We start from the raw sequence: 62991 nt of genomic DNA, 5'->3' as shown, positions 1-62991 counted from the left end.
GCAGGCATAACTAATCAATCACCAGCGTTACTTTGCAAAAGGCTCAACAAGTAGATCACAGATCAATACCTCCGACAGGAAACTAGAAGATATTCTCTTTTTTAGATGTTTTTAACTGTTTATAACTTTGTTATGGGACTTTGTCTATTTATAGTTATGACATTTATCAATGACTTTCCCTTTATGTCCCAGTGACTGTTTTTATTGTCTACTGATCTCAATCAATATCATCAGCTTAATAAATTCAGTCGATCACAGGTGGAGGAACAGCTGATTAATATTCACACAATGTTACAGTTCATGTTTTTCTTCATAGTTTCTTCCTCTGCACTTGGATAGTCTACCAGGTTTGATTGGTTTTGTTTACACATATTATGAATGTACTGTATGTGCACTTGTGTTAATAGCCAAAAGTGATAGGAAGTACACATTTTACACTATTATATAAGGAAAAATATAAAGATAATGAACCGTCAACCTCATTGCTAAAATATTTTCATATTTCATATCTTAAGATCCTCTCCAGACATGTTTTAAACTTTTCCCTCAATGACAAATCCAGAATATTTGAATATTAAAATGTCTCATTTGAAGTTTCATTATTGGACAGAAGAAGTCTCCCACTTTGTGTCCTCTGTGTATATGTGCTTATGTAAATGGTACATTGGACCATGAACGGTCCTCCTCTCCGTTCAGAAGCAGGGACAGCGGTGGTGCTGAAGGCTCACTGGTGAAGTAAGAGCTGAGCTCACACGTGAGCATCATGCAACATGGAGAGCAAAGCTTCCACAGTAACACCAGTTTAAGACTGAGCATCTTTTAGTAGGACTAGGAGAGGTGTTTTTCCAGCAGCCTCAGACTTTTGCTTGGTACAATTAAGAAGAGCGATTCTTGTTTGGCTGCTGTTTGTGAGCGACAAGGAGACCAGAGACAGAGTTTGAAGGTCAAACCTCTGAATGTATTTAACACTGAGAACCCTAATGTCTATCCTGGAGGCTTTTTCCTCCCAGATGGACTAAAGATGATCCAGCAGTCTGCTTCAGTCACATCTGTTATCAAGCTTATGGTTCAGTGACATTTGTAAAGATTGAAGAGAAGAATAATGTGCATTGTTTTCAGGGAAGGCCTTTAGCCCACAGTATTACTGATGGGGGGGGGGTCTGTAAAGGAGGTGAATAATGGAGGGAGAGAAGGTTGAGGAGCTCTGCTTTCAGCACTGATGTCTTTTAGAAGTAAAGTGTTACTGATGGGGGGGTCGTGACTTGTGGTGGACTGTGAGCAGTAAACGGGTCCCAGAGTGAGTGAAGAGGAGCAGCAGAGGAAGAAGCTCTTGAGCAGAGAGTGAGGAGGCTCTTAAAAGAGCCGTTGTGGTTTGTGGAGCAGCAGCAGCAGCAGCAGCAGCAGCAGAGAGTCTAAGCTCTCTCTCCGCGGATGCGGCGGGCCAGCTGGATGTCCTTGGGCATGATGGTGACCCTCTTGGCGTGGATGGCGCACAGGTTGGTGTCCTCGAAGAGGCCGACCAGGTAAGCCTCGCTGGCCTCCTGCAGAGCCATGACGGCGGAGCTCTGGAAGCGCAGGTCGGTCTTGAAGTCCTGAGCGATCTCACGGACCAGGCGCTGGAAGGGCAGCTTGCGGATGAGCAGCTCGGTGGATTTCTGGTAGCGACGGATCTCTCTCAGAGCCACGGTACCGGGCCTGTAACGGTGGGGCTTCTTGACGCCGCCGGTGGCCGGGGCGCTCTTGCGGGCGGCCTTGGTGGCCAGCTGCTTCCTGGGGGCTTTGCCTCCGGTGGACTTGCGAGCGGTCTGCTTGGTTCTTGCCATTATTTGTGTGCTTCGTCTCGGTCAGAGGAGCAGAAGAAGGAGAAGAAGAAGAGTGCGGCCCAGAGAGGAGACTCGCTGCTCTTAAGCTGTGAAACGGTGACGCTGCTCCAGAGCTCCGGCTCCTGATTGGTGAGGGGCTCCTCCTGGAGCTCAGCACCGCCCTGAGGAGGGAGACACCGCCCGGGTGCCCGCTGCTCATTGGACAGAAAGTCTTTCAAAGTGCCCGCCAAAAGTGTCCCGGGAGGCCGCCCTCCTTGGGGCGGGCATATAACGAAGGGCTGTGTGTGCCGGGGCCACAGTTTCTGTGAGTCCCGACTCTAGAAAGCAGTGAATCATGAGTGGACGCGGTAAAACCGGCGGAAAAGCCCGAGCAAAGGCAAAGACCCGCTCCTCCCGTGCCGGGCTCCAGTTCCCAGTCGGCCGCGTTCACAGGCTGCTGCGCAAAGGCAACTATGCGGAGCGTGTGGGTGCCGGAGCCCCCGTCTACCTGGCGGCTGTGCTGGAGTACCTGACCGCTGAGATCCTGGAGCTGGCTGGAAACGCCGCCCGCGACAACAAGAAGACCCGGATCATCCCCCGTCACCTGCAGCTGGCCGTCCGCAACGACGAGGAGCTCAACAAGCTGCTGGGCGGAGTGACCATCGCTCAGGGCGGCGTGCTGCCCAACATCCAGGCGGTCCTGCTGCCCAAGAAGACCGAGAAGCCCGCCAAGAAGTAAGCAGGATCTGGACCCACACCCAGACCCACACCCAGACCCGGATCTGGACCCACACAACGGCTCTTTTAAGAGCCACACACACCTCTCACCAAAGAGCCTCTCCTGCAGCAGCCTCCACATTATTACTTTACAACCACCTGCACTCAATCAATCAATGAATCAGTGTTAAACAGGAGCCCAAATCCTAATGTCTTCCTACTTACTAGTAGACTATAACAAAGTACGAGACTATAAGAAGACAAACTAAGCAAGTTGTAAGACTGTAAAACTGAACTAAAGGGTGTAAATGAATGTAAGTAAGCATGTGTAATGAACTATAACAAGACAATAGCTGAGGGAAGAGCAGCAGTGGTGGTAAAGTGCACCGTGCATGTTAAGAGAAAGATGGCAGGATGACAGTATTGAGCTGCTCTGCTGCTCCACTATCCTCTATGTTGTGTTGTGCTGCTGCACTTGATGACTTGATCCCATCCTGTATTCTACTGGCCCATGTTGTACAATGAGAAGATGTTCCACTGGTGTAGTGTTTAGTGTTTCTTCTTAAGCCTTTGATGCACAACATGGGTCCAAACTGAGTTTTTATGTGCTATATCTTTGCAATAAATGAATTTCATCATTCAGTATTCCAGGTATTCCTCAATTAACTTGTTTTTGATCATAATACATCCTTCTTTTATTTTTTCCTTTCTTACATTTTGAATAAAAACACTTTTTGTATCACTACCCTTCTAATGCACAACATGGGTCCACAATGACCCATACCCATTTACTATGGTATTTCATGTATGGCTCAGTGTTTCTATGCTATATCTTTGAAATAAATGTATTCTGTCATTTAGTATTCCAAGCATTCAGTAAATATTCTTTTTTTGTTCAGCACAAATCATCATATTTATTTTTCCTTTCTTACTTCATGAACTAGTATAGCTTTTGTATGTCTACATCAAGTTTACACACATGAATTTACTATGGTATTTGGTGGGAACCTTTGAAATTTGTATATGTTTGCAATTAGGAACATATTTACTGCAGACAACTATTCGCCAGCCACATGTCACTGCTCAGCACAGCTCCCTTTGCACATCTAATACATGTAAGTCTTGTTTTACAATTATTCTAATCTTACCTAAGAAAATGTTTGATTGTGATTGATTGATTGATTGATTGAACTTCTGAAAGATAACTGTGTATAATAATTGATTAGGTTTAAGTTACCTTGAGAATAAGTACATTACCTGTCAGAAAGAGAAATACCTCCAATACTATTAGCTAGCTAGCAAGCTGACATGTTCTCTCAAAGTGATAATGCACCCTGGCTGCCCCCCCCACTATCAGGCCTGGCTCTTTGGTGATGTGGTTAGCGCAAATGAGTCATACACGAGAGGCTGGGATTTTAAACCTGCCCAGGGCTGCCACACCAGAAATGTATATTGATGTGCATTTGAAAATATTTTGTGCTTTTGATTTTGTGTATTCAGAGCATGGCTGTCCACAGATTTACTGCTGAAATGGTTGTTGGTCCTGATTCTGAGTCTGAAATCTCTGGTGATGATGACCCAGTCTATGTGCCTCAGGGTGAAGATGGAGCTGTGGGTGTGTCTCCCCTGAATGAAGAACACTCCTGTGATGACAGAGAAGACTCATCTGATGAGTCCTCTGAAGAAGAAACTCAGACCCAGTCAAACAGAATGAGTAAAAATGGGTCTTACTGGAATGAGAATCCTCCCACTCATGGCAGAACAAGAAGCCATAACGTTCTGAGGAGCTGCCCAGGACCTGCACCTGGATCAGCTGGTGTTTCACCAAAAGATGCCTGGGATACGTTCATCAGTGACAACATCATTGAGGAGGTTCTAAAATGCACCAACTTAGAGGGACGAAAAGCAGCCGCAGCAAAAGGGAAAGAGTGGAGAAGCATCTACAAAGAAGAATTCATGGCATTTATTGATTTGACCCTCCTTGCAGGGGGGGGACAAGAGCTGGGATGTTGCCTTGCGGGAGCTGTTTCTGGATCCGCTGCAAAATCCAATTTACAAGGCCACCATGGGTCTGAGGAGATACGAGGATATCCGCCGCTTCATACGGTTTGACGACAAGAGGACCGGGGCTTTGCGACTAGAAACAGACCACATGGCGGCATTCAGGTACGTGTGGGACTGTTTCCTGGACAACTGCAGAAGACGGTTCATTCCCAGTGACTGTGTCACCATAGATGAGCAGCTTGTGCCATTCCAGGGCAGGTGCAGGTTTCTGTTTAATGTTTGTGTTTAACTTTTTTTGGTCACATTCACTACAATAGTTACACTACAGATACAGTTCAGTTGAGTTCAATAGCCATCAGTGGTATGTGTATGTGTGACAAAATGACAAATAAACATGTTTAAAATGTTAAATGTATGATTGCTTGGCCCAAACCACTGCTAAAGTGATTATTTGAAGCAAATTATTGTTATAGTATGAAGTCATTTAATTCAAAATCATACTTAGATAAACGGGTCCTTTTTGACCCATGTGTGTAAACTTAGTGTAAAAATACAAAACCTATTTTTGTTCATAAAATTAAGAAAGGAAAATGGAAATAATGACCTGTATTACTCAAAAACAAGAAATTAAAAGAATACTTGGAATATTCAATGATAAAATAAATTGATTTGAAAAGTTACAGCAAAGAGACACTCACCCAGCATGAAATCACATAGACAATGAATGTGGGTCATTTTGGACCCATGTTGTGTATTAGAAGGGGTGTGCATATGTTGTGCATCAAAGGGTTAATAGAGGCCAAAAGCAGCAGTCCACTGAGTGTGGTGCTGTTAATCACAGCAGTGACTTGAGCTCCTGTTTTTCTTCTCTTGTTGTTTGATGAGTTTCTCCTTGTGCTGCTGTGACAAGTGTATTAGTGAGCTGAGGCTGAATAGAAGGTGATTTTACCTTGTGGTTGTGCCAGCGAGGAGTGTGTGAGAAGAAAGAGCAAAGAAATAAAGGCAAGAAGATGATGAGAAAGTCCTGAAATGTTCCAGTGTGACAAAGAGTGAAACGATGAGTGAGTGAGTGTGAAATGAAGCATAAATGAGAAGTAGATTGAAGATCCAGCTGTGAGCAGAAAGAAGCTGTAAAAGCCTGTATTTGTCTGAATGTATCAGCCCCCCCCCTCACTGTAACAGTGCTGATATGATGATGATGATGATGATGATGATGATGGTGGTGATGTGTGACATTAGTGAGAGGAAGAAGCAGCAGCAGGAAGAGGCTCTCTGAGGATGGTGGTGGCTCTTAAAAGAGCCTTTTGAGGGTGTTTAGTTGAGCAGAGTGATGACAGCTCACTTCTTCTTGGCTGCTGCTGCCTTCTTGACTTTGGGCTTGGCCACCTTCTTAGCGGGAGACTTCTTGGCTGCAGGGGCCTTTTTCACCACCTTCTTGGGACTCTTGGCGGCTTTCTTGGGGCTCTTGGCGACTTTCTTGGTGGCCTTGGCGACTTTCTTGGGGCTCTTGGCGACTTTCTTGGCCGCCGCCGCCGCCGCGGGCTTCTTGACCTTCTTGGGGGACTTCTTGGCGGCTGCTGCCGGCTTCTTGGCCGCTGCGGGTTTCTTGGCTGCGGGCTTCTTGGCTTTGGGAGCGGCTTTCTTGGCCGGCTTCTTGGGCTTGGGTTCGGCCTTCTTGTTCATCTTAAAGGATCCGGAGGCCCCGGTCCCCTTGGTCTGGAGCAGGGCGCCCTTGGCCACCAGGCTCTTGATGGCGGTTTTGACGCGGGCCTTGTTCTTGTCCACATCGTAGCCTCCGGCGGCCAGAGCCTTCTTGACGGCGGCCGCGGACACGCCGCTCCGCTCCTTGGAGGCGGACACCGCTTTCAGGATGAGCTCGCTGACGCTGGGGCCGGCGGGCTTCTTGGGCTTGGAGACCTTCTTCTTGGCCGCTTTAGCCGGGGCGGCGGCCGGAGCCGGAGCTGGAGCCACTTCTGCCATTGTTCAATCGACGCTCGCTTCGCACACGGACCGGTCGGAGTGTGTGACTGGAGTGTTGGAGAGTCCGGAGCAGGAGGCGGAACTTAAACACACCATGAGAACCGTGGAGAGTCAGCCCAGCCCGCGGCTCCTCTGAGCAGTCTGAACGCCGCCACTTGTGTTTTCTCTTCCCCGATCAAAGGCTCCAACTAACTGTGGGACAAGTGCTGGAGGCTGACAGAGAAGGAGCCCACAGCGGACCACTGTCTCTCCGTGTTGAGCTCACGCACAGCTCCGGAGCTCTCTGCATTTACTGCGGGGAGCCTCCAAACCTCACCTGCTCCCCGTCGTGGCCGGCACCGCTCCGCAGCTTTTCCCTCTCCTTTCTCTGCTAAAACACTGTCAAATGCACCGGAGCTCCTCCAAAGGTGGTCTAGCAGCTGGCCCACATGTTTGTTCAGGGACTCCGAGTAGAAACAAGCGCCTGCTGATGGTCACTGTGTGATAAACTACACTTATTCTGGGAGCAGCAAACACAGTGAGGATGAACGAGGCTCATGGTGACCTTGAGCCAGACTTCCTGTCAGAGCTGCTCACCGTGGCTGTCCACATTTCTGCTGCTCAGGACACTTTGACATGAGGAAAGTGCTCCGCTCATCTGTGCGCTCGCTGCCACTTGTTTGTGTCACACTTTGTAGTTACAGTCAGTGTTGATGAGCAAACACACTGAGCAGTAGATGACAGCAGCTGTCTGTGGCAGCCTAGTAGATGCTTTGTGTTCTGCAGTGCTCACAGTGAGGATCTGGACTTGAGAGATCTCAGAGTAACGCAGCACTTCAGATCCTACAGAGCTCAGATCAACTATCTGGCTTTGTTCTGACAGCTTTGTGGAAGCAGTGGGATCAAAAAGGACCTCCAGCTCCTGATGGAGCTGATCATGAAAACCACTCTCAAATGGAGCTGAAAGGATTCAGTGTTTAGTATTTTGGGGGCAGCAGCTGATGATGAGCTGGAATGGTTCTTCTTGTTTAGGGGGCATCTTCTCCTCTAATAACAAATACCAATCAATCAGATGATACCAAATCAATAACAAACTGGACTGGTCACACAACACAGATGTCCTGTCCAAGAAGGGCCAAAGCAGTTGATGCTCACTGAGAGTCCAAGTCCTTTTCAGATGGTCCACGTCTCTTGTGATCTCCAGCAGTCCTTCAGCAGCTGTTGTTGTCTCTCATCACCATGACAGTTAACAAGTGAACATCTTTGTAGTTTTGACATCCAGCAGAGGAATTTCATCCTCCAGCTTTGTATGGAGGGACGACAGAGGAAGACGTCTGCACTGCTGCTTCCTGGTCTTCTCCCTGCTCTCTGACTGGTTGACTAGTTGTATTCCTCTTTATCTTCTCTCCGTCTCCTCTCTCCCAGCAGGAGGCTTTCTGTGTCCCCAGCCTTCATCCCATCACAGAGGCTGCTGCACCTTCTTGTTTGCTGTGTTTGGAGCCTTTGTGTGCGTTAACCCTTGTGCACCCCTTAAAAAAATCATGACGTTTTACCCTCGATGCAAAAAATGTTCTGTTCCTAAAAAGTGCTATAAAAATATTATACATTCATATTTTTTTTCACTTTCAATGCATTAAATCTTTTGACCAACTTCAGTCCTAATCATAACTATTAAGTTTTCATGTATTTGTCAAATATTTTTAACCCTTTAATGCCATTTTTGCAATATAAAACTACAATTAATTAATGAGAAAAACACAAAATATGAAATATTTTTCATATACTAATTACAAACTGGAATTTTTTTGGGGGGGTATTACAGTCTTGGATATGACAATAATTGACAATAACATTGATTTGAATGCATTATTATTTTTTGAGCAGTTTGACTTTATGTAAAAATGTGCCACCTTTTACCCTCGATGCAAAAAATGTTCTGTTCCTAAAAAGTGCTATAAAAATATTATACATTCATATTTTTTTTCACTTTCAATGCATTAAATCTTTTGACCAACTTCAGCCCTAATCATAACTATTAAGTTTTCATGGATTTATTAAACATTTGTAACTTTTTAGTGCCATTTTCGGAATATAAAACCAAAAATTTCAAATGAGAAAAACACAAAATCTGAAATATTTTTCATATACTAATTGCAAACTGGAATTTTTTTGGGGGGGTATTACAGTCTTGGATATGTCAATAATTGACAATAACATTGATTTGAATGCATTATTATTTTTTGAGCAGTTTGACTTTATGTAAAAATGTGCCACCTTTTACCCTCGATGCAAAAAATGTTCTGTTCCTAAAAAGTGCTATAAAAATATTATACATTCATATTTTTTTTCACTTTCAATGCATTAAATCTTTTGACCAACTTCAGCCCTAATCATAACTATTAAGTTTTCATGGATTTATTAAACATTTGTAACTTTTTAGTGCCATTTTCGGAATATAAAACCAAAAATTTCAAATGAGAAAAACACAAAATCTGAAATATTTTTCATATACTAATTGCAAACTGGAATTTTTTTGGGGGGGTATTACAGTCTTGGATATGTCAATAATTGACAATAACATTGATTTGAATGCATTATTATTTTTTGAGTAGTTTGACTTTATGTAAAAATGTGCCACCTTTTACCCTCGATGCAAAAAATGTTCTGTTCCTAAAAAGTGCTATAAAAATATTATACATTCATATTTTTTTTCACTTTCAATGCATTAAATCTTTTGACCAACTTCAGCCCTAATCATAACTATTAAGTTTTCATGGATTTATTAAACATTTGTAACTTTTTAGTGCCATTTTCGGAATATAAAACCAAAAATTTCAAATGAGAAAAACACAAAATCTGAAATATTTTTCATATACTAATTGCAAACTGGAATTTTTTTGGGGGGGTATTACAGTCTTGGATATGTCAATAATTGACAATAACATTGATTTGAATGCATTATTATTTTTTGAGCAGTTTGACTTTATGTAAAAATGTGCCACCTTTTACCCTCGATGCAAAAAATGTTCTGTTCCTAAAAGGTGCTATAAAAATATTATACATTCATATTTTTTTTCACTTTCAATGCATTAAATCTTTTGACCAACTTCAGCCCTAATCATAACTATTAAGTTTTCATGGATTTATTAAACATTTGTAACTTTTTAGTGCCATTTTCGGAATATAAAACCAAAAATTTCAAATGAGAAAAACACAAAATCTGAAATATTTTTCATATACTAATTGCAAACTGGAATTTTTTTGGGGGGGCAGTTACATCCTTGGATGTGTCAATAATTGACAACAACATTGATTTGAATGCATTATTATTTTTTGAGCAGTTTGACTTTATGTACAAAATATGCCACCTTTTATGCTTTGTGCAAAAAAATGTTTTGTTCCTAAAAAGTGCTATAAAAATATTATAATTAATATTCTTTTCACTTTTATTGCATTAAATCTTCTGAAAAACCTCAGTCCTGATCATAACTATTCCATTTTCATGGATTTATTAAGTATTTTTAACTTTTTAGTGCCATTTTGGGAATATAAAACCAAAAATTTCAAATGAGGTAAAACACAAAATATGAAATATTTTCCATATACTAATTGCAAACTGGAATTTTTTTGGGGGGGTATTACACCCTTGGGTATGTCAATAATTGACAACAACATTGATTTGAATCCATCATTATTTTTTGAGCAGTTTGACTTTATGTACAAAATATGCCACCTTTTATCCTTTGTGCAAAAAATACTCTGTTCCTAAGAAGTGCTCTAAAAATATTATACATTAATATTTTTTTCACTTTCAATGCATTAAATCTTTTGAACAACCTCTGTCCAGATCATAACTATTCAATTTACATGTATTTATGAATTAATTTTAACCCTTTAATGGTATTTTGGGAATATATTGACAAATGATGAGAAAGGTCACTCAGTGGAGCAGGACCTGCAGATCACTGTCATGTATACTTTGCATCCATACTTGCTGTACTTGGCACAATGGGTCCAGACCTTTCTCTGTCCCATGCAAAATGTGCACTGCCTGTACCTCTTTGAGGGCCTGGCTTCTCCTGCTGGCTCTTCCATTTCCTCTGACATGATCCACTAGTGTGGCTGCTGCTGGTCCAAGCAGCAGCCGCACTAGTGGGTCTTCCAGCTCCAGCTCAAGTGAGGAAATGGGTCTTCCAGCTCCAGCTCAAGTGAGGACATGGATGTCCTCACTTGAGCTGGAGACCCATCTGGATGAATTTCAGGTGAAGCCTCCCCTGATATGTCCTCAGTGCCTGTGTCTGTGCCGGACATCTCCTCCTCGTTCTCAGGCGACTGCAGGACAGCAGTCAGAGCCTCCTCTAACACAAAAGTGTCTCTTCATTGTCACTGAGGAAATGACCAGCCAGCACCAGCTAGGTGCAGCTTGAGGTTTGCAGACACAGCACCTGTATAAACATGCTGCACTGTAAACCAAAACAATAAAAAGACTGCTTTGGTCAAAAAAAAAAAAAAAAACGTTTCCAGGCAAAAAAAAAGCTAGGGTGCTCCTCCTTAGATTCTTTGACCTTTTGACCTTTTGACCTTTTGACCTTGATTGCTTTTTACAAGTGCTGTAGTGTGTCTGGGGGCTTCGAATAGGTGTGTGTGTGTGTGTAGGTGTGTGTTTGTGGGCGGGGGGGTGAGTGGGTGCATGTGGTCTGTAGTCATAAGAAAGATAGCGATAGGCATGTGCAAAATGTGGTGAGCAAAAATGACTTTCTAACTCCCTGTACACAAACACACACACACACACACACTCATCAAATAATTTGTCAAAACACACATTCATACCACACTTTTACATCACTGCCAACACACTCAGACCATTTTAGTTGGAATCATGCATTCTGCTGGGGAGCAATAGTGAGAAATGCAACGGAAGTAGGATTCACTGAAACAGCATATAATGGAGCCCTCAGCCATATAGTGGAAAATGATGTCAAATGATGGATAATGAAAAAAACTACAATTTTCAAGCCAAAAGCTTAGATTGAAAAGGTAGTCATAAGTAAAACATTATTTTATGGTGTAATTAAAGTAGGATCAAAAAGTGATGTTTTAATGGGAGTCAATGGTGCAAAAAATGTTTTAAGGGTGACGAGAGGAACTTTCTTCTCTCCACAGTGTATTATAATTCTATTAATACATTCAAAGTTGAAATCTTAAAATGTGGTAAAAGACTGACATCCCTGCAAAATTTTGTCCCATTATCATTAAAATTGGCAAAATTATTGAGTATTTTTAGTTGAAAAATGCAAAAAATGTACCGAGGGGTGCATAAGGGTTAAAGCTGGTGAGCTGCAGCTATGTGTGTCTGTCCTCAGTCAGAAGGTACGGACGTCCCGTGATGGTGAATAACGGTTGTCTGCACTGGTCAGAGTATCGTCCAGTGCTTCATTTCCTTTTTATGGACATGTGAAATAATGAAGAGCTGCTGAAACAATCAAAGACAGGTTGGATATACAACCTCTCCAAATGAACCCAGTATAAATGAATGTCCCATTGTTGGCTCATACTGCCCTCTGCTGGCTAAACATGGACACAGGATGCATATATGGAAAATAGAAACAGGGAAAGGTTCTACAGTCTTTGGAGCTTTTTGTTTGGTTTATTGGAGCAGGAGTGAGTTTGTGGTGGCGGAAAGAACCAGTGAGGAAGGAAGCTTCAGGCTAAGAGGGCTTATCATTTATGATGTGAAAAAAGGTTTTAGGAGGAGACTGTCCACTCAGTGTGATTTCTTAACACTTGGAGACGGAGGAGCTTCCACACCTGCTTCTGTTTGTGGAGCCCAGAAACAGCAGTAGATCTATCATATAGTTTAGCCCTCCTGTTCACACCAGCTACCTCTGACAAGTCTTCACTTTTACTAGTAATGTTAATGTAAATATATTTATATTAGTTTATATTTTATCTTCTTCATGCCACTTTTTTTTTTTTTTTTTTTTTTAACTCACAGCATTCAGTGTGAAGTAAGATTTTCATTGTACAGGGAAACCCGTTTCTATACTATACACACATGACAATAAACGCTTTGAATCTTTAAGAGGAGAGGAGATGGAGGAGGGAGAGAGGAAGGTAGTTTGTGGTCTTCACTTGAAGTGGGTGGCTCTGAAAAGAGCCGTTGGGTTGGAGGAGCAGCTGAGCTGCTTACTTGGAGCTGGTGTACTTGGTGACAGCCTTGGTGCCCTCGGACACGGCGTGCTTGGCCAGCTCACCGGGCAGCAGCAGGCGGACGGCGGTCTGGATCTCCCTGGAGGTGATGGTGGAGCGCTTGTTGTAGTGAGCCAGACGGGAGGCCTCACCGGCGATGCGCTCAAAGATGTCGCTGACAAACGAGTTCATGATCAGCATGGCCTTGGACGAGATGCCGGTGTCGGGGTGGACCTGCTTGAGGACCTTGTACACGTAGATGGCGTAGCTCTCCTTCCTGGTCTTCCTCTTCTTCTTGCCGGTCTTGGTGGCCTTAGACACGGCCTTCTTGGAGCCCTTCTTGGGAGCTTTCACGGCGTCTGGCATGTTGACTACAGAGCAGTTTTCCTGACAACTATGAAGTTTACAGCGTCGAGCCGCCTCCTTTGTTTGCGCTCCATGCAAATGAGGTGAGCTGTCGCTCGCACAGGATTGGTCAGAGTGCTGTGCTCAGAGTGAGCACGCGCCATCATCAAGCAGCTGGTCCTGTGAACACAGAGACAGACTGGGAGAAGATCAGAGAGACACAAGATGACATCACTACAATCAATATGTGTTACAGGCTCCGTGTTTCATCTGTTCTCTCAGTCATTTCACTCAACCTGAAAACACACAGGAGGCTGAAAAATGGGTCAGAGTTTCTGTTTTTGTCGTCACCAAAACCACCTGGAAAATAACACTTTTCATGATCAAGGAAAACGAAAAAGCAAACAAACGGATGTAGTTTGTGTTTTTCAGATGTTTCCAGGTTGGCTGATTTCTGACTGTGGGCACGTGGTGTTTGCAATGTTTGCACTTTTATCAGCAATGATCAGAATCTTCCAAATGAACTCTGGACTTCAGTCTGAGGTGAAGCCAGGGTCAAATGTCCCCTCTGTAATATAGTAACCACATTCTACTTCATTGTACATACTGCTAGACGTGGTGCACTGTGATCAAATATGTGTAAGCTTTGTTTTTTGATCTTCCTTTTATTACAGAAAGTATATAGGTTTACGCTGCGTACAGGCTGTACTGATGTCAAATACACTGTTTTCACTCTACATTAGACTGTGTTGCTGTTCGCTATACATTTTAGGAATATAAGCAGGAAACAGTGTGATAACAAGGCAATAAGACTGGCCGAATATGTGAGCAAATGTATTATTTTGATTGAGATTAGAGGCCCAACTGGGCCATGGTTAACCTTTAGGGTTGCAGGGATCTTTACATGATGGAGAAAACATCATTATGACCGTTGGTCATGTTGGTTTGGTAACTAGCTATAGGCTGCAGGGACGACTATGCAAACAAATGTGTGCATAAAAGAGTGAGTACAGCCGCTCTTTACTCACTGAGTGAGTGACCAAAACAGTTTGCAGGTTTAGTTTCGTGCTTACATGAAGTCAGAGCAAAATTAGAAATGCTCACAATCCAGCATAGTTTCTTTTTCAGATGGTCTTTAATAGTAGTTTGTCATTTAATTTTGCTGACAGCAGCAACCTCCAGTCTGAAGCCAGAGGAAAAACATCAGAGCCAGTCTACTGGTGAGTACCTCTGACTGGTGAGGCAGTTTGTACATTGTTCTTTCACTTTAATCTAGAATGATGATCCTAAACAGCATGGAGCTTTCCTCAGATACTAAAGTTTACAAATCAATGTGTTTTAAAGTCATTAATTCATATCTCCAAAAGCATGGATGACCCTTCATACACCATGGCGTAGTATTGGGAATGAATTGAAGCATTTACCTGATCCAGATCTACACATAGTTTCTTACAACGCAGCTTCACAGGTGAAATCCAAAATGCTTTAAGTTTCTCATTTCATCTTTGTGTGAGACCAAAAAAAAAACTATAGTTTATTTGGTTAAAAGTGGAGGCAAATCCTCGACAGTCAGGGGCAAGTGAATTTTACATGACTCTTCAAATGCAGAAAGCACAGCTGTTGTGATCCATTGGTTGAAAGTCTGTCACTCTGTCACATGCAGAGCAGCTGAAACCCACTGCAAACCATGTTTCTGTGGACTGAGCCCACAGTGGATCAGCCAACAGAAGCATGTGGACAAACATGCTTCAAATCCTGTCAGTGTCCCAAAGTTTTCAAAGATTTATGTTAAATTCATTTAAGAGGAGAACTTTAATGTCATGACTGAATAAAGGGCAAAAGTTTGGAATAAATGAGACTTTAATAAATGAGGCTGAGTCATCCAGGTTCATGTTTCTGAGAAAGGACTCTCGTGTGTTTGCTGACTCCTGTTCAGTAGTAACAGCCTCTCTGCTTTCTTGAATTTGGTGCATTGAAACTAAATCTGGACCTTACTGTCCTCTTTCCTCGTTCAGTGCCTGAAGATGCCCGGCTGGCTGGAGGAGGGAGCCCCTGCTCTGGCAGGCTGGAGATGAAGCATCAGGGACAGTGGAGAGTGCTGAACCTGAAGCTCAGAAGGGACACTAAGGTCACACATGCAGAAGTGGCATGCAGGCAGATGGGTTGTGGCTCTGTGGTTTCCGTAGAGCACAGCACCAACAACAACAATGACCAACAACCAGCTTGGGAGGTTAATTTCAGCTGCCTAGGCACTGAGTCGACCCTGAAAGAGTGCAAACGCACCTCAACCAGTAGGAGTGTGCAGGGGAAAGACACCTCTGTCTCCAGTCTGCAGGTGATCTGCTCAGGTAATACAGATCATGTCACATGCATTTCCTCCATATTGCTCCAAATCAGTTTTTAATAACACATATTTTTCCCCAAAGTTTCCACAATCTAGTTTTATCTGTCAGAACAGAAGAGTTGCATGAAACTGTGTCACTCTTTCTAACATAACATAACATAACATAACATAATATAATATATAAGTTTTCTCACTCACACTACACTGCTTGCACTAGCAGAGTGGGATAGAGTGAGCGACTTTTATTCACAACCGCAAGCTTTGCTCTCCTGCCTGTAATACTTGAATCTGCTCGTCACAGGCAGAGACACTTGTATGACTCGTTGGCCGCTGCCTTACAGAATGACGCCGCTATGCGTTTGCACACAGATGCAGACTTCACTACAAAATCGACCACAGTATCTGAATTTAGTTCCAAAAATAATCATATCATGTTCAATTTCTCACATTAATAACAAACCAAACTTTGTAAAAACAGCTCAGAATCAGATCAGAATTACCTGAGTTACACTCTGCATCTCTCAGTACATGTTGCATTTGTTAACTATAATAAAAGTCATGACTGAGGCTTTTTAACACAACAGAAGGCCACCACACCTTGGAGAGGTCAGCGCAAAAGAGGATTCACTGTGGATCTGCCGCTTGATTCCTCTTTCTCTGTTTTCAGGGTCTGTGAGGCTTGACGGTGACTGTGCAGGATCCGTGGAAGTGAAGTCCGATCATGGTTGGGCCACAGTGTGTGAGGATGGCTTTGACTCTGAGGCTAAAAAGGTTGTCTGCAGGGAGCTGAGCTGTGGGCCTCCGAAGGATGTTTCGGGGTCATTTAGAAAAGGAGACGGACTGATCTTATCCCGACAGTTTCAGTGTAAAGGCAATGAGTCTCGTCTTGAGGAGTGTGCCAGCTCAGTCCGCAGCACCTGTGAACCAGCGTCTGACATTTCATGTGCTAGTATGTATACAACCTCGTCTTTTTTAAAGCCTATGGGAAGACCTTACTGTGAACTAACACCAGTTCTGTGGTGGTTGAAGAAGGTTGAAGCAGTTCAATGATAAACTGAGTTCCCCACCTTTTTCATCTGACATTCATAAATGAAACAATAAGTACTCAACTTTATTTTGAAGAGGAAATAATTTAAATACAACAGCAGAGCAGTAAGCTCACGTTCACAACAACTTTCAGCACTTTTAGGACCACTGCACAAATATTGTAACAACGGTACTTATTTGTACTAACAGCCAGTTAAAGTTACAGGAAAGCCATAACCTCCTAAAAGCAGCATGTAATTAGTTTGATCATTAGTTTGATCATTAGTCAATCACCACATCAACAGCAATGGTGGCCAATGAAAGCAATGGAGATTAAGGGGGGCGCGCACAGTCACAGCGTCTTGTTCCATGTTCAATAAAGCTATCTTATTAGCAGGTTTTGGTGGAAGCCATGTGCAGACTGCACGAAACAGCTCCCATTAGGTGATGTGCAATAACTCTGTTGTGTCTGTCCAGGTCTTCATGCTGTGAGACTGGTGGGAGGAGAAAGTCGTTGTAAAGGCACACTGGAGGGACAGCATGAGGGGGAGTGGAGGCCCATGATTGATACGTGGAGCGTCCTGAGCCCAGAACAGTATGCCGGCATTTGTGGCCGGCTGGACTGCGGTGTCGTCATTTCACAATCAATGAATCGTCTTCCAAAAAGTCAGCCTGTGTGGTCGCTGTCAGATGACTGTCAGTACAGCCAGCCGCCATTTTGTAAATCCTGGAGGAGGAGTGGTTCATCCTCAGTCATCACTGTGGCTTGTACAGGTAACAGCAGAATGTAGCTGCCCACCTGTTTGTCTATCTTTTGGTCCATCCTCTATTCACACTGAATCCTTATTTAGGATTACAATGCACAAACACAAGGAAAATGGTAGTCACCTGAATGTGGTAAGGGTAATCTAGATTGGACACCTCAAAACACAACTGGGAGCAACTTAGGGTTCAGAGTCTTGAGTCACAGCTCCTCCCTTCAAACATCAGTGGACTAATTTCCCTAATTGTCGCAGGTTGTTCTACTCTACTGAGTGCACGGTGGCATTTGTCTGTTCTTGCAAAGGAATGTTAAGCACACCCTGTTGTCACATTAAGTGAGCAAATACATCCATACTCAGGTGCAGCAGTCACAGACCTTTTCTTTGGACTCCACATGGAGGCAAATGACAAGAATAAGCTGATAGTGACTTGTTTCTAATCCATTTCCATCAATTTATTGTTCCTGCTCATGCAGTGTGTTATCAAATGCTGCTTGTTGTAACAGAGGGATTTCTTTTTGTTTCCGTTTCAGCCAATTTCCTGTAATTCCCTTCCTATTTGAATTGTTGGAGCCTATTTACCGTTACCATTTTAGGGCTTAATTTATACAGATAAGATGAAATTATTATATGTAACTGTCTTTTTGTCTTAGAGGATACATGTGATGAACTCAGAACTGATATACCCCTAACCCCGACTCCCTCTCTGTCCTTCTCCAGAGGCTGTGAGACTTGTAAGGGGGCCCAGCAGATGCTCAGGCAAGCTAGAAGTGAAGTCTGGTCAGTCATGGGTTTCAGTGTGTAACACTTTCTTCAACTCATTGGCACTAAGAGTCACCTGTAGAGAGCTTGGCTGTGGGTTTCCTGACACGTACTATGGGAGGGAGTATGGCTCTCATTTTCAAAATACAGAACACGTCTGGAATCCGGTTTTCCAGTGTGAAGGCCAAGAGAAGCGCCTCATGGATTGTCCCTCCACTACGCTCAATGCCACAGGAGAGGCACTAAGCAAATGTCAAAGTACCTACATGTCCTGCACAGGTAATAATCAAGCTTATTTTATTTGTCAAAGCATTGAGCTTTTACTGACCAATCTGCGTTTCACAGGAATTAACATTGAACTTGTATTAAAATATCATGGCAAGACTCTGTGTCTGAAAAACAGAGTTTTCTTAATCATTTCAACGCTACAGAAATTTTTTTAAATTGTATTGTAGATTTACAACGAGTCCCAACGAGTAGTCCCATGACTGCCTCTTTTTGTTGCAGAGTTTCCACGTGCACCTATTATTACTGTGCATAGCCCGCAAGAGTCCGACACTTCACCACAGCTTTTCAAGGGGAACCGCTTCGCCATCTCTTGCTTTGCTTCATCTGATGATGTGCTCTCCATCCGCCTAAAATCTGTTGTTTACACGGTACATGAGACGGAGCAGATCCAGTCACCTGTTGGTGGGGAAGCCATGTTCATCTTTCCTGCTGCAGAGGATGCTCACCAGGGGACCTATCGATGTGATTATAACTTCAATTTCAGTTCAGAAGTTTTTTCTACGCCGAAGACTGTCTTTGTCACTGTAAAAGGTAAACCTGAGTTTATCAATGCAGCAAGCAAACTATTCAATTTACTTCCAAGTTATGGCTTTGGACGTCCTGTCTGTAGCTGTACTGAATACATACCAGTAAATGTAGGTATAGGTTATATTACAGGGTACAGTGTGAACATTACTAAGCAAAAAAGCTAGAAGTATGGGAGAAAATGGGAGAGGTAAAGAGTCAATGTCAGAATGAATATCTAATTGGCTGTGGTTCATTTCATAACTTTGAAACGTCTCCTCTATTGGTAATAAACTAAAAACAACGTCAACTTTCATCCAGAACTGAGCAGACCTGATACCAAGACCACAGCCAATGGCGATACAGATATGGAGCCAGGACTGTGACTTCCAATTCTTGCACTGAAAACTAAATTTGATATTGAAAGCAAACCCTGATCTGAAAAAAGAAAATCTGGCATTGAAAATGTAAAATCTCTGTCCTGTCTCCATATAACAAGTTCCTTTAACAGTAGCTCCATGCAAATCACACTCAGCTGACAACCACTTGTGCTCGGCTCGTGCTTTGATTTTTGATTTTTTTACAACTGATCAACAGCACTCGCAACCTTCTGTACATCTCATACTCCTCATGGGCGACTGATTATTTGATTGCAGAAGCCAGTTATGTGAGGTTGGTGGACAACCGCTGTGCTGGTAAAATGGAGGTGGAGCGTCAGAAAACGTGGAGACCAGTGAGCTACCAGCACTCCTGGAGTCTGAAGGAGGCAGCTGTGGTGTGCAGACAGCTCAACTGTGGCTCTGCTCTTTCGACCAGTAAGGTAGACGGCTGGACTGAACCTCTGCTCACGTGGCGCTTTTATTCTGATTGTGACGGGTCTGAACGGGCTCTGATGGACTGTGGGGCGTGGAAGACGTGGCTCTCCTTTTCTACCGTTGAAGTGGTCTGCACAGGTGAGAACAGCAGAAGCTATATGTTTACAATTAGCTGCTGATGAGCTCTACATGACTTGCCATATATTCTACCATCCTCAATGCTTTTATTGTGAGAATGGCAGAACTACTGGTATCTCTTCATATTGACAGCTTCACTAACTTCATATTCCACTGAATTTATGTGTCTGTTTACCTGGTTTAGATTCAGCTACTATACACTCTACTACTACTACTACTACTACTATACACATTCTTTAAAGGTCCCATATCATGCAAAAGGCACTTTTTAATGTCTAATGTATTTCTATGGTATTATCTTTTCGTGTCTGCATCATATCTTTTTTCCTGTCAGTAGGATTTCTGTAGGACCTGGGAGCACAGAAGCTTATTTCTCATATTCATTTTTTAACTATAACTATTAATCCTTGTTTTCCTCTCTTTATTTTTATCAGTCCATGGTGTTCCACAGGGTCCACTGCCGGTCAAAAATGTGTGTTTGATAAATCAACAATACAAGCGGTTAATGCTATGACCGTCAGTTTTCTCCTTCCATACTGGAAAATCATGTTTTTGTCAGTTTTTAAATGCGGAAACGCCTCAACTTGTTTCTGTGGAAGCAAAGACGCTCCGCTTTTCCGAATCACTGTTGCCCAACATAAAAACATGACAGTGTCCTTGACAGCTCAGCGATTTGATGGACTACAGTTAAGGCCACCAGATTGAATTATTTCCTCCTCAATTATGATACTATTATATTGTTTACTAGAAATTTGATATATTCAATAGATTTATCTTTTTACAACTCTATTTTGTAAACTGTAACTGTAACTGCTGATCCAAAACCTAATTTTCTAGAATAGCAGCTTAAATATCTGAAATGAACCAACATCATTTTTCTCAAAACAGATCATCTAGATGCAGTGTAATTACTACTATAGTAGATATGTGATGTGTTTAGTATATATCTTTTAATGACCCTATTTTAACCCTAAACTGAGAACTACAACTGTGGTGCTGATGTGTGTCACATTGCATGGTGCAGGTCTAGGGAATTGCAGTTTTTGAAGAGCTTTTCATAACAGTTAATAATAATAATACATTTTATTTATAGGCGCCTTTCAAGGCACTCAAGGACACCGTACAACACAGTTAAAAACAAACAGTGAAAAAGCACGTTAAAAAGTCAAAAAATGTAAAAAACCAAGGGGTGGAAGATCTGCAGAGTGATGTTACAGTGAGTAGGCTTGTTTAAACAGGTGGGTTTTGAGGTGAGATTTGAAGATGGTCAAAGTATTGATGTTCCTGATGTCCGGTGGGAGGGAGTTCCAGAGGCGGGGGGCAGAGCGGCTGAAGGCTCTGGACCCCACGGTGGTCAGGAGGGCAGGAGCGATCGTGAGGTTGATGGAGGATGATGATCTGAGAGTCCGGCTGGGTGTGTTTATGTGGAGGAGTTCAGTCAGGTATGGAGGGGCAAGGTTATGGAGGGCTTTGAGGGTTAGGAGGAGGATTTTATATGAAATGCGGTATGTGACCGGGAGCCAGTGAAGCTGTTGGAGAACAGGGGTGATGTGACTGATAGAAGGGGTCCTGGTGATGATCTGGGCTGCAGCACTCTGAACCAGTTGCAGTTTATGGAGGGACTTGAGGGGGAGACCAAGTTGGTTCCATGTGTGTAGCCCCATATGATCCTGAATTATAAGCCTTCACACAAGCACTGAGGTCAAAGTTCAAAGGTTAGTATTACACAGCAGGGGCCATGTAGAATCTTAACACTGATCTCTGTTACTCTGCAGGCTGACACCTTTCTAGTGATGTATTTGGTTCAGCTCTGTGACAAAATTTTAATTTTCTAATTTCATGGACTCAACACATCTCATGTCTAGTTTCAGAGAGCACTTTGAGGACCCACTTTATAGAATAAAATAAAGAATGTAGTCCAATATCAAAATTAAATTGAAAATTTCAAATTCCTTTGCAGAGTGGAGTAGTAGGCTAATAGTTATAAAATGAAGTAACTGTACTATGGATAAACAAATGAGGTGTAGGTCTATGAAGGTGACAAAAACAAAAATTAAATGGGACATTTGGATAAATAATTAAATTGTGTAACAATGAAGGTTGGATGCAAGTCACAGTCTAAAGTCCAGTTTGATGACATCTATGAAAGTGACAAGTGCAGGGATTAGATGAGGGATGTGAAGTGTAAAATAAAGCTCGATAACCCTCCCGTTTATATGGCCATTGTACAAAATTTGATGAACACACACACACACAACGTTTGAGTGCTGTATTGTTTTAAGGAAGTTAATTTCATATTACAAATCTTCATAAATCATATGAAATCTAATTGGGAATCTCACATTTTACAATCACAGGTTCACACACACACGGTGTACTTTCTTTAAAGATAACAACTATGAAATACAGTTGAATTAGAATATAGATTATCTATCAATTTATCTGCTTATTTGTTGTTGTGTTCATGGTGGTGGTCACTTTTGCTCTTTTGCTGCTGTAGCACCAGAATTTCCCCTCGGGGATCAATAAAGTATTCCCATCTATCTATCTATCTATCTATCTATCTATCTATCTATCTATCTATCTATCTATCTATCTATCTATCTATCTATCTATCTATCTATCTATCTATCTATCTATCTATCTATCTATCTATCTATCTATCTATCTATCATAGTATCATAACAATAATCAAACTTTTGTAATGCAATGCAAAGCATCTCCATAGCAACTGTTGATGAGGTGCATGGGTAATGAAGCCACATCCACGATGAAAAACGGACAAAAGAACTTTGAGGAGGTAACAATTCAGACTGATGACCTTAACGGTAGCAATATGTATCTTCATTTTTCTAAAATTAGATAACACTGGCTCTCATGCGCTACTGGTCATACCAGACCAGGTGGCTTTAGTAGTAGAATACAGAACTGTTTGGTTTATTGCTTATGCACATCATATAATATATGTATATAATATAAAGCAGAACTTTATTGAGTTATTGTTGAATTCCAGTTTCTAAAGTAATATTTGCATCATCTCTAATTTTTGTCTTTGCCTGCAGACGTTCTGTTTCGCCCGAAAATAGCTGTTTCCCGTATGAACGTTGGGCTTTCTGACGACCAGGAGCATTACACATTGCTCTTCAAGGGCCACAGTTTCTCCGTAAAGTGCTCAGTGGAGCCACAGTACCCCAGAGGCAACTTCACCCTCATCTTCACCGGCTCTAACCAAACCCTCAGATACATCAAACCAGCTGTCAATCACTCCGCCCACTTCATGTTCCCTGCTGCAGACGAAGCCCACCAAGGGAACTGCAGCTGTGTTTATGACAACTTTGTCTTCAATCGGGACTTCTCTTCTGAGAGCCAGAGCCTCCCTCTCATTGTCCGAGGTAGGTACAATTTCTGCATATCATAGAAACACTAACCTGACACGCCAGATGGGTTGCCTCCTGCCAGAACCAGTCAACAGAACCAAAGAAGAGCATAAAACCTTTCCATTGAGAAAAGCCTTTGTGCCGTTCTATGCGCTTCTTTCCATGAAGAAATACAGTTCAGATTTAAGTGATGCTTTAGCAGCATCTTTACTAACCTCTTCAGGAGCTGCCGTTGTCACTTTGGAGCAAACATTTGCATACTTTGTCTTTTTTACTATAGAACATACAGCAGCTGCCCTTACAAAGTACATACTTTCCATGTAGTGTGCAAACATTGGGACATACTTCTTTGTCGTAACATTGTGCCTTCAATTTTGACTCTCTTGCTCTCTTGCTCACACATCCGTCGCAATCTGTAGCACAAAATTTGAATATTATTTTAAAAAATGGTTGCCTTGGCAATACAAAACTAAAAGTTTTAAACAGAAATAAACTCTTAGCTCCAGGATTTATGAGGAGGATGGTGGGTTTACTCCAGACCTGTGACCTGTCTGGAGATTTAAATAATGGCTGAAGTTATGCTGCTGTGGCATGTGAGTCTAGAGGGAGACGCACTTGTTTCTGCTGTGGTGGGATCTTTGCAGGTATTTCACCATCTGCTATTAAACTGAATGTTAATTTTCTTGACCTGATCAGCTGTTGTGCTCGCAGATATAACTGCAATCTGCACATATCTTCTGTCTGCACATCATTGCGCTGTCATCTGTCTGTGCTGTCTTAGCGGCTCAGTCGATGTGACTTGTCTCCCACTGAGGAAAGGCCAAAAAAGATTCCATACTGCTTAATGCAACCAGATGTTGTAGAACATGCTGGTATTACTGACATACTGCTTTTGACACACATGATTCTTATCTGATTTTCCAAATATGTTTATGGTCTCAGTCGCTAGTTTACAGTCTTCTTCAACACAGCAGGATGTTCGTTTAGCAAATTATGGTCCCATTTAGAGGAAAATAACCTCACTACGGGCTCCAAAACCAAGAAGGCGATTGTGAAAATGCCAGACTTGAGGCTTCAAACCAGCAGTCCACAAACCAGTGGGTGATGTCATGGCGGCTACGTCCACTTCTTATATACAGTCATGACAGCGAGAAGCAACCATAAGCCCCTTTTGTGGTTCTACTGCAAACGCAGAACTTGGAGCCTGCCAAGATGAACTTGCACACAATAGTAATGGTCATAGAGATAATGTACATAACATATATTATAAAATACAGCAATTTAACAACAAGTAACTGTTAGACATGGCTTCTTATTTGTTCTTATTTCTTATTTATCATGGCTTCTTTTTTGTGCACTTTAAGGAGCTGCCCTTTTTTAATCTCATTGTACCCAGTACAATGACAATAAATGCTTTCTATTTCTATTTCTATTTACTTGTATAAATTTAGCTGTGCTTGTCCTGCTAATCCCTGGCTAGAGGCTGGAGATGTGATGTTGGACGATGGGGTACTCAGAGAGAACGAGGAAAAAATCTGTGCTGGAAAGCTTCTCATGCGCCTGGACGAGATAAGACTGCTGAGCACGGAGTCCACAGTCTGGGATCTGAAACACGCCTCCATGGTGTGTAGACAGCTGGGCTGCGGTTCTGCTGTTGCGAACAAACGAATTGATCTTCCCAGGAGGATGCCTGTGTGGCGTTTCTTCTCTGACTGTGATGGATCCGAGGCCGCACTGCTGGACTGTGGAGCTGTGAAGCCGTGGATTTCCTCCTCTGTAGTGGAGGTGATCTGCTCAGGTAAGATGTAAACAAGCTCTAAGTCTTGGAGAACAAGATGGACAAAGCACTTGATATCCTAAATGATTATTCTGTGGCACCTCTTTTTACAGCTGGTTTCTTTTCACTTTTGTTAATCATCAAAAGCTTATTGCTGAACTCGTGGTCCCCACATGGATCATTGTGCTGTATCACAGTATTATTTCAAATCCCAAAATAGGCACAACTGAAGACGGGGAGCTTTACTTTGACATACGTCTTAATATTATCTATTCCTTAATATTACATATCAATATAAAAATATCTTTCAGTGTAGCTTTAAAGCTTTGTTTTCCATTTTAATGATTTTAGAGCAACAGTCCTGCAATAAATCCTCCATGGGGGAGGTTCTAATGTCCATGTCGAAACTGTTTCAGATAGTCGTAGAGTCAGCTGGTCATTGTGGAGGATCTAGTTTGTGATGCTGTTGAACTGTATTAGAGGTGTTTCTGTTATTTAGCCTAGTCTAATCATGAAAACACCTGCCAGTATAACACAGTACACTTCAACATCACCATAAACTCCATCCTCCAGAATGACCATAGAGCTGACTCTACACCATCATTATGCTGATGACACAGTTATCACAGATATCTATCCATGTCACCTGGAAACCAAAATCTGTTCAATCACTGGTTTAACCCTTGACAGACAGACAAACAGTTGGCTATCCCAAAATGTCCTGCAGCTCAACAAAGACACCATTAAAAGTTTTGTTATCAGTGCTCAAACTCTTCTTGGAAACTGGTCAGAAATCTTGACGTCATCCTGGATTCTGCCTTAATTTCCCAAAGCCATGTCAGCATCACAACTAAACTCTCCTTTTATCATCTTAGAAAATATATCCAGAGTGAGAGGCTTATCGTCATAACTGATTTCAAAATGTTATTTCCTTCTTCTTCTTCTTCTTCTTCAAGGGGCAGCAGGCAAGACCTGAGGACATGCAAGTGGAACATTAAAAACCAATAACCTGGACGCAGGCTGAGGCACAGCGATATGTCTGCAATCTACGTTACATTGGGATGAATGAATGAATGAAATAGGATTCACAGCTTCACCGTTTAACGGAGCAGTCCATTCTAACTTAATGTGAACGTTTGGTCTCCATTAAAAGAAATGCTGGTGTATCACGTCATGCTATATATTCACTTGTATCCGTTTCAATGTAGTTTGTGAAGCACTTTGAGCTTTCTCCTGCTGTTCAAATAAAAGTGCTCACTGCATTTGCATGTCCAGACCTGTGCAGAAACTGTGGTTTGTATGCAGAATGAGTGTTTACCATGTAAGAAAAAGTTTATTTTAGCTGCAAATGGCCATGGACATTGAGTGTAACTGTTTATCTGTGATGTCTGTCTGACATATATAACCCATAGGGTGCATATTCTTGACCTTCTGTGGTGGTAGTTGTGACACCGGAACTTAGTTAACAAGTGAGGTAATTAGTGTGAGACAGCATCCAGTTTGAAATAAACAACATTTGGATCATGACAAGTGGTGCCTACTAGGTACTTAAGCTCATCTAACAGACCTGTGGGGGTGCATCAGTCAGAAACAGATGGGAACCACTGCCATAGAGCACTTAATGTTAGTGGCTGTCTAGTTTTCATTTTTCTGCCAAGTTAATCCTTGTGTTGTATCTTCTCTGATGCCGATGATGTGCAGTTGATGAAAGGAAACGTCCGCTGACAACGACTTAGTGAATAAAAATAGGTTTATTTCAAAAAGGTCACTTGTCTAACAGGCACCATGGAAGCCTGGGAAGACGCTCAGCCAATTCTAGGAACAGACAGTGTGACCCTCAGCCAAATCTGCTGTGTCTCTGTCCTCATCTTCTCCGAGCCACTTCTTTATACCCCCTTTGACCACCTAGCTCAACATCGGGTTTTCATCCATATAACAGCTCTGTTCTTTGTTTTAGGGGTACAAGGATATATTAGAAGGACATCATCCCCCAGTATCTAGTGAGGGGGAGCAAAGGTCAGCTCTCCCCTGCCCAGGTCAATGCAGTTCCCAGTCTGTCTGTCTCCAGATAATCGATCACAGATCAGAAACATAGAAACAATGACCACTACTAACCTCATATGCCCTAAAGGCACATACCAGACACTACACATCAGACACCACACTTGTATCTCATTTTAACTTCCCTGTTCACAGCCTCCTCTTTATCAGACATTTTCTGGAAGCTGACAAGGTGTTTCAAACATTGTTGATCAGATGATGCCAGTTTGAAAATGCACATCACAATGAAATCATTTAGAAAATGTTTTATTTTGAAAGAGCATCATTTCAAGTGATGTCTCCTTTCTGTTCCTGAGTTGTGGTGATTAATCATTTCCAAAAGTGTTTTTGCAGAACATTAAGTTGTCCTTTGGGATATTAAATGTCATCACTTCATCCCATTAGACATGTCTGAAGTGCCTGAATTCTTTCGTTGTAGCCAAATGTTTTAGAGGTCATAGAGACCTCTGACTACCAAATCTAATCAGGTCATCCTATTTTGAGCAGACAAACGCGTGGGACAAAAAGGTCGACATCTTGTCCTGTTGCTCTTTCGTTTTTAACTGTCAGTGAGTCAGTAATGTTACACGACTGCAATGCTGAACCAATGAAGTACTGTTGCCACCATTTCACACAACGTTTTGTGAGTCTAGCAGCGTGTGATTAATAGACTGAACCCCTGAGGACGTGTAGAAAGAGAAAGGCAGGAAAAGCACAAATAGTCCACATCTTTATATAATAGAAATACTTTTTAATTTGAAGTTTCATCACAGGCATAATCGTAAACAAGATATTTAAAAATGCAGATTTCATTCAGACTGTCCGTCTCTCACACTGTCCCGTGTCACTGGAGCGCACACGCACACACACGAGCGCACACACACACACACACACACACACAAAACCACCAGACTAAACACAAAGAAAAACAAAAGTGACTACAGATTCTGCTGGATTAAAATTATCCACCAAGGGTTCATCTCAGGGCACACACACACACACACACACACACACGCACGCGCGCACACACACCACTGACTCTTCTGACGCACAAAAAGAAAAGGTCTGCATCAAATGGAGGGGGTTTGTGTTGATGTCTGTAACTTCTACCTGGACAAAGCAGAGATCCTGAGAATGACAAAGAATAAACAGTTTTAGTTTCACACTGGATACGTTTATTCAAGCAGCTCCATCTTTTAGAGTTTTACTTTTGTTTTCATTTTGTGTGTGTGTGTGTAGGTTTAACTCACTGTAGCTTGTCTTGCAGCAGCTCCAGCCTCTGCCGATCAACGTAGCGTGACAAGAGGGAGAGCAGATTGGGAGGGGTGAAGAGGGGAGGAGAGAGGGATGAGGAGGGGATGCTCAGCAGCTCCCTGGTCACTGAAAACACCAACTCAGTCCTGGGCGGGGAGAGAGGGGCACAGTGTGGGTTAACGGAGATCAGCAGGAAGAATGTGCTAAGTGGGCCCAAAGGGTCATTTCAGGGCATCTGCTTATAACACGAGACAGTAGCTGACGGCACTGACCATCGATTGTCGTCCATGAGCTGACAGTTGGGGTCGGAGCTCTGCATCCTCTCTCCTTCACTCAGGATCAGATACAGCAGTGTCACACCAAACTGCACAGAAACAGAGAGGTGTGTGTAACGTATGTGTGTCAGTCTCTTAGTACTTTCCAACTTCTCGGTCCGGTCTGTGGTTCTCAGCTCCAAGACAACCAAGCCAACTGAAGATGGGTCAAAATGGGTCACAAGTATTCTGTTTTAATGGTGAATGTGGGACTAAGTCTAAGTAAGGTCTACAGAGTGTGTGTGTGTCTCTATATATAGATATAGATATAGATATACCAGGCTTTGGTTACACACACACACTAACTGCTTGTTAGTCAGAACAATTTGTTGCTGGTTTTGGTCTCTAAATGGAATTTGTGGCCAATAAAGAAAATAGAGATGAGCTACAGCCTCGTCTTTTTCGATCATGTAATCAGTCTACATGCAGCCAGAGACCCTGCTGTCAAGTCACTTTGTTGTGTTGGGGCTGGGATCCAGTATCGATCGGGCATCATCAGTGCACACTGTTGTGGAGCTCCGACTGTTTGAACCAGCGGTCAGTTGGTTTGCCCCTGATAACACTGATAACACCAGTCAGCGTGACCAGAGGTTCACCTCTTTCATCTTTACTCTGACATTAATGAGTGACCGTGTGTTTTATATTAATATATAGGGTGTGTGTGTGTGTGTTTACCTTGTTGTGCAGTACTGTGGCCAGCTGGCCCTCATTGCCCTGAAGCTCCTGGAGCAAGTCTGTGAGGGCGGAGCTTGATAAAGACTGGATCACTGAAGAAACTGGCTCTACTAACCAGCACAGCACCTGAGCAAAAGGGCAGAGATTATGAGACGGGAAGGGAAGACCAGCTCTGCTGTCACCACAGCAAGTTATACACGTTTGTGAACTAAAGCGTCAATATGTGGGGACTAAAGGCAGAGCAGAGGGACCTCTCTGTTATATACTTAATGAATGCAGCTGTAATGTCTGTAAAGATGCTCAGGGTCAGACTAGGTGATAAGATACTCCAAAATTCTTGCTGTGGTTTCACCAAGAGAGAACAGAATACACGTAGGTCCCCTATGAATCATAGCTCGCCGTCTTTCACAAAATGCTTGTAATCATCTGGAAGCAACACTTCCAGCAACATGAGTGTGAACAAACAGTGGCGTATGAAGAAGTGTGTGTGATTCGGGCTGTCTTGAATACAGAAAAGCAGCAAAGAAAAAGCAAATGTGACTTTTCCTCTGTTTCACAGTTCCACTTCACAGCACCGTCGTCATCCCTTTTCACTTCACTGGGTTCAAAACCACGTCGAATTTGATGTGGAAGCTGAAAAGATTCTGACAAGCTAGTCTTTCTGTTGGGACATCATGAGGTGTCTCAGATGTGGCGTCGGTTGTCGTCCTTTACGGTACAACACGGGATAAAACATCAATTGTCGCGTCACCCAGTTTTGTGCCTGACGGGTGTGGCTGTTCTGGGCTGATAGCGTAACCCTAACAAGCTGCAGGAAGTGAAAGCTTTAGCTGGTGACAAATGGTGCAAGGAAATTCATGCAGTTACCCAACAGTTAAAAAAAAAAAAAAGCATGGGCTATACATATGGATCCTCACTCAAAGCTCCTCCAGGAGCCTCCTGTCTTTCCTCACATTTACGTGATTAGAACATCCTTGATGATGGTGGGCCTGGAAAAATGTTGTTTTTTGTCATTGACACACTCTGGCTTTTGTGTTAAAATGATGGATGCTGCAAACTGAAAGGGTTACCTGGTCCTGTTTGTCCTTCTTGGCCAGGGCTGGAAGGTTGCGAGCAATCGCCATGACAATGGCGGTGGCCTGGGGTGAGGGCAGGAAGGGGAGAAGCCTGGAGATGAGCCGCTTGCCCTTCCTCACCGACATGATCATCACACACTGCTCATCACTCACTCTTATCAAGAGGAAGAAGAAGTGTACATGAGTGCATCTTGTATTTTTTGTAATCATCTCTTAGATTGCTGGTCCCCATGTGTGAGCTAGATGAGAATAAGGACTTCTAAGTGCAGCTCTTGCAGTTCAGACATTCCTATTTATCCATGTTATCTAACCACCTTCCTACCTGTCGTCCCACTCCTTCTCCCTCAGAGAGTTGCACAGCTGCACTGTGTTGGTTTTATGCTGCTCAAGCAGAGCCTCCCTGTCCTCCTCTGGCGCCTGGAGGAAACGTTTCTCGAAGTCTTGAACCTCAAGCAGCAAACTGTACATCTGATTGACATGAACGGACGGAGGGACAAAGAAAAAGTCACAGAGATGGATCAGGATATTCGAGTGTTTCCTGCAGTTTGATTGAACGTGTGCTTGACATGTACAGCAGCCGTCATCTTACCTTCTCCACAGTGTAGAGGATCTGCCGTCTCTTATTCCAAACCTGCTTCTCTCTTTTCTCCTGGGAGGTAGACAGACAGGTTGACACAATCAGGCAAACTAACCAACAAGCCTTCAAAACGGACCACACTTCACGTAGCACTGCTTATGAAACAGGTACAGAATGAATAAATAAAACAATACTCAAGACAGAGTAGGAACGTTATGACACTCCACACTACAAAGCTGTTTTCAAACTGTCAGCACCCCTGGTGGATGGAAAATGCCCTACACCTGACTTGCTTTCAAGAACCACACAAAAAAAGCATGATATTGACCACTCAGCACCTCCTTCAGCTGCCAACAACAACAGCCTCACTCTCTGTGAGTGAGTGAAAGAAGAAGTGCTCAGTAGTAAACAATGAATCACTCCTACCCCATACATCAGGGGTGCCCAATACGTCGACTGCGATCTACCGGTCGATCGCGGAGGTGGTGCGGGTAGATCGCGTGACATTAAAAAAATAAAAATAAATAAAAAGTCTCGTTTGTGACTTGATTGACGTACAGGACGGCCAGTCTGTGATCTCTTCTCTGCTACGGGTCGCGGGCAGGGACATGCACGCGGTCAAACGCTCTAGCTACTGCAAAACTCCAGTGAGCGAAGTGACCTAGTTAGCCTTCCAATCTATATCTACTAAAGAAGGGATACTCTGGGATGGGGAATGGGATAGGAAGGGATATTTGACTCTATTCAGTGCAAGTCATCAGAGGAAGGTAGTGACCATAAATGTGTTGAATGTTCCAGTTCCTCTCATCACTTGTGTGCAGTATTGATGGTTCCATCACTGTTTGTCACCTGTGTGCATTACTGCTGTCAGTTTTTATGTGTAATACCAAGGGTTACATTAGCTGCAGTTATGCAGTGTACGCCAACATATATTGTGTATATATAAAGTATACTCAGTATATATAGAAATTAATGTACGTTTAGCATTTTTAATGTAGGTAGATCATTTTGACCTGGTCATTTTAAAAGTAACTCGCGAGCCGAAAAAGTGTGGGCACCCCTGCCATCCATCTATTGTTGGTTAATCTAATCTAAGAGAAAAAAAGAAAAGAAAGAAAGAAACATGCAAACAGACCTCGTCGTCGGTGCGACTTGTTACCACGGCATCAATCATCTTGCGGGGGTTGTTGACACTGGAGACGGTCAGCTTCCCCAGGGAGCCTGCAAACTGAACTGATGACAAACACACGTCGACGTTTAATAGGTGTCCAGGACGGTGTGTCATCGTCACGCACAGTGGAGAGCAGATAATGTTCTGCTGCGTTCTGTGGTCACTCACCTGGTCTGTAGGTGTGTTCGACCTTGGCGACCTGCGGAGTGATCAGTTTGGTGGTGTGTTCCTTCTTGCTGCTGTCCCTCTCTCCCTCCTGACGTTTCTCCATCTTTTCATAGTAGTTCTACATGTGTAAACACACACACACACACACACACACACACACACACGTACGTCAGTGATTGTGTCAGTGTCAACTAACTGTAATAATTACTGAGCCATTAATACACAAACTGGTGACCCAAAGCACAAGACAAACTGCCCCTGACGACATAGAACAGAAAAAATCCTCACATCTGAGATACGTCTGCATTAAGCCGTCCTAATTGTGGTGGAAATGATTAGCTTTAGTGTTGCCAGGTTGTTTTTATAGAGACGTGTGTCTACGTGAACAACATAAAAAAAGCTCCTCTTCACCCTCTAGTCATTCTTTCATGGTCGCAATATTGTCTCACAAAATCAACATGCATACATGTAAATGACAGCAGCTGTTCTGTATGTATCTGCTACAGACGGGTTTAAAACGTGACAAAAGACAGACAACAGAGTGTTTCCCTCTTATCTTTACTTCCTCTCAGCCTGTGACCCTCACTGGGCAGCTTACATCATCACATCATGAGCTCTGTTTAACCTGAACACACTCAAACACCAAGCTGTCTTGGAAAAACATGAGAAAACCGGTGGAGAAAAATGCCGCTTTAGTCCGAACGGAGGACTGAAACAGAGAAAAAGATGCACTTGCAAATTTAAACTGCTAATGTGGACAGACTCTGAGACGCTGAAGGCAGCAACAGAGTCATTTTGGCTTTTTTAGTTGATCGTTTGTCATAATTGTTATTAATCTGTCAGATTAACGGATCATTTAAAAGGAGTTCATGAATAAACCCTCAACAACCATGAAACTCACCATCAGCTGTAATGTGGACAATCACCACATCATTCATACCGGCAGTTTGAAGATGCCACCTTGGCCTCAAGGAAAATGTGCTGTGCATTTTTCACTATTTTCTGACATCTTACAGAGTCAAAACTAATTATCGGCTGCCCTCATTTTGTACTTAACTCATGAACATTATAACATTTCTATCTGATCTGATTAAGGTCAATGAAGTAGATACACATCCAAACAAACAATTACAAAGAACCACATACTCCTACATGAACACAGCAAACAGGGCATCTACACGAAAAACCAACCTGATAGTAGTAGTCATCCAGGTAAGGGTCAGTACTTTGCAGCTGCATCATCTGGATCTTGGTTACCCATTCCTTCTCTTTCTGGGTCATGAGGTTACTGTAGGGGTCCCTGCTGCGCCGGTCCCCTCCAGTCCTGCCACGGTCGCTAAGGGGAGGTGAGGAGACAAACATGTCTACCACGTAGCTGCTTAAATGATGTGTGACAATGGGGCTCCGTTATCGTTCATTTGTACCTCAAACACACAAACATACACACTTCCTTACCCTCCTCGGTTCTGCATGCGCTGAGTGAGCATGCGGCGGTGCTGGGGGTGGAGGTGGGTGGTGTTGTGCCGAATGGGTGGTGTGTGGTTGGGTGGGCCATGAGGGGGCGGCGGGCCCATTCGGTGACCGTGTGGAGGAGGAGGGCCCCCAAAGAAAGGCCTGAAACCACCGCCACCAGGTAACAAAGGAGGCGCTGGACCACCGCGGGGAAAACCTGCCACCTGGGGGGAGACGGACAACAAGGATCCAGTGTGAGAGAACGACTCGTGTTTTCTGGGAGTTAATACTGAAACATTGGAGCTGCTGTGTCTGCGCTCCTCTTCTGAAAAGCACTTTCTTGACCCACAAAAAAAAGAGTTGTCAGGTTTGGATAATGTAAGTCTGAACAAACCAACGTCAGCTTGCTAGCAAATAAGAAACCATTTGTTTTTAGGATTCATGTTTTTACTTTGTCTTTGATTATGTTTTTTCTTGTAGGATTATTTGTCTTATGTATTCCATTTCTTCTAAGAGGGAATAATCACAGTTTCATATCGTTTCAATTTTACCTATTGCCAAAGCTGCAATGTGTAGCTACAAACAGGGGAGTTATCTACACTTTACCAATCTATAAAGGCTGCGTGTGTGTGTGTGTGTTTCTATGGTACTTACCTGAGAGTTGAGCAGCTGGGCCCTCTGAAGCTGAGACAGGACTGTACTAACTCCTGGAGGGAACGGACCGCGGCACAGCGGAGAGTTCTGACCGAAGATAAAAAGTAGAAACTTCATACTTAGAATCATAATGAAAATGGAAGTTGGTTTGCTTGCATTGCTTTCTTAATGAGAGATGAGAAAATCAACACCATTCTCATGGCCCCAAATATCAAGCTATATTAAAATTTTATTACATATTAATCCTTTAAAAGCCAAATTCAATCAAAAAATGCTAACAACATGAAAAGCATGAAACACTTTGACCATGCTGTGGCAAGCCTGCTTAATCACTTTAGAAACATCATTTTAATATTGACACATTTTAATAAAAGGACTGTGAAAGAAAACAGCAAATCAGGACATCTTTCCCAAGAGATACAACATATACAACACATAAGTCTAACAACAATGCAGACCCAGTGTTCAAGCTGGCCATGGGTGAAATCACAGAAACCTTTAACCTTCACTGCACACAAAGCTACAAAGCCAGGGGGAGGACGGAGGAGAGGAAAACTCACAGCTATATTGAGGAGGGTGTTGGGTGACAGACGCTCAGGGAAAGGAGGAGGGTATCTGTGCTGGACCGGGGCTCTCACATGAACCGCTGTGGGATGGTGGATCTACACACACACACACACATATATATATATATACACACACACACAGTTATATCACAGCATGGTAACTACTACAGCTAATGAGACTGCTAGTCACACTATGACGGGGCTATCTGACAATCCCAACTTGACACCATATGACTTTAAAAGGACATTACTGCTGTAAATATTACATCTGAGAAGCCCCCATGTGTAAACTTTCAGGCTTCAGGACTTCTAGTAATAGCATCATCAACAGTATGGTGAGTGCATTTGAAAGCTTTTGGCTCCTAAAAACATGAACTGCCATCCAGATTGACATACAACGACAATAATGGGGGGATTTTTGCAGACACGAGATTTAGTGTTCAATCAGTCCTTTGAAACGGCAAAAAGGAGCAATGATAAAGGAGAAATGTCACTAAGGAAACACTGTGGAGTGAGAAGAACCATCGTCTCACCTGATGATTCAGGGCATGGCTCATTGGCTGTTTGGGAGGGGTCCCAATGGGTACTGCCCTCACTGGAGGGGAACCAATCACAGGGGAAGAAGAGCGTGGAGGTGGGACCCTCTCAGACAAGTCCCGCCCTTCATCATTCCTACCCTGAGGAGGTCGTTTTGGAAGGCCCACCTCCTTGATTATAGACATTAGTGGACTATCCTGAAGAAAGGAGAGAAGGAAGAAGATAGTCGATGAAATATAAAAAAAAGTACATAACTTTTCCACAATGGGCCTATTGTATACAATCATATATGGATGGATGTTATATAAAGTCATAACTTATTATGTAGTGTGGACAATGTTCAAAAAGCAGAATTTGTTTCTGATTTATATTTGGCCCATTACTTGGGCAATTACTTCATACAAATTAATACGAAGAGGGTTTTGTGTGAGTGTGGTCTTGACCTGCTCCATATGTTAAGGGGATTGATTGATTAAATAAAGATTGATTGACATTTTTGGTTAAGTTTGAAAACTAGGCTGCAGAAATCTTGTTTGGTTGTTTCTGTTTTGTATATTCTCGGCACCCTACCGTTACAGCTACATTATGGGATTATGTAATTATTTAGCAACGCAGAGGTTAGTAGTTTATACACTTTACTAACAAGGTGAAGTTGAGAACGCCTGATTCCAACCTTTTTCTATGTATTACTACACTGACAAACACGTGGCGCTGCACTGTTCACATTTCTCACGTGCAAGCAAAAGTTCTCTCAATGTCACTTCCTTGTTTTTTTTTTTACAACATCTGTTGTAAATACTACTAAAAACTAAACAATTCCACATTTATAATATTCAACCTGTGTAACTGATTGTCTTCAGTGTATGAATAACTGTATGAATTAGAGCATCAATGAGCTCGACAACAAAAACAACCACACGTCTTCTGGACACATTTTTGACCCTCTGGGTTTAGCTAGCCCATTCCCCAGTTATGGCTCTGCATCTTGCCATGAAGACACATGCAAGCTGAGGATACACTGTTAAACCAGACATGGATGACCTGTGAGTCCCTCACCTCCATGTGTGTGACCAGTCCGGGGGTGACGCTGACTGGCCCAAAACCCATACTGTTCTCCCAGATACTGTGAGAGTTCATCTAAGAGACATTATGAGAGAATTTAGTCTAAAGTCCTGAAACACAAAGATTTTACACAATTGAAGTTTTAATAAATGTTACTGTAGATATATATACACATATATATGTGTATATATACACACATAAATATACATATATATAGACATATATATGTATATTTGACAGCATAAACTCTACATTCCACCTGTTCATTTTACTGCCATTAAAACAATAAATCAAAATGGAGTAGCAGGCTGTAGATACACTGTACACTGATACACTGTACAAGTACACTGTTTTGCAGTAAAAAATGATGAGAGGCTGCTTATCATTAAATTGTGGAAATATAAATTATACATTCATCTTTTATATTATATTATCATCCTAGAAAAATTAACAGGAAATTTATTTTCCCACATGTCCCATTGCATCATATGACAGAATGAAAATAAGGTGAATGGGTTTTTAAAAACTGCTTTTGAGGCTTTAAAAATCCAGATATACAGAACAGTACAGAGGAATAGTCAGTTAAAAACAACTAACCTGGCCCATAGGAGCAGTCCCTCGGCGCAGCAAGTGCTGCTGCTGTTGGTAGCTGAGCATGGACGAGGGAGGGGGTCCAGGAGCAAGGCCTGGAGTCGTGCAGAGCACAGCAGATTTCAGTAAAACCAGGCCAATACAGGGAATATAGCAGAGCAAACCACACTGTCATAAGGTATCTGAAAACAAGCTGCTGTGTCTGAGGGTAAAACTGTGCATATTCCTAAAAATTAAAAACATCCTGTTATATAATGAAAAACTGCTTTGTGATACATAGCAAACGCACCCAGAAAGCAATGTAAACCCCACATCCATGTGGTGACAATATAGAGGATATAATCTCAGCTGAGCAAAGACGTACCTGCACTGTGATTTATTTGATTCGTTGTGTATGAGGAATCATTGGATGGGTAACAAATTAAAAGACAATATAATAAAATAAATAAATAAATAGATTGTCAAAAAAACAAATGAGACAATATCTTTTGAAAGAATTATATTCAATCCTTCAGTAGCGTTTCAGGGAACGGACTGACCAACTATCTGCTCTGGTATGTAGAATTTCTATAATTGTTGGAATCATTATCTTTTTTTATGTGATTGCTAATCAAATAAACTCATTCATAAATGCTGCAAATGCTTGATCTGACGCAGCCTCCTCTGCTGGTCTGTAGGGTCCCGCCCACAGGGATGTGAGGCTTTATGTTGGTTTTTATTTGACACCCATATGCAGTACTTGATAATGACTAGTACAATTCAGCACACTGTAACAGCCCTTATGGTCAGGACACTTTTAACAAGCACTGACAAAGACTCCAGACAGGAAATAACAACAGCAGACGCCTTGTTTCACTTACACCATCATGCTGGACACATTGAATTACTATTATTTGTCATTAGAAAGGTGATAGACAGCCAACTTAAACATTGTCCATTAACAACCCTTATGTCTCACATAAATAATAACAGTGTGAAACCTGACATGAACAGTAGTTTTCAATAGCGCAGTTTTTGACTGGTAATTTGTCACCAGTAGAAATAACTATATATATATATATATATTTTGCATTCATCCTCACCCGAGGTGGAGGGCCCAGGAGGCAACTGGTGCTGGGGTAGATGGGGATGCTGGTGTGGTTGAGTGGGATGTGGGATGGGGGAGGGCTGGGGCAGGGCTCTGGATCGGTCCAGTCCCTGTAGAGTGGACAGGCTCGATCCTGAAGAGCTGGGGGATGGACTAGGCCTCTCAGCCGCCCCAACCCCAGCGATGGCCGGGTCGGCCTCCAAGATGAGTCTGGCCAGTGACTCAGCCAGGTCACCACCCCCTCCACGATCTTCCACATCTGTAATGACAGTTTTACCTTGAATTCTCCAACAGGCGCATTATAGCTTTCTGCATACAACTTAAACAATCAGTCATGGAAGAATCTGTGACCAGCAGTTCTGTCCAATTATCCAATCATTTCGGCCTGTTGCCAACCCAGTTCTTAACTCCTGAAAAGAAGTCACTTAGACAAACCCCAAACCTAAAAATGACTGATAGGGAATACTGCGACCTCCCACAGAAACGAACAGACTTAGTGAGTTAAGTCAGTCTCGCTGCGAGCAGCATTCTTCTAGTTACACCACTGACCTGGTGGAGGGAGTCCAGAGGAAGACGAGGAGAATTTGAGAGAAGGGAGGGAATATGGAAGGGGGACATGGGCCGCAGAGGAGGGGAGAGGGGTGGGGGAAGAGTTCTCAGCTCCTCCTAAATCTGATTCTCCTCCCAGCCCTGGCCCCGCTGCTAGCCCGTCCCTCTCATCGAGCTCAGCGAGGCGTTTGTGTTCCTCCTGCCAGTCGTCATCTGGAAGAGCAGACAGACTGGTTGGTTGTTCTGTGGCAACGGATCATCTGTGGTGAAATCTTACACACAGTTCTACAGACAGATGAGTTTGTTTGGCTTGAAACTTTGTCGAGTTGTCTCAAAGGCGGATCGTTGTTCGTGAAAATGACCAACAACAACAACAAAGAACATCTACATATGCAATACAATCATCTCCATCATCGGGGGGGCGCTGGGCGATCAAAATGTAAATATGCTGTTTTACTAAAATATTTTTAATTCACATCAACACAATCAAAATAAGCTCATAAAACTTAAATCAAGATTAAGCTGCGTCACAAATAAGGACTTACATTTAAAAAGTGGAGGTGCAGGCATAAGGTTAAGTGCATAAGGGAGGGATTGATGTTGATGGAACACTTGAGATTGATTAAAAATAATCTGTTTAAGATGCATCTTCATATATATCAACATCTTCTTGAACTCAAAAACAAGTATTGTGCAATTATAAAACGAGAAATTCATTGTTATTAATTGTGCATGCCCTCAAGTTAAGCTGGAAGCATTTCAGATATAATTTCATGCGTGACTCACCGATGGCCCCAGCACCGAAGGTGTCGTCATTGAACTGATCAATTTCATCTTCCTCTTGTATCAGACCCTCGTCTTCCTCCTCCAACATACAGTCTTCATCTAGGGACTGCAAAGGCAGATGAAGGAACAGAACAGAACGCATTTGTAACAACCAGCCATTTAAGAAAATTGATTTTTGATTCCAGTGTGGCCCAGCTGCACTTCATTTGGATTTACCCGTGTGTTGTTCATGTGGCAGTTCACATGTCTAGCTGCCCTTTTCTATACACTAAATTTCACAACACATGTGTAATCTGTGCAGTAAATCACAGTAACACACAACACAAACGTTTTCCCCCTCTACTGGACTACTATTAAAATGATAGTTTTGTAATGGCAACAATGGAAAATGCTAATTTTTTTTTCAAAAATACTATATTTTATGTTCTGCTCTAGGTTACTAATTTTTTTTTTTTCACCCCTTCAGACGGTAATATTCATTCTACGACTGCAACATTGGACTGTTGTATCAGACTTTAAAGCTGTTCCTGACCGGGTTTGGTTGAATCTACCGCAAGCAGTTCAGCAATAGGCTAGACTAGTCAATAACAATCACAATCTTAATGGCATTAAGAGAGACTCGCTTCAGTTAAGGGCTCCAGTGAGAGATTTCTGCATACACAACACAAGGCCCCTAGAAATGGTTCACCTAAATTAAATCCAGCAGTCATTGATATTTTAATTACACCATCAAAATGTATGCATGAAAAAGGTCCATTGGCTTCCAAGATGCACATATTTGATGCTGATGGTTTTTATATTGACCAGTCCAAGGCGTACCGTGCCTCTCGCCCAAAGTCAGCTGGGATTGGCTCCAGCTCCCCTTAGGGATAAGCTGTATAGACAGTGGATGGATGGAGGATTTTTTATATCCATCTGGTATTACAGAGTCATTGATATCTAAGGTGCAGCTACTGTGGTTGAAGGCCCTCTCCAAGCTCCCCTATTAGGAAATGTTCATTTGGTGTGTTGAATCACACCAACCAGTTGAAGGAGTCTTCACAGCTTCAGTAAACAATACATTCACTGGAGCTGGTAAGTTGATGCCTTTCCTATTGCATGACACCAACAGCAAGGTGAAACAACTTCACAAACATGACAAAAAAATCCTAAATTATCTTTCATCATATCAGCTTTGACCTCAAGTCTCAAAGCATATTCTCAGAAACTGTCATTATTCCTGTTTTTTGTTAATTTAATCACTACGATAAACAGTCAGGAGACTTTAGCAGACATTAGAAAGACAGCTCCAGTCATTCATGACGCCATCAGTTGCACCAAAGGCATGATGGTTCACTAAGTTGCCACTTTAGTAGATCTGCAGATTAAAAATGCAACAAGTTATGCAGAGGTGTGTAATATAGCGTATTAGCGATCTGCCAAATTAGGTCATATTTGTCGGCCTGCCTCTGTGGGTAGGAGAGATTTTTTTACGCTGGTTGTATGAGGTACTTATCCAAACTCTGTTTACTACTTCCTGTAGATTGTGGTCAGGACCCCCACCAGTTTCAAGAAGCAGTCAGGAGTCACAGCACAGATGTGAAGAAATGTACTGCTGTGGACGTGGGCAGCAGAAACACTTCAATCAGATGAAGCATACGCTGTATACGCTGAGATATTTTCACCGCTTTACATTGCCATCAGACAGCCCTTTCCGAAAGGAACTTGAGGCCTTTCAAAGCCAGATCCTTTGACAAAAACAGTAACTTTACCTTGAAGAACAGGGGAGTTCGCTGTCCTGCCACTGCTTGAATGATTAACTAACGCGTTAGTCTGGACCCAAAAAAACTATTTAGACCTCTACACACACAGTAACACATGCAAACTAACCGATCACGGCAGCTCTGGACTAGAAACTCAAAGCATTCTGCAAAATAAAAATACTGTTTTTGTCAACCCAGTCTGGTGACTTTGAAGAGAGCAGAGAGAAAGAGAGAACAGCTTCAGTTTCTTATCTCCAAAGGTGCGTCTGATGGCAACGTGAAACAGGTGACTATTATTTTAAATGTAGCATACTCTTAAACTGATGTTGATCTTTTTAAGAGACGAAAATCCATTTTTCTGCCGCCCCAATCCAGAGCTGCACACTGCTTGGCGTCCGTGCAGGGACTCCTGCCTGCTTCTCCAAACTGGGGGCGTGCCGACCGCCATCTGCTGTAGGTAATACACTGACTATGGATAAGTACACTTCAAAAATCCGAGCTATTCCTTTACAATATAAAACGACATCTAAAAAAGGTAAAAGGTAAACATTACAAAATAAGAGCATGGACATTTTGCCTGCACTGGAAAAATGGCACATCAGTGCCAACAGACCACAGTGGAAAGTGTGAAGATTAAATTTTAGACCCAACTAGTGTCCTACAAGACATTATTATATATATTATTAAGTTAAATAAATAAGAGCCCAAATAATTAACTTAGCTGGCATTATAAATTGTCAAGCACCAAGTTAGCATTGAGCAGACAAAGTCACATTGTGCCACACTGGTTTTAGAAAGTGAAACCTAAATACTACCGTTAGTAAAGCTACACTATTAAATTAGATGTTTGTGTTCAGTGGCTCCGTATTTACGTTTACAGAGCAGCCCGTCGGCCTAACACAGTGTTTCGCACCGCTGGTCCTGGGAGCACACTGCCCACACTGCTGTACATGTTTCCCTGCCGCACAAAGATGGCTCGCTATCAGGATTCTGCAGAGGCTTGAAGACGAGCTGATCACTTGAACAAGGTGTGTGGGAGGACAGGAAACATGTCGAACATGCAGGGCCAGTGTGCCCCCGGGCCAGTGTGCCCCCGGGCCAGGGTAAAGGACCACCGGCCTAACACATTAGCTGGCCGACACCGAGCGTGGCTTCTCACTGGGGAAAACATCACCACGGAGCAGATTAGCTCGTGTTTCAACGCCAGATAAACACAGAGGTAACGTTAAGAGTAGCTGCGATTAGCTTCCCTTTCAGCTTCCAAGCTTTATAAAAAATGTGTATAAAGGGAGCTCAGCATTTCTTCACTGTAGGAGCCTCTGGCTCTCTGTAGGTAGCAAGACAACCCATTAGCCACAATGCTAATGCTGACGTTACATCACGCAGGACCCACGTCGATGGAAAACCGCTGCCCTGAAACTGACCAGCTCTGTCTGCTGTCTAGACACAAACAGCGTATAACCATCACACACCGGCCTTTCATAACCGAGAGTCATTTATGAGCCAATAAGGCCCATCCTTGACACCAGGAGAAAGGAGCGCAACCTTCCCTCCGGCTCATGTCACCAGGCGAGCGGGCTGCTTCACAGGCCGCCAACCGCGTTGAATTTGGCAGTCGCATAAACAACTGGCAGTTTTCCCCATATAGATCACACGCAGTCTATTGGAATCACTACCTGCTCTGCTCTTAGACATTTTGAAATCGTCCCCAGGTGTGGGGCGCATGGGTTTGGGGGTAAAACACTCACCTCAAATCGAAACATCTATCTTTAGGCTTTCGGGAAAAGAGGTGCATCGGGAGCGAGGCGGCGCGCAAATGACGCAGCAGAGACGTCCGCTTGAACGTCAGTTACGGAATGACGTGAACGAGCACGCATTTGGGCACCGATGGGGACGGGGGCGGCGCTGCGGACTGTTTCCGTTTTGGTTTCTATCGATAGAGAAGAGGGGCGTTCAAATACCAGGTAAACAGCCGACACCTCATCTTCACCTGCCACTTTTCAGCCTCACTTGTTGCTACATACAGCTTCTTATATTCATTTTTCAATGTAGCTGCAGTGATTTACAGAGTCGCGGTTTCATACATGTCGTAATGTCAAAGCCAACCTTTTAAAGTTGAGGCCAACATCTGGCCTAATAATTGGTTCTAATTTAAGAAAATACTTCCAAGGTGTCATTTTTTAGAAGAGGGGGAATTATAGTGTCCTCACGTGCCCTCCCCTCTATCTTTGTCTCACTGTGTGATACTCTCTCTCTTTGTGTGTGTGTGTGTGTGTGTGTGTGTGTGTGTGTGTGTGTGTCAGCCTCAGACCCACTATGGTTCAGTTTCAGCTCTATACTCTAGAGCACCTGATGAATTCAAGGTTTGGCCGTCCTTTTCCACGACATGGCCTCCAGCTCTTGTTCTGGTTTTCCAACCACTGTGTGACCTTTGAACTCTCTAACTTTGAGCTCATCATGAAGGTAAAATTACATCAGATCACACTTTGAGGAGGCCACAGCAGGGCTGCAGTGATGTCGCTGCTTTAATACTGGCTGTTTCCAATTAAACAAACGTGTGTAAGACAGAAGAAAGTACTAACTAATATGCAGAGTGACCAGAGTCTGTTTCCACAGCTGGCGTCAGACTGTCAGCCTGAGAGAGGTTTCTACGGCTTCCATCTGTTTGGAAATATTGAGAAACTTCTGCCTGCACTGGAGAGGGGGCGCAAGACTAAGAGACAGGTTTGTGCCATGTTCTGCTTCTTCAGTGTTATTTCTACAGTGTTATCTATAAAGATCGGTTTACTGTAGACCAGAGTGCTACGCAGCCTGTGAAAGGAGGCGAAACTAGGCCTGCTATTTGATTCTCTCAATTAATTCATTCTTACATATTTTTTTGTTTATTTAGTTTAGCTTACCTTTATTCTCTAACAGCCATCTCATTCAAATACACCCATTAATCTCCCGCTCTTTCTCTTTGTCCGTCTCTCCCTCCAGGTTGCCTACTTTGAAGTCGGCAACCTGAACACAGAGACCTACCCGGCTTCTGCAGACCTCCCAAAATATGTGAGGGAAAATTATGGGATGGATGGTAACTGTGGCAATTACAATATAGACCGCATCATAATCAGTTACCAGGTGAGAACCAGGATAGTGGGGACAGTGTACGTCACTGAGCACGACGAATCTGCCTTTGGAAGGTTCAGTCGCGACAGGACTTATGAGATCAGCTCTGAACTGATTCAAGTCCTGCAGAGCCCACAGCTGGTTCTCCCCACCTTTCTCACCCAGATGGGCTACTATGGAGACACAGATGAGATTCAGGCCAACAATACACTGCAGATATACTACCCAGAACCTTCAGCCTACCAAATGTTCAACACTGTGCAGACCTACAGTGGATCTACAGGAAGAACCGATCAAAGTGACAGCTTACAATTCTTCTCAGAAGCCTACAACAGCAGATTTGTGGAAAACTACAATGAGGTGCAAAGTTATTGGCCGTCCAGGTGGGAGCAGCCTTATGATGCCGAAGGTGCAGTACCCGTTGTGTCCGGTGCATGTAAGACAAGATAAGATAAACTTTATTGATCCCACAGTGGGGAAAGTTCACTGTTCTAGCAGCACAAGAGACAGACATAAAGCAAACAATTAAAGAAAGAGAAATGAAATAAACATAATATCCACAGAAACATTATGTACACAGTAATACAATAATTATAAAGAAATCGCATCTGTTCTTTACATTTCATGTGGGTCTTAATGAAATGGAATTTTGAATTCCAAAAAATGCAATTGTGCAATACGTGTGACTGACTGGCCACAGTGACTAAAGGGTCAGTTCACCCAAATTATTTAAATTATTTTCCCCCTCTTACCTTCTAGTCGTAGCCATCCTTGCTGATAGGTTTGGGAGTTTTTGCTCAGGTTTTCATACACCTGTCTTTGAGATTCTGTTGCCATCTTAATACAACAGCTATCTAAGGAAGTTTGTGAGATTTATATCTCAGAAGACAGAAACATTAAACCTGAAATTTGCACACACTTCGCCGTAGTAGATTAATAGCCGTTATCGTTAAGTGGCAAATGTGTAATGTGAGGGAATCTACCCTTTAATGATAAGTTGTTGAACAAACTATAATTCACAGTGACATAACCTAGAATTTAAATCAGCACCACTGTGTCCTATAAACATCAACCTGGCTTTGAATGTTGTTTGATCCTCTGTGAATTTCTGTCTCTAGGTTTTAATAAAGCCAAGAAAAGGAATGGAGGTGGTGGCCCCAGCTTCTTCAAGATTCTCCTCAGTGTTGGAGCGCTCTACTTAGCGGCCAAATGTTTCGGCTGGCTGAGAGGCCCGAGGAAGGAAGACCTGATGGAAAACATTGTCAAGATGCTGCCAGGGAGGACTTCAAGTTATCAGCCATCCCACGTCATGCTGGATTATGTGTTCTAGAATTTTAGGGCGAGGACGTTTGTGAAGATGCTGGAATCTGCACACCCTAATCAATTTTCAGTGCTTTTAAAATGATTTGGAGTCATGGTTTGGACAAGGACCATATAATATTCCATACTGGACTTCTACTGGATTGAACTTCTATTTTCCACACTGGAAAAAAAACATTAATTGTCATTTTAATATCATTATCTTGTAAAGAGCTTAAGCCTTCAGTGTGGAACTTTTGTCTCCCCGCTGAGTTATTACACAAGCACTGTCGACGTGTGCTAATGACGCCATGCCATAGATCACTTTCTTTTCTCGACTGTAATCCTTTCTGTGAATGCTGCGTTTCATTTTTATCTACATCAGAAGCTTTTCATGGTGTTACTGCCGTGCATGAAATGGATCACTACTGATTTAAAGACTCCGGTGTACTGCAAAATGCAGAGAAATCTACCTGGCAGTGATTGTGTGAAGTCATTTGGTGAGGGCTTGAATGTAACAAGCGTTCAATTACATGTAAAAGTATTGCACTCAGCTTTATGCTTAATTTTAAAAACATGAAGCACTGAAATTAAATCAGACATATTGAATGTGCAAATTGGATATTTAATATATAAACTGGACACCTCCCACATTTAAATTCATTTTAGTATAAGATACAATAAAGTACAAAGAACACATTAACCCACATTAACTTCAAATTAACTTTGTAATATGTTATACATCACTGTCATTAGGAGAGAAATAGGAAAGGATTCTTTAATATGAGTATGAACAAGAGGAATAATTAAAACTGTTCCTATGGACACCTGACTATGGTCTAATAACAGATCTGAAAAATAATTTGTCATTAACAATTGAAGCAGTGGTAAAGTCCTGAAGTCATATAACAACCAATGTTGCATGTCCTACTCTTCACTCTGATGACCTAGTAAAGTAAGACATGATAGTAGTAGTAGTAGCACTAGTATTATGTTTGGAGACAAAAGATGCCATTATACACTGTTGCCCATAAAGTTGGAATAAAATGTTTTTTTACCTCTTCTCATGAAATGATTGTGACAATGTGATTTATTCTTGATAGATAAAGTGTATATCTTCTCAACTTTATTGATCAAACTCCACGATTAACCTTTGCAAACTGTGTATTCAGGCTTTAACAAAATTGGAGGTATTGAACAATTATTCCAACTTTATGGGCAACAGTGTATTATGCCAGAGAAGAGAAGTCATGAGGGACTTACTCTCAGCCTCAGTCCTGAACACTAATATTATTACTGCTCCGGCATTAGACTGTGCTGTACTGTGACACACACTACTCACTAAAAGTCAGGGATGTTCAGCTTTCAGGTGAAATTTCAGGATGAACCTAAAATGCATTCTAACCTTTCCAGGTGAACTTAATGTGACCTTCTCTAAACCTTTGAATGCACATGTCCAACTGTTCAGTGTTTCAGTACTTTCTGCACCAGCTGCTGTTCTCTAACAAGAAGCTTAACAGCAACATTCACAACAGGTTTGATCCATGAATCCACCAATACATTTCCTGCTTCAGTTAGAATTGGTATTTAAACAGTCCTCCTCATCCTGCTGTTCACATTCTGACATCATGAGACCAAGACGACACCTAACAGTTGATCAGCAGCACCTCAACACTGGAGGCTTCAAACAGGAAGTCCTCAGACGGAGGTGTTCACTGAGCTTAGAGGGTCACAGAGTGTCATCAGGAGGTTGGAACAGTGATACAGAGACTGGAAGAGTCACAGAAAGGAGAGGAGTGGACGTCCTTTGGCCACGTCCCAATTTATTGAGACACTGAAAATGTTTTGTTGTGGTATACCTACCACTGTTGTTAGATTTTCTTTCAATAAATTGTTTAAAATGAATTACCATTGCATGCTTCTACTTAAATGTCCTACTTTCATGATATAATATCACTGTAGCATTCACTTTTTCCATTTTCCATATATTTCACCTGAAAGTCGAATATCCCTAACTTTTTGTGAGTAGTGTATGCTTTATATAGAACAACAGAGGGCAGTATTGAATTAGAAATAATTTCCATCATATTTCTCGTCTTCCGGGAGGGGGAGAGCTCACAGGTGTGTGTGTGTGAAAATAATGTTCATTATGACAAATAACGCCACATTCTCCGCTATCGTTAAAATAATAAGATTATCAGAAGCAGCACATCTCTGACTCAACGGCAACAAAATATATAAATGATGGTTAACAAAGCTAAGATAAGTGAAGAGTGGACAACTGGACAGAAAAAATGGGATCAATGCATCTCATATGATTGTATCATGACATGTCATATGGCCGTTTTCCCCAAAAAGTTTATGACCATTTCGTTCATCTATTACAAGCCCATCTGTGTGGGTTTACTCAGGAACATGCACTGATGGATGGAGCTGTTGCTCCTTATCTACAACAACGAACCCATGGGTTAAGCTGCTCATCATGAATAGCTGAGGAGAGTTGAAATGTTCAATCTACGTCAGTACGTGTTTGAAGGTGAAGCGATACAATCATTTGAATGAGGCGTTTCTGAATAAACCTGGGGCTCATTTGAAGTTCTGGATTGGTTTTAAGTCAGTCACCACCCAAAGTAAGTGAATGTGGGCTGACAGAAGATCACTCCACCACGTGAGTGTTAACGTTTTCCATCCCTTTGAAATGTGAAAGTCAAAACACACGAGAAAGCCAACACCATGCTTCTCCAGTAACACCACTGAGTGTAAGTTTAGATTTCACACATTATGATTGGATGTATTCTCGTATGTCTTAAATAATGACTGACAGTATCATTGTTATTCATTTGAATCTACAAACAGAACAGTGCTACCGAGGTGCCACTGGCGATTAGTCCTTACTTACACACAAGCACATGAATGATTTAAAACAATAGTAAAAATAAAAGATGAGGCAGTACAATGTGAGTGATAAGATTTCAGCGGATGAGAACTTTTTGAAATTGCAATTATTAAGTGCTCTTTATTTTAATTTCGTTCTAATGACCCAACACTTGAAAGCACTGTAAGCCATATTTGCCACTAAACAACACGGAAGCAGCAGCTACTGGAAAACCTGAAAACACAGTGTGTGTGTGTGTGTGTGTGTGTGTGTGTGTGTGTGTGTGTGTGTGTGTGTGTGTGTGCGTGTGTGTGTGTGTGTGTGCGTGTGTGTGTTATGACCACGGAACCATGGTGATTTCCTGTCACTTTCTGTGGTGGGTTTTTTCACCTTCACACAACTGCTAGCTCCCAGCGACTATGGAAGATTTAAAATGCCGAAATTAAAACAAATTTGTGCAAAATGACACTTAGAGAAGACTCTGTTAAATCAAAAATATGTTTTTCATTTTATGACACAGAACATACATCCATAAGAATTAAACAACAGTATGCATTTTTTGTTTGATTTATTTTAAATTTTGATTCTTGGTAGGATTTTTTTTTTAAATATGCTGATTTTCTGTGATGTGCTTTAGATATGTTTTTACATCATGTTCTTTCATTTTTATATGTATTTAACCATGCACCAATTTTTTTTTTGTGTGATCCCCATTCCAAAAATGGAACTTTTTCTCTTTATGGCTTGATTAAATTACACCCAAACCCCAGTAAACTATCTTAAGTCCTGCGCAATTGAGCCTGCAACACATAAAAACACCTGTCTATAAATGACACTGTACCTTTTCCCCTGTATTGGAAAAATTGCTGTCATATGCTGACTGTGTATTGTTATGTATGCTGATAGAAGAAGCACAAACTGTACATAACTACAGGTTCCTCCTGTAGTGGGTCAGACTGTATCCGCTAGATAAGATGTTTTGGTGCAAATCATGATGACCTGGCACACTGTGTTGTATAGATATCCTGTGTGTGAGACCTCAGAGCACACTTAGAGAATCTAACGTGGGACGATATTCAAAATGTCAAATGGCATGCTGTAGATGACTTCTGGTGAGTTTCATCCATTTATCTTTTCTTCATTTTGAATGTGAGCACTAGCACGAAAGCTAGCACGAAATCTTAACTTACACAGAACAATACAACCCATTGTCTACAGTCTCTTCCCCTTTTTTTTTACAGCCCAGTATCTGTTGCACTTGCCTGCAGGCTATCACACAATAACTGTCACCTGCACCGCAGTTGGTCACAGCAGATGGTAGGGACAGAGTAATAAGACTGTTTTGTGTCACACAACCAAGACAAAGTACAGTATACAAAGGTTTTTTTGCAAATAAATATAATACGAATATTTTATTTGGTGTATGGGGTTATTGGATTAATGCATTGTTGCACTCACATCCAAGCTGTCACATAGCATCTAACATGGCAAGAACATAGCATTTGATATCCTTTGTGAGGTACAACTCAGACTCTCCTTCACTGCTTTACATTCAGAATATCTTTATTACATACAGATCAACTAACACACTTTGGCTTGAAATTGTAGTAGGCCCGTGAAATGTGTGAATAACAACAAACAGTGCAGATCTCCTCAATGTCTTTGAAATTTCTCAGTTGCTCATGCATATGGGCAGTCAATTGTTTGGTCATAAACATGATCAGCGGGGTCTGTATGAATCGACACCATGCGATGAGCCTCCAGTTTATCGTAGACTGTTGTTAGATTGGCGCGGTCAACTGGTCCTGATGAATCTGGTGAATTTCCTTCCTGTAGGAACAAAAACAAAAGAAGCAAAGAGTGGCATACGGAAATTTAGTGGGAGTCTTTTTTACCAGCAGCTCAGCCATCTGATCTGTCTGGCGCTGTAGCTCCAGTGGAAAAACGCAAAAGCAAGACACAAAAGAAAATTTAAAGTGATGAAAGACAAAATGCTGTGACTTTGATGGATCTGGGCTTGTTCTATCTTTTGGATGGTCAAACCATTTAAGTGATATAGCTTGTAGAAACAAGCTTGTGGTAGATACAAGTTAATATTGGCAGAAATCTCTTGCATTCCTGCATGAGGCTGGTGGTCAGTTAGTTTGTTCTGGTTAACTGAGCTGATTTTTTCAGGGGCTTTTGACTTTTGACACTGTGCTGTTAGGTGCACTTCACGCTGTATCTTTGCCTTACGTCTTCCCAATCTGCGTATCCTCCCTTCAAAATTAAAAACCTCTGGTACAAAGGAGTAAAGACAAGTTCACCTCTAGACTGGTCATTTATTGGAGCTGTATTGAATTACCTGTCTACATGATGGATTTACTTTGTGGGAGGAACAAAGCAAACATTGCTATAAAAAAACATTGCTTAGCAACAGGATTACCATTTAAAATAACCTAGGGTGTATTTGTGTACCAACCTGAGTATGTCTGTCAGTTGTAAGTATGTCAGTATACAGCACGTCTGAGTTCACTGCATCTGCAAAGATACAGAGAGTCGGAGATACAAAGTTGAAGGTTAACTTGCAATTAAGTCATTATGACAAAACCTAAGTTATATAGAAAACCACAAAGTGCTTCACAGTTGTGAAAAAGATGCTAATGCTAATGTTATTATATCCTGACACATAATGGCAAACTTTACAGTGTAGTGATGTGACCACAGCGTTAGCCAGAGCCCAGAGATATCTACCTGTAGTGTTATCGATCCATAAGCTTATAGGCTGTGGTCCGTCATAGTTGCATGAATAAATATCTACAACCTCCTCAGTATCAAAATCACCTTCACTTCCATTCATATCTATTGTGTGAATCTACTGCTCTCCCTCATGTTAGGTCACTTCTGGTTTGGCTTTTTCACATGCAAATGATTCCATATGTGATTATACTTTTATGAAAATCTACTCCCTTGATCATTTTCCTACACATTGATTGGACGGAGTCTCCAACCTGACTACTGACTTGAAGCAAATGAGGAACTGTGAAAATGCACCTGCTAGGCAAACTACCGGTGTCACTAAACTTGTTGATTCAAGGCTTTGTGTGTCAACTCAGTTGGAGTTTACTGTGGAACTGTGGAAACAGTCCACTCGTGATTGTACAGCTGTTTTAAGTGTTGCTTCTTTTACCTTTTAGACAATCTGTGGCTGAGAACAGACACTGGCTTGCAGAGAGCACAGAACACCAGTTATACTTTGGCCTCTCTGATGTGACCAGAGCCATTTGGCATTTTAACTGGTGAGAGCGATGGTCAGCGATGGCTTAAAATGAGAAGTTGCAGCCTGAATGCTTGTACTTTGAACTTTGCTAATTAGAGAGAGTTCAAGCTGATATAGATTTATTAAAGGTCCCATATTATGTACATTTTTTTTAGTTCATGCTTGTTTTGGAGATCCTACTACATAGCACGCTTTTCATGTTCAGATGATAGAATAAATAAAAAAATGTATATTTAACTAAAAAGAGGAGACCGCCGGTAGCTACATTATCCGTCTTTTGTTTATTCTAGTTTTTGTCTTTAATAGTTTAGGGGGAGACGTCAGGAGCGACGATCCGCTGTAGGGTTGGCCTGACGTTGCCCTTCTTTTGTTTCTTTTGGCCAGGGTCTCCAGTCCCTTTTTGTTTCACTTTTGGTTTGCTTGGGATTTGTTCTAAAATAAAGCTTGTGGGTAAATAGTCAACTACCTGTATTGGCGTCCTTTTTCTTATATGTTGCTGCCTCCTGCCCCTAGACAGCTTTGTTTGATTTGTTTGTGGGGAGGCCGTAACAGACGGGTACAGTCTATACAGTGTAACATCCAGGTTCAATGTTCTATCCCCTCTTATTATAGGAGGTAAAACTGTGGTTAAATGACATGTCCAATGGGATCAGTGTTAGGGCTCGGCTCATGTCTCTGTAGTAACTCTGTCTGCTTCATGTGCTCCTCTCAGCAGTAGCAAAGCGGCAGCAGTGAGTGTATAACCGCTTTCATATAACATAGATAAATAAACCTGATATGACCTCATTATACTCAACACAAGTCTGTGTGTGTGTGTGTGTTAGAGTGTCAATTTCCACAAAGAGCTGCAGAAAAGTTTGGGAAATTCCACAGTGATGAATGTGTCACAGTGTGTAGCCAAGTCTGTAACACTAGAAGCCTTTCGTTATAGCAAACATCCTCTCATGCATCTGATTCTGAGCCAGTTTCAGGCCGACATTTGCACTGTGCAGCAGGGGTTACTGGAACATGAAGACTTTTTAAGTAAAATTGTTGAATCTGCTACAAAAATCATTGAAGGAAAAACTTTTATAAATGTAAAAATGATTACATGCTGTATAAGCTGCATGACGTGAGGACATTTGCCTTAATTTCTCTAATAAGTTTGAATTAGACATATAAATGTCCATGTAAATGTATCTAATTAACATTTCGCTCTTTGCTATAAGCTCTAATGACTAGCATAATGTTACCCTAAAAGGTTTAGAGTTTGGGGATTCCCCACAATCTGCCGAACTTCCTATCTGATAAATATTTGTTTAACTTCCTGTATAATTCTGGGAAGGTAGGAAGCTGTCCCGCAGCTGCCTCTGTTTACTTTGACGCTGTCCTCACAGGAAAAATGTCAGCGTTGGTTTACTGCCTAATGTCTCCTCTTATGACTAAGGGCGCTCGGCCCTGTGGAATATAACTGTGGAGTGTCGGGAAAAGGGTGACAGTAATGAGATGTTATTGCACCACAAACCCAAAGAGTCAGACCGTGCATGGGTGACTGCTGTTTGCATCCTGTTTACACCCATGAAGTTTAACCAAGCAGTTCTTTAAATGTAGTTCCCCTGCAAAACATTTCATCTTAAATGAGCACACTGCAGTCATAAGCCTAAAGCTGTGGTTTCCAGTCAGTTTGGCGTGTGGTCACGTACCAGTGATGATAGGTTATGAAATGAGCCTATGCTTATATATATTTATCACTCCTTTTATATATATATATATATATATATTTTAATAGTTTTTTTCTTTTAATTCTTAATTGTGCATGTTACTCTAGCTGTTGATACACTTTGTTGTAAGAAGAGTAAGTCGCTTGATCCATGTTCACATTTCACAATCATTTCCCCCTGTTCTGCTTGAAGAAGTAGAAAAGGTCCAGAGGTAAAATTCCCCAGTTCTTCACATGAAGAAAAAACAAAGATAAGGTGAATGTCATAAGATAAATGAGCTCATTTCAGCATCTGACTCGTATGGCTTGCTGTGTTTGTGCCTGCTTTTTACTGTTGATGGAAAGCACCGGAGAAAAGCAAACTCAGAGGAAAGTTCCTCATTGCCAACCTAATGATATCATGTACTTTGTTTGCATTCACAACCACAGTAAAATATAGAAAGTACCAGTAGTTCACTGACCAGGCCGACAAACGGACCCTGTCTGACATGGCATGATGGCATGTATGAAGAGTATTAATGTCGTTTTGGTGTCAGATGTTCCCACATTGAAAGACAGAAAAAATACTCTCTCATACGGTAATAATACCACAGAGAACATTAAATGAACATTATCTTAAGAACTTCTACTGCTCTGAATAGTTATCAATATATCCACCTTTCAAAGAACTGCACCTTACAACATCAAGAACCAAAGTGAGAGATACAGTGACAAATGTTGTAATAATTGTGTATGACCAGCTGAATATAATAAATTGTGATCGCTCTGCGGTGTTTGAATGCCTCTGCCTAACGTGACCTCTACTTTAATGCAGGAGCTGCTCTAGAAAAGTTTAGAGAGAGATGAAGTACCTGCCTTGTGTGTGCATAGTTGTCCTCTTGGTTTTGTCAAGATACTTGTACTTGATGATAAAGGCAACAAGTACAACAATTACAGTCAACACGACGCAGATCACAATGATATCTGTCAAAAAAAAAGACACGCAACAATAGAACAAAACACATTAACCGTTAATGTGCTAAGAGCCTTTAAAACATGAGACTGTTATCTTTTTATGTCAGTGTTAGACTTTGTCTTACAATGTCTTCTGCCCCAGCTGTCTGTGTTGCCCCGGTTGTCTGTGGCGTCCTGTTCACTGCAGGACGTGTGGACATTGACTGGAAGAGTCTTTTCCTCAGCAGGGTTGGCAGCCACACATCTGTAAGAGGAGTTGAAATGCTGCTTGTCCACGGTGTAAGGCAGAGGGAGAGCCGAGCTGCTGTGGTTCACTACGTCCTCGTCTTTGTACCATGACAGAGTCGTCTCTTCAGCTTTCTCCACTAAACACAGCAAGGTGCAGCTCTCAGCACTCACATTCAGTGTGGTCACTGCAGGAGTCTGGATGGACTCTGCAGAAGAAATTGATGGAGATTAGAAACAAAATGGCTGACTGTAGTGGTCCTAAACAACGCTTCCACTCTCTTCATGGTGACTCATGGTGTGCCATAAAGTGCAGCTTGGAACATTGAGTACTCAGAAACTACACAAAGCTCCATCAAAGTGTGTTCAAGCAGAAATGAGCAAGAGAAGGAGAGGGCCATGCTGTATGACTGTGTGTAATCCCTTAGTTTTACTCCTACGAGTACAGGCCAATGTATCAACTCCCTACAGTATGTTATCAATTAATAAGTGTCAATGAGGGCCGACAGTTGGATGCATTTTTAGTTTGTAGGCTAACAGAAACAGTTATAGATTGATAGATACATTTCTATCTCTATATCTATATCTATATCTATATATCCAGTAAACCTACACTTATGACACCAGCAAAATGTTTGTGGTTGGCACATCCTGCTGTTGCATGCCTTCACCCTCTGCAGTTACAGTCTTGTTTAACTGTCTCACACAGGTTGCCTCATCTTCTCTCAATACAAAAATGCAATGAAAGCCACTGAATACCAAGTGAACAGCAGCTTTCTGAAGTAAATATTCAAGCATACACTCACAACCCAGAGAAGCTATATAAAGCTACACAGGAAGAACATATCTGAATGTGTCTAACACCACCGGGCTGCCTCCAAAGGCTGTTGCTGGGAACCATTAACCAGCATGAACCAATAAACCAACAGCAGATGACCACAGTGTTCTTGAAGCAGCGTAGCCTGGTCCCAGCATGTGAAGGGCTTTGTGGATGAGGAGGAGGACCTTTAATGTTAAATGTTACAGGAAGCTGTCGCTGGGCTACTAGAACTGGATGAATCCTCTTGGTTCTGGTTAACAGCCAAGCTGCAGAGTTGTGAATGAGCTGAATTCTCTGTGTTTTCAAGTCAGCTTGATATGAAGGCATGAATCAGTTTATCATCTTTTAAATTTATAAATGGTTGTACTTTGATGATGTCTTTGAGGCTTAGATCTGTCTCTAATGTATAACCTCTAATTCAATTCTATAACATCCATATTTAATCCAGGGAGTTAATGTGTACAGATTATTAAACAACATTTGTCTTTTTGATTTGGGGCCAACTAGCAGGATTTCAGCTTTGTCCTCATATAACTTTAAGAAATCATTGCTCATCCATTTATTTATTGCCAAAAGAGGTAGTAATGCACTGCTTGTTGTACCATTTTTGAGAATTCTTTTGTTTAAGACGTGTGTTTTTTTGCACTTTTCACTTGTGGATCCCATACGGGTCAAAATACCACTCAATCATACTCAATTCTGATTGGTCAATTACAGCATTCAAAGGTCTGCTATTTCTGTATAGCAGACCATTGCTATGGACACAGATCTGATAGCAGAAGCAGCAAAGTCATTTTTGAGTCAATAAAATGTTTTTATGTCAGCATTTGCTGTCAGATTGTTGCTTTCTTTAGTGCGCAGCCATGTAATAAGCAGGGTCATGTTGGGGCCCTACATCACCCTGTTGGGGTTCATTTCACAATAATGACAGGCTTGCTATACATTATCCATTCCTTATAGCCTGGCTCTGGTTTGTACCTGCCCTGCTACCTGCTGGGCTGCTGGCGGCCGTATGGTCAGTAGTTGCAGTTTCAATCCTGACAAGGACCTTCTTCATGTCGGCTTTTTAGAAGTAAATTATTCTAAAATCACAGTGAGTTCACAATGAGGTAACTTAGGGCAACACACTGCTCAGTATACTATCAAAGGCAAAGTAACTCACCATATACTTTGAGTTGATAAGATGCAGTGAAGTTTTGAGCGTCAATTGTATAAATCCCTGAGTCATTCCTCTGAAGTCCTCTCACTGTAAAGAGTCCAGTGGTTTCATTCCAGAAAAGTCTGCCATTGAATATTGTCTTCAATATTCGGATTTGCCCATTTTCCACCATAGCAATAATCGTTCCTTTAAATAAAAAAAATCCAAACTTCACGGGGTCAGGTAGAGTGATGGATCCTCCCTCAGTGCCTGCCAGGTTCTTCACTTCAGCAGTTGCAGATGAGATTATCACTGTAAAATAAAGAGCGATACATGAGTCAACAGAGGTGTACAGTGTGAAGCAGATCCACTGACAATAACATCAGATCAATCCCAGCAGACATTGGGTGAGAGGTGGGGTCACCCTGGACTGGTCACCAGTCAATCACAGAGCCATAAAAGATCATTCTTATATGTGTCAGGGAACATCAAGCTGGACTTACACATGGCTTTGCATCGGTTTTGAAACAAAGCTGTATTCAAAACTGCCAACTACACACTCCAGACAAAAGCAGTCTGCAGTATATACTATATATGTACTGCATACTGCTTTTCATAGGAGCATGCAGTATGAAACTGCTCGGATCTCTCTCCTCAGAGCCGCCATGCAGGTACTATCGCCCCCACTAGTTGGAGGATAGTTCACTAGTCTCTTTAGGTGTGTTCTTGTCTCTTTGGGTGTGTTCTTGTTCTTGCACAGGTCAGAAGGTCTAAATATTGTGGCCTACAGCCTGTCTCTGGACAGAAGCTTCAGGAGCTGGTGGCTCTGGTCAGAGATGTGCTGCGGGGCTACGTTGGGTGCTGTATGGTTGGTAGTTGCAGTTTCACGAGGTTCTGTCAGGCAGCCCCGCGTAGCCCCTGTAATTTTGGCAGCCACACCAGAAACTGACCACCATCTAGCCCTCCTTGGCCTTCCATCTACTCATCCGGAGCTATGCTAGGTAACATTAGCATTAGCCAAGGTCACTTATGAACTCAATATGCCAGATGGTGGCAAAAAGCACCAGGTTTTCCATGTGAGTTTGCTGAAAGAATGGCTGGATAAACCTGCATCATCAACACAGCTGTGGGCTCGCTTGTGGTTGGAGAGGAGGAACCACAGGAGCTGTTCTTTCGGGCTGGAGTTGAAAAGCAGTCATTCCTGGAGCTGAGTCATCTGCCTCCAGACCAACAGGAGGACCTAGAGGTCATCATGCCTGCTGAGCTCTTTAGTACCAAGCCAGGTTGCACAAACCTCATTCAACATGAGATACACCTCTGTTGTCCCAACCAGCAACCCATCAGGGACACCACCTCCAGAGTTCCAGCTAAGCTGATGCCTACACTGAAGCAGGAGGTGATGGACATGCTTGTCATGGGTGTCATTGAGCCATCAAGAAGTGAGTGGTGTACTCCAGTGGTACTTGTCCCCAAGAAAGATGATGTAAGACAGAGATTTTGTGTTAATTTATCTAAACTGAATGCAGTCTTGGCTTTTGATGCCTACCCTATGCCAAGAGTAGAGGATTTGATTGAGCGCTTAGGAAAACCCAAATATCTGACAACTCCTGACCTTTGTAAAGGGTAGTGGCAGGTGCCATTGACTGAATCTTCTAAAGATTTGACAATGTTTAGGGTCCCTAGTGGACTCTATCGTTTCAGAACAATGCCATTTGGACTGCATGGAGCTCCAGCTACGTTTCAGCGGTTGGTGGATTTGTATTTTGTAACTTAAATTTACCTTCATGGTAGTACTGAAGTACTACCTAATGGGTGATGAATTTGTAGACTGACCATCGTGCATTACAGTGGATGAACAGAATGAAGGATTCCAATACAAGGATTACAAGATGGTATTTGTTCCTGCAGGCTTTTCGTTTCAGGATCCAGTACAGACCAGGACATAAGAATGTTGTGGCTGACTTCCTGTCCCATTCCTTTGAGGAGTAACTCTCTTGGACATGTTCATGGTACATTCTACTTTCATTTCCGGTTTGTCGGAGCTTCTGTGTACTGTGCTGTCGATAGCGTCTTCGCATTTTTCATCTTAACTGGATCTATTTCATGCTTCACTATCACGCCTAATCACTAGTTGTACATTTAAATCTAAAACTAGCACTCATAAGTCGCACTTTCTTTTGGTGATTGTCTCGCTATTCCTGTAATTATATACCTAGATCACCAGCTAGCTTAAATAGCTTCTCTCTCTCTCCCTCTCAGTCCCCTGCTGTCTCTTGCTCAGTGTGCCACATGTTTAGTTATTCCTCGGCCTCCTTTAGTGAAACTGGTACGTGTAATGAATGTAGTTTATCTGCTGTGCTGGAGGCGAGGCTTAGTGAGTTGGAGACACGGTTCCGCACCATAGAGCAAAAAGCAGTAGCTGTAGCTAGCCAGCCCCCAGTAGCTGGTGCGGGCCGACCTAGCTTAGCTCATACTCCCCTGGTGGTTCCTGAGCAGCCGGGAGGCCAGGGTGGCTGGGTGACTGTCCAAAGGAAACAGCCTTAAGGAGAAGCCCACGGTGCACCACCACCTTCAGGTCTGCAACCGATTCTCCCCACTCAGCGACACACCGGATATGTAAACCAGTGTCTCTTCTGCAAACACTGTGAAAAAGCAGGTTTCCAAAGGAAACTGGATTTGCTTGACGTAAATTAGCTGCTTTCAATATTAATTACAGTATAAACTGGAAATATAAATGCAACAGCTCATATGAAGAGGTAGCACGGTAGGTTTGATTCCGCTACATCTCGTTGTGACAGTAGTTACACTATTGTGTTTTGGATGGTTCCTCCAATGCAACAAAATAGCCATGTTTATGAAGGTTAAGACACATAAAGGTAGCAAGGAAGTCCAATCTCAGCCTACACGGACCAGCTAGAGTAAAATCAAACAGTAATTAAACAGTGATAAAAGCACTGAAACCTTCCATACATTCACTAGAGCTTTGATGAAGCTCATGACCCTCATGAGACAATCCTGTTTAAACAGTCCGTTGCGAGGCAACCTGTTAATGTGAGCAGGTGTGTATATAGTAGAAACACCAAACAGTGGGATGGAAAACCCCGCAGTGACAAGGTGGGAAAGCAGAGGCAACAACACACTCTAAAAAAGAATTCATGGCCTTAGTAGGTACAACTTGAAATCAAGAGCTTTTTCAACAAAAAAAATTTAATTTGTCACATACACTCATTTAATTCAGTTAAAAAGTTGACAAGTCAGTCAAACTTGAAAGAAAGAAATATGGATGGTGGTGTGGATACTTCTGATGAAGTGATGAAGATCATCATAACCAGAGGTGCCCTCACATCTGAACCAGTCAGGGCAAGCATCATGCTAGAAGGAACAAAAGTCCTGGAAGACCTAGATGTACCAAGGGCCTGTGCCATGCTAATGGGGCTAATCTACGCACTCAACAAACTGAAACTCAACACTCTTGAAGTGCTTCTAAAACTTTTCCTTGAGCTTGATGGTCTGAAAGCCAGACCAAACGTGATGTCTTTAAAAAAACAAACTGCTGTACTGAAAATGTGATACTCTTTTGGCTGAGTTTGATTATATCTTGCACTGTTGTGTTTTTAGTTTTACTGATTATACCTTGCAGAGTAGTCCGGCTAAAAGATCAAGGACGGTGGTAGGCAGGCAGACTCAGCAGACGTCTTGTGTGCGAAAGAGGTGATTTTATTTTACAGTGCATCTCCATTAAGTGCAACTCAACAACTCAAAAAACAAAATGTCACACTGTGGCAGCGCAGCGCAACTACAGTTAGTAAGGAACAAAGAATTGGACCACATTCTACCTGTAACTTTGTCACTTACCTTACTAGGTTATTATGAAGTGTGACGACATGATCTTAATGTTACAGATAGGATCAGAGTCTCTCTCGACTCATATTCAATTATTAATAATGTTTGATGTTGACGATTCGAAATCCTATTGTTTAAAAGAAACACTGACAGAACTGAGAGAACGATTCAACTCTATTTTTTTAAAATGGTGACATCTGTCATTATGGTAATATACAGTTGTCATTTATAATCTTGTAGGGCCAGCATGATTTATTAAAGTAACTTCATAAAGGGCATGCTTTACAGTTTTATTTGACAGTTCATTCAACAGTAGATTGCCCCAGCATAAACGCTAAAATATTAGTTTGTTAGCTTAATGTTCTATTCACTTTGTCTCCATTTTCAATGTTGTGTTGTCTGCTAGTGAGATCAGACATTCAAACATATCTTTTTGATTTGTTTTTCTACAACAATGCCTATTGTATGGTGTTATTTGTTGTACTCTTATAAAAAAGAATTTGTAATAAGTTTTAAAAAACAAAATTGTAATTAATGTTTAATTTATTCTGACTTTAGTTACTTCATTAAAAAATAAGTAGAAATAAATAAAATAAAGGGTTTAGAATAACTTATATGAACAAATTTAACAGCTTAATAAAACTAAAACATTTAGTTAAAAATTAAGTCGGTTCAACTCAATAAAACATGTAGAGAACTAAGCAAATCATGTTGGTTGCACTATACTAATTGAGTTCGTCTAACTTTACAAGTGCCATGGGATTTACTCAATAATGGGTTGAAACTTGAAAAGATCCATGCAAATTCTTACTACACCTTTTTTAAGTTGAGCCATTATATTTTTTGAGTGCAGAAGCTATTTTTCCTTTACACTGGATATATTCTGTTTTTGAAACATTTCTTTCCCACTGTCCCAATGGCGTATTACCTTGTAGACTGTTTTTTCATCTCATTTCCATGAACAAACCAAAATTTACATTGTCATTGCAAAACTATTTCCTGCTTCACTTGAACACAAACCTCCTGTGTACAGACAAAAAACACTGCTGAGAGACATGACTTTGGTCCTTTCTTTTACTGTTTTACTGTTTACTGTCTATGGGACTGTTCCTTTAACAGTCCCATAGTTCTTCCCCTCAGCTTACATTTAAAATGTCACTGATCCAAATATTTAACTCTTTCTTGTGGAGAACAAGGACAAACAGAGTAACAGAGACAAAAGTGGAGTTTGCTTTAAATGGACTAAATTTCCACATTTGGCCAGTTTTGGTTGTTTTTGTAAAGCCTGCAACACTTTCTCCGTTTGTACCTGCACACAACCACACAGCAGAAAAGTCTCTGATAAACAGCGATGGGGAGAAACACAAAGACACACAAACACATTCAGTTACAAACTCACCTATAAGAAGGACAACAGTTGTCATCTGTGCTTCCATTACAGAGTTAGACGGACATGAGGAATCGTTCTGATCCTGATCTTGATGCTGTTCATGTCTGTCTGTCTGCCTGCCTGTCTGTGTCTCAGCTCAAATGACTAATGTGACTGTGTGTCAGTAGATGGCAGTGTGGCTCACACTAGGGGTTATTAGAAATAAAATACTGTACATGTTTTTAACTTTTGACATTACAGGCAGCACACTTTTCTACCGTTGAATGCTGGAGGTATGGAGGAGTGGAAACGTTGCAAAAAAAACGTGTGGAAGAAGAAAAAGTCAGAATAATAAAGAACAGAATAACAACAGTGCTTCAGCAGTCACACTGTTGTTATCCTGTTTCAACTCCTTCATACCTTCAGCGTTTCTACCTTTTAAACTTTGTAAGATAGTATTTAATATAAACTCCGTTTAAGAAGCGCTTCACCAGCGGATGCGCAAAGACAGATCTCTCTCCAAACCTCGGATCCGCCTGAACTTGCGCCACAACGCTTGAATAAGAGTGGGATTGAGCCTCCACTCGTCCTGGGAGGGGCCTCCGCGGGACATTAGATCCGCGGCTCGGTTCTGTTCGCCCGGAAAGTAGACCGCTTTGATGGAGCTCAGGTCCTTGTGGGACCACAGCAGCAGCTCTCTGGCTATTATTCCCAGCGCACGGCGCCCTGCTGATTTATGTGGGCTGTGGCTGTTCTGTTGTCTCTCCTCACCAGGGCATGGCTGCAAAATGCTTCAGCACCGTGAGGAGCTCCAGGCACTTTATGAGGAGGGATGGAGGCTCTGGCTACTTTCCTCCCACGTTCCTCCCCAGAGGGAGACGTCTGTAAACACCTGTCCAGGGTGTGCCCCGCCTCACCCCCAAAGTCAGCTGGGACCGGTTCCAGCTCCCAATCCCAATGGATGGTTGTTAATGTCTTATCTGTGGTGGTGGGTTCGGGAGTGGGGGTTGTTTGTACTGTTTTATTGCATTTTTTTAAATTTATTTTATTTGTAAAGCACAATGTGTTGCATTTCATTTGTATGAAAAGTGCCATATAAATGAAATCTGACTGATTGAACCTCTGCTGTCAAGAACTCAGAAATCCTTCAACTAGCTGTCAATATGGTCATTCTGGTCGTCGTAATTGGCTCTCTTTCCTTGTTTATTGGGGTGGTGCACCAATCGAGGTGGACTTGGTGGTAGAGTGCATACCATTAACATGACATGAACTAACCTCTGATGGATGGGACCC

The 62991-nt window shown here is 42.1% G+C and overlaps 8 protein-coding genes across 9 annotated transcripts; 3 read left to right on the top strand and 5 right to left on the bottom strand.

Moving 5' to 3' along the window:
- Positions 1-1376: 1376 nt before the first annotated feature.
- Positions 1377-1842, bottom strand: LOC139198902 (histone H3). The gene has a single exon (XM_070827883.1). It carries the CDS (start codon positions 1821-1823, stop codon positions 1413-1415), a length of 411 nt encoding a protein of 136 aa, XP_070683984.1. The 5' UTR covers positions 1824-1842; the 3' UTR covers positions 1377-1412.
- A 299-nt stretch (positions 1843-2141) lies between these two features.
- LOC139224624 (histone H2A-like) lies at positions 2142-2548 on the top strand. Its single transcript, XM_070856011.1, has one exon. The coding sequence runs from the start codon at positions 2158-2160 to the stop codon at positions 2539-2541; it is 384 nt and encodes a 127-aa protein (XP_070712112.1). The 5' UTR covers positions 2142-2157; the 3' UTR covers positions 2542-2548.
- A 3292-nt stretch (positions 2549-5840) lies between these two features.
- Positions 5841-6541, bottom strand: LOC139225774 (histone H1-like). Its single transcript, XM_070856620.1, has one exon. It carries the CDS (start codon positions 6501-6503, stop codon positions 5862-5864), a length of 642 nt encoding a protein of 213 aa, XP_070712721.1. The 5' UTR covers positions 6504-6541; the 3' UTR covers positions 5841-5861.
- Positions 6542-12605: 6064 nt separating this feature from the next.
- On the bottom strand, positions 12606-13051 carry LOC139198685 (histone H2B 3-like). Its single transcript, XM_070827606.1, has one exon. It carries the CDS (start codon positions 13035-13037, stop codon positions 12669-12671), a length of 369 nt encoding a protein of 122 aa, XP_070683707.1. The 5' UTR covers positions 13038-13051; the 3' UTR covers positions 12606-12668.
- Positions 13052-14112: 1061 nt separating this feature from the next.
- Positions 14113-24840, top strand: LOC139222733 (scavenger receptor cysteine-rich type 1 protein M130-like). The gene is made up of 9 exons (XM_070854582.1): positions 14113-14236; positions 15032-15364; positions 16028-16309; positions 16864-17160; positions 17868-18188; positions 18417-18728; positions 19358-19654; positions 22717-23046; positions 24512-24840. The coding sequence occupies exons 1-9, from the start codon at positions 14113-14115 to the stop codon at positions 24838-24840; spliced, it is 2625 nt and encodes an 874-aa protein (XP_070710683.1).
- A 2738-nt stretch (positions 24841-27578) lies between these two features.
- Positions 27579-42947, bottom strand: patl1 (PAT1 homolog 1, processing body mRNA decay factor). The gene is made up of 20 exons (XM_070828288.1): positions 42858-42947; positions 39368-39473; positions 38582-38794; positions 38028-38291; positions 36952-37040; positions 36349-36429; positions 35289-35489; positions 34750-34851; positions 34190-34276; positions 33539-33759; positions 33275-33419; positions 32084-32201; positions 31880-31977; positions 30757-30816; positions 30490-30635; positions 30162-30321; positions 29092-29217; positions 28375-28466; positions 28099-28248; positions 27579-27976 (listed from the first exon to the last, which is right to left on the bottom strand). Exons 1-20 carry the CDS (start codon positions 42870-42872, stop codon positions 27955-27957), a joined length of 2496 nt encoding a protein of 831 aa, XP_070684389.1. The 5' UTR covers positions 42873-42947; the 3' UTR covers positions 27579-27954.
- A 95-nt stretch (positions 42948-43042) lies between these two features.
- Positions 43043-46205, top strand: LOC139199222 (uncharacterized). The gene is made up of 5 exons (XM_070828260.1): positions 43043-43073; positions 43413-43572; positions 43726-43833; positions 44089-44626; positions 45336-46205. Exons 2-5 carry the CDS (start codon positions 43426-43428, stop codon positions 45545-45547), a joined length of 1005 nt encoding a protein of 334 aa, XP_070684361.1. The 5' UTR covers positions 43043-43073; positions 43413-43425; the 3' UTR covers positions 45548-46205.
- Positions 46206-49936: 3731 nt separating this feature from the next.
- Positions 49937-61931, bottom strand: LOC139198851 (signaling lymphocytic activation molecule-like). 2 transcript variants are annotated; one of them, XM_070827814.1, is made up of 6 exons: positions 61729-61916; positions 56511-56798; positions 54429-54737; positions 54205-54312; positions 50853-50911; positions 49937-50221 (listed from the first exon to the last, which is right to left on the bottom strand). In XM_070827814.1, exons 1-6 carry the CDS (start codon positions 61763-61765, stop codon positions 50072-50074), a joined length of 951 nt encoding a protein of 316 aa, XP_070683915.1. In that variant the 5' UTR covers positions 61766-61916; the 3' UTR covers positions 49937-50071. The 2 variants fall into 2 exon arrangements, with proteins under 2 accessions (XP_070683915.1, XP_070683917.1); XM_070827816.1 differs by having other exon boundaries at positions 50085-50221; positions 54201-54312; positions 61729-61931.
- Positions 61932-62991: the final 1060 nt, after the last annotated feature.

The sequence above is a fragment of the Pempheris klunzingeri genome, chromosome 3 (assembly GCF_042242105.1).
Source record: "Pempheris klunzingeri isolate RE-2024b chromosome 3, fPemKlu1.hap1, whole genome shotgun sequence".
NCBI lineage: Eukaryota > Metazoa > Chordata > Actinopteri > Acropomatiformes > Pempheridae > Pempheris > Pempheris klunzingeri.
The sequence above is the reverse complement of the archived record's forward strand: the minus strand, read 5'-3'. Positions and strand labels throughout refer to the sequence as shown.

What these genes read in the sequence shown, in the direction of transcription:
- LOC139224624 (XM_070856011.1), top strand. Translation starts at nt 2,158, where the DNA reads ATGAGTGGACGCGGTAAAACCGGCGGAAAAGCCCGAGCAAAGGCAAAG.
- LOC139198851 (XM_070827814.1), bottom strand. Translation starts at nt 61,765, where the DNA reads ATGGAAGCACAGATGACAACTGTTGTCCTTCTTATAG. An exon ending in CAGCTGGGGCAGAAGACATT is followed by an intron (nt 54,313 to 54,428) that starts GTAAGACAAAGT and finishes TTTTTTTGACAG; the next exon opens with ATATCATTGTGATCTGCGTC. An exon ending in CAACTGACAGACATACTCAG is followed by an intron (nt 50,222 to 50,852) that starts GTTGGTACACAA and finishes TTGTTCCTACAG; the next exon opens with GAAGGAAATTCACCAGATTC.
- patl1 (XM_070828288.1), bottom strand. An exon ending in CTCTGGACTCCCTCCACCAG is followed by an intron (nt 38,292 to 38,581) that starts GTCAGTGGTGTA and finishes CTGTCATTACAG; the next exon opens with ATGTGGAAGATCGTGGAGGG. An exon ending in TCCTGGGCCCTCCACCTCGG is followed by an intron (nt 37,041 to 38,027) that starts GTGAGGATGAAT and finishes GCACGACTCCAG; the next exon opens with GCCTTGCTCCTGGACCCCCT.
- LOC139225774 (XM_070856620.1), bottom strand. Translation starts at nt 6,503, where the DNA reads ATGGCAGAAGTGGCTCCAGCTCCGGCTCCGGCCGCCGCCCCGGCTAAA.
- LOC139198902 (XM_070827883.1), bottom strand. Translation starts at nt 1,823, where the DNA reads ATGGCAAGAACCAAGCAGACCGCTCGCAAGTCCACCGGAGGCAAAGCC.
- LOC139198685 (XM_070827606.1), bottom strand. Translation starts at nt 13,037, where the DNA reads ATGCCAGACGCCGTGAAAGCTCCCAAGAAGGGCTCCAAGAAGGCCGTG.
- LOC139199222 (XM_070828260.1), top strand. Translation starts at nt 43,426, where the DNA reads ATGGTTCAGTTTCAGCTCTATACTCTAGAGCACCTGATGAATTCAAGG. An exon ending in GGCGCAAGACTAAGAGACAG is followed by an intron (nt 43,834 to 44,088) that starts GTTTGTGCCATG and finishes CTCTCCCTCCAG; the next exon opens with GTTGCCTACTTTGAAGTCGG. An exon ending in GCAGCCTTATGATGCCGAAG is followed by an intron (nt 44,627 to 45,335) that starts GTGCAGTACCCG and finishes TTCTGTCTCTAG; the next exon opens with GTTTTAATAAAGCCAAGAAA.
- LOC139222733 (XM_070854582.1), top strand. Translation starts at nt 14,113, where the DNA reads ATGCTCACAATCCAGCATAGTTTCTTTTTCAGATGGTCTTTAATAGTA. An exon ending in ACATCAGAGCCAGTCTACTG is followed by an intron (nt 14,237 to 15,031) that starts GTGAGTACCTCT and finishes TTCCTCGTTCAG; the next exon opens with TGCCTGAAGATGCCCGGCTG. An exon ending in TGTCTTTGTCACTGTAAAAG is followed by an intron (nt 18,729 to 19,357) that starts GTAAACCTGAGT and finishes ATTTGATTGCAG; the next exon opens with AAGCCAGTTATGTGAGGTTG.